The 72089-nt window shown below is 37.5% G+C and overlaps 2 protein-coding genes and 2 non-coding genes across 4 annotated transcripts in view; 1 reads left to right on the forward strand and 3 right to left on the reverse strand.

Moving 5' to 3' along the window:
• Window positions 1-661, reverse strand: part of LOC116106052 (protein FAM126B-like) — a 933-nt gene extending 272 nt beyond the window's left edge. The window contains exon 1 of the mRNA XM_031392412.1: window positions 1-661. This exon is cut by the window's left edge and continues 272 nt beyond it. Coding sequence (XP_031248272.1) covers window positions 1-661 — 661 coding nt within the window.
• A 6109-nt stretch (window positions 662-6770) lies between these two features.
• On the reverse strand, window positions 6771-9480 carry LOC116106053. Its single transcript, XM_031392413.1, has 3 exons — window positions 9316-9480; window positions 7845-8143; window positions 6771-7227 (listed from the first exon to the last, which is right to left on the reverse strand). The coding sequence occupies exons 1-3, from the start codon at window positions 9478-9480 to the stop codon at window positions 6771-6773; spliced, it is 921 nt and encodes a 306-aa protein (XP_031248273.1).
• A 12784-nt stretch (window positions 9481-22264) lies between these two features.
• LOC116106072 lies at window positions 22265-22371 on the reverse strand. Its single transcript, XR_004124249.1, has one exon. It is a non-coding gene; the product is annotated as a small nucleolar RNA R71 (small nucleolar RNA).
• A 37584-nt stretch (window positions 22372-59955) lies between these two features.
• Window positions 59956-60063, forward strand: LOC116106067. Its single transcript, XR_004124246.1, has one exon. It is a non-coding gene; the product is annotated as a small nucleolar RNA R71 (small nucleolar RNA).
• Window positions 60064-72089: the final 12026 nt, after the last annotated feature.

Here is a 72089-nt window from a genome sequence, read left to right on the forward strand (position 1 = left end):
TTAACTTCTCTTTTGTTAAACCTTTACAACCCTCAGAATCCTTGTCGAGACCAGCCCACCCCTCACAAAATTCACAAAAATCAACCTTAGACCCTATAGGCATTTGTGATATCTTACTATAATACAATTCCAATGCAACTCCAACAATCCTAGCCCTCCTAGTGGATCTCACCGTTCCATGAGGCTCCAAACTTGGAGATATTACCGCTAGGTTTAAATCTGTGGCGTTTGTTTTTGTGATTGTTTTGGATTCATGATAAACGCTGGGATGGGACAAATCGGGGATGTTAATAGTTATAGATTGACCTGCACGAGAGGTGGTTTCATGGGCGTAAAGTGCTAACAAAACGGCCTCAAAACCAGCTAAAGGTTTGCGGAGAGTGACACGAGAGAGGTAAACGCCGGCAATAATGGGGAGGAAACGAAGGACAACGAGCTGGAGATCTGGGTCAGTAGATTGAAAACTGTCATAAAGCCAACGACAGAGATTGTTGTCACCAGCACCGGAGTCAGGTTGACGTAGGAGTGTGGAGATTTGGGAGGCGATTCGAAGGTCGTGGAGGAGAGAAAAGGCAGGGCTTTGAGAGGGAGGGATGGAGGTGATGATGGATGAAAGGGATTGGAAGGCCGATTGGGCTTTGCCGCTGGAGGAATCTGACATTGTTTTTATTGTAAAAATAGATGTTGATTAGTTTGTTGCCAAGATTTGTTACATTTAAACCAAAGATCAGCTATAAGAGGAGTTAATTGAGGAGTCAAAATAGGATCACCTTTTTACTTAGTTATTAACTGAAATGGTTAGATTGAGTATTTCTCTCTCTCTCTCTCTCTCTCTCTCTCTCTCTCTCTCTCTCTCTCTTTTAATATATGAATGTTAATATTTAAAATTATAGTACTGATTTATTAATCCTAATTATTCTATCAATAAGCCACACTTTATTTTACATTTAAGGTAAAATTATAAAATAAGGATTCAAGAAAGAATTTTGCCACATTGGAGAAAGCTTTTTGAAGAAAAGCCTTGTTAATCATTTTGATATGGAGAAGATATATACTTGGGGAAATAGTGTGCAACTGGTTTGTGTAGGTGGAGTTCAAACCCTTCCCATGTTAAAAAGATTCTACAGTTTGAACGGTTTTTACTATGAAATCTAATATACTTAGAGATTATTCTACCAATTAATAACTTGAGTACTATTTCAAACATATATATTATTAACTCAGTCTTATCAAAGATACAAGATTTTAGTTTCTACTAAGAAAATAAATGCATATTACTTTTTTCTTCTTCTGTTGTATGGGAAAATACCTAGCCCGGACTGAGTAAAGGAACTCGGGACACCTCTTAGCATGGAGCAAGCATCAAGCCCGGAAAGGAGGACTAGCTGAGGAAGGAACGCAAGCTCTCAACAAGAGAGTGCGGATGTAAGGTGTGACGAGATCAAGAAAGGGACCCACACCAGAAAAATATATGTCTCCTTGGATAGATCAGCTCACCACGTATAGGACGTATACTCTGATTGAATGACACGTGGCCATACAAGCTCCATATGCTCTCCATGTAGCCTAGCCAAGAGGATGCATGTAAAGGCACCTACTATCAGAGGGGACATCCATCATTAGCTACAACGTAGGGGCATGTGAGCATTTGGCCACCATGAGACATGGAGTAACATGGCTGACGCATTCACCATCGTGGCATTCTGAAACTCTCTCTCCATATAAAAGGGCAGTAGCCATAGGAAAAAAAGAGAGGAGGAAAGGGAGAACTAAAAAAAAAAAAAAAAAAAAAAAAAAAAGAAAGAAAGAGACACCAAGATTTCCCTTTGTACTCCCAACCTTCACGACCAATTAGAAGGATTTTTACGATCACTGGAAAATTAATCCATCCTTTGTATTCCCACGCCACACAAAGCAATAAAATAATAGTGGACGTCGACCTTATCCATTCTCATGGCTGAACCTAAAACCATCAAGTTTATCTATCATCTCTTAGGAGGCTCACCACCACCTTGAGCTCTGCCACATGCGACACGGGTCTCTAATGCTGATTCCCAAGAATCACACACCCATCTTACTCGGTTTTCTCAGGAGTCAATTGAGTACCTGTAGATGGTGTTGTTAGAGTAGGTGCCCTAGAGCCAATCCATTTTGTAATATTGACTCTTGTAATAGTGTTTATAATCAATAAAAAGAGTTTCTCTACATTATGTAATTCATAGTTATTGTATGTCGTAATGTATGTCTTTAGAATGGTAAAATTGTGACAAGGGTATTGAATGTTTCAAATCTCGATAGCGAGGACCTTATGATCACATATAGTGGCCATTCTAGAAATGTTTGTAGCCCTAGTAATATTCTGATTAAAGATATAGATAATACGGCAAGGTTATCATAGTGTTGAACGACCTTGTCGAAAGACAGTGATTGATCTCACTTGTCAAGGTTGTTTATCGACAACCTGGTGCAACACATTGGTGCTTGCTATAGGCGAGTTCAGCTGACAGACCCACTAGAGGATTCCATATAGATGGTAATCCCAATGTTTGTAGAATAAATCCTTTAACGGATGGTGGTGCATGTGATCCTTAGACTTGAGATCACCGGAGCGCCTTGTGCACCAATTAGTGTAGTTTGACACTAGTCTAGCGTAGTTCTATTTAGAGCTATCAGAATGGTAGTGATTGGCTACATTGAGAAGTGTATCAAGACTATGGTGGATTGACAAATGATTCATCACTCTCAAGTATGAGAGAAATTATCTCACTGAGCAATTCAGTAAATGGCAACGACACTAAATCTGTGGCTACAGTGGGATTGGGTTTTAGCTCAATCCAATCTATTATGGTCGTTAGGCCAATAATCGAATACAAAAAGATGAAGGATATTTGACGTTGACACTACTTTTGTACCTTAGCCTTGATGAGATAATGTATGATGAAAGGATTTGATTGCATGATAACCATATTGTTGATAGGTAAGTTGTTTCGATGAATCCGAATCTATCGGGAGGTCATGATGCCTTTCTAGAGACCAATCTTGATCTGTGTTTAGTGAGACGATTGATTGAGTCTCAATCACGATACTATTCATTATCGATATGACGAGGAGCATTCGGGTTGCACACATAGAAGACATATTAAGGATAAATTAGTGAGAAGAATATTTTGTCATTTAAGATGAAATGATATTTTGGTAATCTCACAGTGCAATTAAATTTGCTAAGGTCATTGCCTATATTTAATTTCATGTGGAAATTAAAATAAGTGAGATTATGTGTGTGTGTGTGTGTGTGTATTTAAATGTTATATTATTAATTAATATTAATATTTAAATAATATTAATATTAATAAAGATAATATAACATTTAATTTAAATTTGAAATTAAAACACCATATGGGAATTACCTTGATTTGGTGATTGAATATGTCTAATCTAAATACGGAATTAGTTGATTGCAATTCCATATTAGATTAGGGTTTTTGATTGTGCATTATTTAAAGTGCAATTAAAATAAAAACAAATAATTTCACTCAAAAAAAGAAAACCCTAGTCACCCACACACACCCTCTCTCTCTCTCTCCCCCAAAACCATGGATCCATTGTTGAAGGAGAAGAATATATCTAAGGAAAAATTTTGCACACACATCCTTAATCCAATCAAGTTTGGCTAGCACATCAAGCCCTTTAGAGATTGATGTCTTGCTTCGTGTGGATACCGGCAGTTCATTCCTATCTTGGAGTGGGAACGATTCATATCAATTGAAGAAGCCTCCATATGCTGGCATGAAATATGTAATTATTGTTTAATGCTTATTTCATATGCAAATAACGTAAAACGAGTATAAGGATCTTAGGGTTCTTGGTTATGGATCAGGAAAAATTTTTGTATTCCATTGTGTTTACTCAATCCATAGACCGATAATCATATCAGAGCTGCTTATACCTTGTTACTTTGTTTAATATAAAGTTTGGATGATTTGGTGTTGATGTGTATCAACTGGGGTTTTTGTAATATACTGTATAGCTAGTAATTCTGTAAGAAATATAAGATAAAATCCACTAAATAACTTTTACAAACATATATACATAATGTAAATCCAAAAATTCTAATTTTTAATTCATATAAATATATACACAAAAATACTGATATACTTTAGTAAACATAAGGTAATCCTGAACAGTGCCGCCAAACTCCTCCGCTTTTTGATGTCCCACCCGGTCATAAATCATCTAGTACCTGCAAAATAGTAAAATAACGGAGTGAGCACTAATTGCTCAGTAAGTAAACCAAACTGCACGACTGTTCTTCCTTTGTTACTCATGTTCTGATTTTCCTTTTCTCACTTTATTCTGTGCTAATATTCTTCATTCCTTTCTGGTATTCTGTATTCTTTTATGATATTCTACATTCTTTTTTGATACTATGATTTGCTACTTACCAACGTGCATACATAATGAATAAAACTATACATCGTCAAGCACATAAAATTATTGAATCATGTAAGTAGCATAATACATATACAGAATAATAAACTTTCCTGAGAAAAGAACGTTCTTATCTTTTCTGTTTCTCTTATGTTGTATCTCTTTCTTTTCTTCTCTGTTTCTCTTTCTTTTATTTCTTCTTTCTAGTTTGCCGATCGGACTAGGTTGATGCATGGATTTGGGACCCTTGCCATGTGAGTGGGTACAATCCTTATCTACATGCACTACTCACGAACTGTACAAGTACCGTATCTCTCTGTTGTGGCTGCTCGCTCGTGGTGGTGTGCATATAGGTATGCTCTGTTGGGTATAATCCTCATCCACATATACTACTCACAAATTGTACAAATACTATATCTCTTTTCTAATGCCGCTCGATCGTGGCGACGTGTATGTGGGCATCTCTATCACTCACGGGTGCCCCATCGCAAAAACCTTATATCATAGCATACTATAGAAAGAGAATAAAAAGAGATACTATACACATTTTAACATGAATTTCCAAGCTATGGAAATTCTACATTTGCATTGTTTAAAAACATACACTTTCCATATATGAACATATCATTTCATCATGACCATTTCGTGGATGTATAACAAATCCATAGAAACATATCATCTCTAAGCTTGTTTATACGTACACAAGCTCATACTTAGGTAATATATAACATATTACACATAGCCTCCATGGTCATTCATTACATCAAATATATATGTTCATACAATCATTAAATAATCACAAAGACCACTCATACAAACATGCTTCACAACCCTTTAAGCATCGTTTTCATACTTGGAATCAATCATAGATTATTAGATTAAAAATAAACTAATAAATTGGAAGCACCTTTGAGGTAGTCATTCTGCACAGGTCATATTCAAGAAGGCATATCTCGAGTTATACACATTGTATTGCTATGGTCATGGTCTCATTTTAAAGATTAGAGAAAGGGCTACAACTTTTATGCTTAGGTCTCAACCCAGTTCGATAGGTAAGATGCCCAAAAATCAATCAGAAGGTCACGGATTTGACAGAGCAACCTTGGAACATGCCTACTTTAAGGCTTTTCCATACCTATTTATCTCCACTTACTCCCTAACCTTTCCTAACCATTCTCCCCTATGAAAACATGTTAGAAGATCAATAATAGACAATCAAACTTTAATTCTTGCCTTTCTCTAACCTTTTCTTCATTAGGGTTTAGCCAACTCATGCATGCAATTTCTCTTTGGATTTTCATTAAATACTTCATATGCACATGCAACTACCATGTTGGCTACACTTCCACAACTCTCTAATTCAACCAAATTGTGAGCCAAAAACTCACTAAATTTAGTATCAAACCTGGCCGAATTTCTCACTTCTCTATACTCCAAAAATTTCATACAAAGTCTTCCACAACTTCACCAAATCATCACATAACCATACATTACTTCTCATGGCTAGAATTTATACATCAATAAACATAAAAAACAGCCCATAATTCTCTCATACCATCACATACAAACATGCAAAAATTCATTCAATACAAGTCTTGCTCAAATTAAGGTTCAAATTATGTTTACTTACCTTGAATATGTGAGATCACTTCCCTTTTGCTCAGAATCTCTTCCTCTTGGACCTAGATCATACAAAAACTATAAAAATTTAAAACTTTAAAGTTTAATCACACTCCTTTTGCTAGAATCTTACCTTAGGATGCTTTAGGATTGAAAATCTATGAAAATCCAAGCTAAATCCAATGATTTCCCTTTGAAATTTAGTGAAGAAAATTGAGAAAAAATGGGGAGAAGATGGCGTGAGCAAGGGCTGCATTTTGGTTAGGGTTTCTTCAAATGAAACCTTATATCAAATAATATAAGCATGTATTCCCATTTTGTCCTTACACTTTTTATGAAATTCCATCTATGTCCTTTAGCCAATTACTAAAATACCCTCATTTTTGTTATCTTCTTCACATTATTTTGATTCCTTTCACTTCCCACTTTTTCATCTAATTAGGAGTGAAAAGACCATTTTACCCCTAATGAACTTTTAAGGAATTTTCTTCACATTTATCTAAGGTAACTTCAAAGAAATCCAACTAAGAGTATTAGGGCATAAGTAAAATTACGTACCTTGATGTGGGTGTTACAATTCTCCCCCCTTAAAAGAATTTCGTCCTCGAAATTCAAATGAACAACTTAGGATAGCGGTTACGTACATCTTGCTATACTTCCTAGGTAGCTTCTTCTACTTTATGATGCCTCCATAAGACTTTTACTAATGGAATACTCTTGTTTCAGAGCTCTTTAATCCTTCTATCCAATATCTGTACTGGACGCTCCTCGTAAACAAGATTCTCTTTTAAGTCCACTTCTTCTTCTTTTAATATATGGGAGGGATCACTAATATACCTTCGAAGTAGTGAGACATGGAACACATTATGCACTTTATTCATATTTGGTGGTAGTGCCAATTTGTAAGCTAATTTTCCTATTCGTACCAATACTTCAAAGGGGCCAATGTATCTGGGGGCAAGTTTTCCTTTACCACCAAACCGCATTACCCACTTGTAGAGGGAAATCTTAATAAACACTTTATCACCCACTTCAAATTCTACATCCTTTCTCTTTGAATCCACATAGCTCTTTTGTCTGTCTTGAGCTTGCTTCATTCTGTTCCTGATCAACTTAATATCTTCCATCATTTTTTGAGTTATCTCTGGTCCAAGAGCTACATTCAAAGCATATTTCTCTCTACATCATCTAGAGCTTCATAAGGAGCCATCTTAATTGTAGACTAATAACTGTTATTGTAAGTAAACTCTATCAATGGTAGCATCTTATGCCAGGTCATTTTATAATCCATACAACACGCTATCAGCATGTCCTCAAGCACCTGATTGGTTCTCTCAGTTTGGCCATTTGTCTGTGGGTGGTAAGCTGTACTAAATGCTAACTTGGTACCCAAGTTTCTCTATAGACTAGTCCATAAAGCTGAAACAAATCTGGAATCTCTATCTGATACTATTATCTTGGGCACCCCATGCAATCTAACTATCTCTCTGATGTAGATATGGACCAACTGCTCTGAGGTGGTACTGTCATTTACTGGAAGAAAATGCGCTGATTTGGTTAATCTGTCTACTATCACTCATAGCGCATTATAACCCTTTTGAACTCTTGGAAGGCTTGTAATGAAATCCATTGATATATCTTTCCATTTCCATTCAGGAATGCTAAATGGCTGAAGCAGTCTTGATGGTCTCTGGTGCTCTGCTTTAACTTGTTGACAAACCAGGCATTTAGCTACACAATCTCTGATATATTTCTTCATGCTTGGCCACCAATAACTCTTCTTTAAGTCTTGATACATTTTGGTTCCTCCAGGATGAGCAATATATGGTGTGCTATGAGCCTCCTCAAGAATCTTCTTCTTCAACTCAACATCTTGAGGAATACATATATGATTTCGGAAACGGAGGACACCATCTAAAAGGTGAAATTCTGATTTCTCGCCTTCCAACACTTGTTGACTTATTTTCTGATACCACTCGTCGACAACTTGCTTTTCTTTAATTTCTTCTAGTAAAGTAGACTGAATTTCCAACCTGACAATCCTTCCTGGTATCACCTCAATCTGTTCCCTGCATAATTCTTTCAATAGTTCTTTCTGCATTGTGAGTTGGGACAAATAAGCTTTTCTACTCAAGGCATCAGTTATTACATTAGCTTTTCCAAGCTGATACTTAATCTCACAATCATAATCTTTGACCAGTTCTAACCATCTCCTCTGTCTCATATTCTGCTCCCTCTGGGTGAAGAAATACTTCAAACTCTTATGATTAGTATAAATATTGCTCTTTGCTCCATATAAGTAATGCCTCCATATCTTTAGTGCAAAAACTACCGCGGCCAACTCTAAATCATGCTTAGGATATCTCGTCTCATACTCTTTCAACTGTCGAGGAGCATAGGCTATTACCCTAGCCAACTACATCAACACTGCACCAAGTCCCTGAAGTGAGGCATCTGTATAAGTATCATAATCTACACCCTCTTGTGGTAACACTAGAATAGGAGCCATGGTTAATCTTCCTTTTAACTCTTAAAAATTTCTTCATAACCATTCGACCATATGAAAGGAGTTCCCTGTTTGGTAAGATCTGGAAGCGGCTTACCCAACTGGGCAAATTTTACTACAAATCGCCTGTAATAACCTGCAAGCCCTAAGAAACTTTTAACCTCTTTCACTATCTTTGGCCTTTGCCACTTTAAGATTGCCTTTATCTTGCTGGGATCTATTGACACAACTTCTTTTGAGATAGTATGGCACAGGAAGATAACTTGATCTAGCCAAAACTCACATTTAGAAAATTTCGCATACAACTTCTTATCTCTCAATTGCTGCAGCACAAATCTCAAATGCTCTTCTCTTGTCTTAGAATAAACCAGGATGTCATCAATAAACACCACCATAAATTGATCAAGACAATCATGGAATACCTAGTTCATTAAATCCATAAAGACTGTTGGGGCATTGGTTAACCCAAATGGCATCACCACAAACTCATAATGCCCATATCTGGTCCGAAATGCAGTCTTGGCAATATCTTGCTCTGCCACTCTTACTTGATGATAACCCAACCTCAAACCAATATTTGAAAATACTGCTGCTCCTTTCAGCTGATCAAATAAGTCATCTATGTGAGGTAACGGGTACTTGTTCTTTACTGTCACTTTATTCAACTCTCTGTAATCTATACACATCCGTAAAGACCCATCTTTCTTCTTCACAAATAGGATTGGAGCTCCCCAAAGAGAATGGTTGGGTCGAATAAAAACCTTATCTAGGAGTTCTTGAAGTTGCTTCTTCAACTCCTGAAGCTCAGTTGGGGCCATCTGGTAAGGGGCTTTAGAAATCGGTGCTGTCTTTGGTGCCAGTTCAATGCTAAACTCCATTTCTCTTTCTGGAGGTAAACCTGGCAAATCATCTGGTCGGAAATACATCTGGAAACTCCTAGACTACTGGTACATTCTGGATCTCTGATCGAGGGTCATCATTGCTTTCCACCATATGGGCAATATACCCAGAGCACCATTTCTTAACATTTTTCTAGCTTTTACACTACTGATTAACATACTAAGTTGATGACCCTCTCCGAAACTAAACTTATCGCTATCATCAAGATTAAACTTTGCTTTCTTCTTTTGGCAATCGATTTCTACTCCATATCTCCCTAGGAAATCCATGCCCAAAACAACATCAAAATTGAGCATGTCAAACACAATTAAATCTATCGGCAACATTCTTCCATGGATCACTACGGACTCCCATGGAAGCATCTCCCGAGTTACCACACTGTCACCATCTGGCAATTCTATCTTAATGGGCTGATCTACTGTATTAGGTTTCAAACCTAATCTCTCTATAATCCCATGTGTAATAAATGAGTATGTGGCTCCAGAATTAACTAATGCATAAAGGGGAACTGAATGAAATAATAACTGACAAGTAACTACCTATAGGCTGGCCTCAGCTTCACTCTGTGCAACTGTAAATACCCAAGCATTAGTACCTCTGGATGTCTGTGCTATGGGTGCAGGAGGGGCCTTACAATCTTTCATCATATGTTCAGGCTGTCGGCATCTAAAACACACACCCTTAAGACACTCTCCCGGATGATATTGCCCGCATTTCTGACATTGGGGAAACTCAATAGCCATTGGCCGTTTATTCTTCCCGTCCCTTTTGTTCTTCTTTGACTAGAATCTTTTCTTATTCTTCCCTTCTCTATTACTGCGGGTATCCAATCTGTCTCTCTGTGCAGCGAGAGGTGGAATATTGGACACTGCTACTAATGGAGTTAATGAAGTCAACTTATTCACAAATACTTCAGCTTGTAAAGCTCGCTCCAAAGCCTCACTATAAGTCTGAGGGGGCTGGGCGCCTACCATCACATCTTAGGCTATTTCTGTTGGAGTAGGTGCCCTAGAGCCAAAATTATTGTAGAATTGACTCTTTGTAATAATGTTCATTAATCAATAAAAGACAACTTTATTCTATATCGTGTAAATCATTATTATTGCAATATATATTGATATATGTCCTTAGAATGGTAGAACCGTGACGATGGTATCAAGTGTTTTAAATCTTGATAGTGAGAACCCTATGAGCACATATGGTGGCCATTCTAGAAACGTTCGTAGCCCCAGCATTATTCTGAAGTAAAGGCACAGATAATATGGTAAGGCTATCATAGTGTTGAACGACCCTGTCGAAAGGCAGTGACTGATCTCACTTGTCAAGGTTGTTTGGTGACAACCTGGTGCAACACATGGGTGCTTGCTGTAGGTGATTATACCGCAGCAAGTTCACTAGACTGACCCACCAGAGGATTCCATATGGATGGTAACCCCAGTGTCTATGGAACAAATCCTCTAACGAATGGTGGTGCATGTGATCCTTAGACTTGAGTCACTGGAGCACCTTGTCACCAATTGGTGTTGGTTTACACTAGCCTAACGCAATTCTTTTCAGAGCTATCATACGGTGGTGTTGGCTGCATCAAGGAGTGTATCAAGACTATGGTGGATTGACAGAGGATTCATCACTCCCGGTATGGAGAAAGTTTCTCACGGCGCATTCAGATATGGCAATGACCCTAAACTGTGGCCACAGTGGGATTGAGTTATTGCTTTATCCAGTTTATAATACGTCATTGGCCCAGAAACTGAATAATATATCGAGAGTAACCGAAGTTGACACTATTTCTATGCCTTGTCTCATCGAGACACATATGATGAAGGATCGAATTGCACGGTAACCATATCGTTGATAGGTAGCTACTTTGCTGAATCCGAATCTATCGGGTGGCCATGATACCTTGTTAAGGGCCAATCTTGGTCTGTGTATTAGTGAGACAATATTGGTGTTAATCGCGATACTATACACTACCGATTGATGAGGAGCCTATAGGTCACACACTAGAACATTTAGATCCAAGAAGAAGAAGGGCATTTCATCTTTTAAGGCAAAGGGTATTTTGGTAATTTCATAGTTGCAATTAAATTGCTGAGGTCGTAGCCTTTATTTAATTGTTTAGAAAAATTAAATAAGTGAATTAGTTTAAATGTGTGTCACACAATTTTATATATTATCATTATTGTTAAATGTTAATATATATTTAAATATATATTATTGATTTTAATTGAGATAATGATGGAAAAAAATAAATCAAATTGGGAGTGTTTGGCAACATGGGGCGTTTGGGTTGAAGCCCAAGCCTATTCCGTATGGATTAGGGCAAATTGTTTTTACTATAAAAGAAAAGTGTGTTAATTAAATTATGTAGATTTTTCTTTAAAAAAAAAAAACACATAGCCCCATTTGACACTCCAACGGCAGAAACAATTGCCTAAAATCAATTTCAATTGTTTGTTTTTCTTCTTAATCTGAAGCCAAAGGGATCTAGCAAATCCCCTTGGTTCTTTGAGATTGTCTTCGTGTGAACTACGCTTCGATCCTACACTTGGATCGGTAGCAACATTCGTCGACAAATTTGGAGGAGCCTCCAACGTGCGTTTGTTTCTCTTAACTCATGTTAATATTTTCTCAGATTCTTATTATGATAAAATTGTAAAATCATACCCTTGATCTTGGCTCATGTAAACGATCCCTAGGTTATATATTTTTTTGTTTCCGCTGCGTATACGGGACCGTTTACTAACAGTGGTATCAGAGCCTAGGTACTAATTTTACAATTTTTATGTGTTGGTTGATAACATGTATTTGATGATATATGTTGCCATATTGAATCTGCGTAAATCTGTCTTAAAACATGTTTTTAAGAAATTGATTAATCGATTAATTTAATTTGTTGATGATCTGCTGGTTTGGTATAATGGTTGGTGGATTTTTGTTGAGACCAATGTGTTTGATTGATTGCAAATCCGTTTAAGTGTATGTTACTGTATGAATAGATTCGGAGCACAATCTGTGTATGCTCGCCGCGGCGATATAAACCATCGCCGTAGCGAGCGATGTTCTGCTGGCGCTGGTGACAAAACCAGCGCTCGCTGCGGCGATAAAACATCCCGCGGTGATCGCCCCTAACGACGCTGGTGACGAAACCAGCACTTCCCGGCGATATAAATCATCGCCGCGCGATCGTCTTCTGGATGAGCGCTGTACCAAACACCCGCTTGCCATGGTATATAACCCATCGCCACACGGCGATCGTCCTTGATGGACGCTGTACCAAATTGCCGCGCGAAGGTACGTTAACGTGAACATCAAGTAATCAACGAAAGCCCAACGTCTAACTCATCGCTGCCCCGAGTGCACTTCCGAGTCTGTAGGGGCTAAATGCAAAGTTTTAAAACTTTGGACCAAACGAGATCTGTAAATTGTTAGGGGTAAATTGTAATTAACCCACTAATTTCCAAATTGCCCGGCGAAGGTACCCAAAAATTGATTGTTTTTGAAATGTATGCTTTGTACTTGTTTGTATATTGCATGGTGTCCGGTACATGAGCCTTAGACCTAAGGGTGATGTTAAAAATATTTTGGGTATGTATGGTTGTATTATTTATTAATAGGGCCTGCGTGTCCTGCCTTTCTCCTCTTCTCGATGTACATTCTCTTCTCATCTAATTCCCCCGCGAATGTAAATCGAGGTTTCTAAATTTTGATGTAAAGAATTTGTATAATTTTTATTGTAAATTAAGAATGATATTTTTGTAATGTACTTGAAGACGGAGCAAAGGACGAGGCAACCATACTTGAGACTCAAGATGTTTATTACGACCCTTAGCTGACCCACCGATTCCTCTAGGCTCGAGGAAATCGGTTTCAGCTGGCCATGTACCGCATGTTATTTAATGTTTAAATGCATGCTAAGGTTGAATGTTGAAGAACATGTCAAACAATGTCATTCTAACAAAGATAATAATCTAGTGAGACATTAAATAACAAACCCCTCAACTAAATTATATAAGTCACGTAAGCCTTCCATCACCATGGTTTTAATCAAACCACTGTTCGTCGAAACCTTGTTCGCCAAAGCAAAGGGTATGCTTCTACCAGGGAAGTTAAAATGCATTGGTTTTCCTTAATGGAATGGGTCGACTTAAAATGATAGTTTTGCTTGTTCGCCAAAGCAAAGGTTGATAAACGCTTGTCTAGGCAAGTAGAGCAGTACATATATTGTGTGTACGTGGTGACATGTAGTGTCCACTCTACTGATACTGAGATCACACTTGAGGACGATGGCATGTAGTGTCCATTGGATTGTGGATTGGCTTGTTGGCTTTCTCACATTTGAGGTTGATAGTGGGAGCTATCAACTGGTGTAGATTAAGTTTTTGGCCTACCTAATCAACTCATTTTGGCTTGTCCGCCAAAGCAAAGGTTTGAAATGCAGGATGGGTTCTCAGTCCACTAGGAAAGTCAACGGGCTTTTCCGGTTTAATAGTGAGGGCTATTGGCTTGAGTAAAATAGTGGGAGCTCGTTTAAAAAGACCATTTAAACAATAATAATGAAAATGGTAATAACCGTTACTTATTCTGCACTTGTAGATTAACTTAAATTTGAGCAAAATGATCCAACATCCTGCGACAAATCATCGAACTGGGAGAGAAATGGATGGTGAATATTTCATTGACTGGTATAAAGTATAATATACTTCAGTCAAGCGATAGATTATACACCATTGAGCAAGCTCTCTATCACCAGAACCTGCTAATAGTTCTATCCATGAGACTGGGTATTTATATGTGAAGCATACACATGATGCAAAGACAGAAATGACTTGATACATGTGCTTGCATCAATGGCACCATTACTGCGACGCAGTGCCAAAATTGGATTTAGCTTCTATTCTTCATTTTCTTCGAAGAAATGAGAAGCAAGGGTGTCTCGTCGTTATTCAATGTAGGTGGAAAGGGGTACCAAAATTGGTGATCATATATCAAATGGATCAAGTATATGAACGCTTGATTTTGGGATGTGCCTTAATGAAGGTTTAGCGATAAACCTAATATTACAGTCTTTGCCAGATTCTTATCTCAATTCGTCTATGATTATTAGAAAGTAAGAAGAATACCCTTTCCGAGCTTCTGGATTGTTAAGGCTGCTGTCGGCTGAAAATGTCAAAACATTGACATTGGTTAAAGCCAACTCAAGTTGAAAAGAAGGGCTCAGAAGTCGATGGAAAGAACTGTTGCAGAAATTAAAGGCGTTTGTCCTTACTGTGGAATCCCAACCACTGGAGGAAACATTGCAAGGCCTTCCTAGGAAAGGGAAGAAGAATGTTACTTCTTCGCAGTACGTTATTGAGATTACTCCTCCCGTAAACATCTAGTTGACACAGATGTGGTACTCACATTTGATTGATGTGTAGGAACTACTGTAGAGTAGATTTCTCACCGGGAAAGTGGACCTACCAGTTGGAAATAAAGCACGTGCTGCTGCATTTGCTGTAGGATCTTATCATCTGATTTAGCCGATGGACTTGTTTCTTGGAACTTGTGGATTATTATGGTTTTTCTCAGTTTCTAGAAATTATATTTTGTGTCCACATAGGACAAATGGAATATTAGTTTACTATGGATATTTGTCCTTAAGTATAAATAATATTCTTTGGAACTGTTTCATAATAATATGTCCTAAGAAAGACAATAAGATAATCTCAAAATGACAATTATGCCAACTTTGGCAAGTTGAGCTACATACCTGAAGGAATGCGAGTAGTATCACAACTCATCCTTCCTTATACACCCCACACAAAGGATGTCGAAGGAGGAACAGGACCTTACTTGACATGGTTAGGTCCATGATGATGTTGTGATTTACTGCATCGTTTTAGGGTTATGCCCTAAGACTGCAACTCACATTTTGAACCGTGTGCCATCAAAGTCTATAATGAGACTCTATATGAGCTATGGAGTGGCGAAAGCCCAACTTGTCTTATCTAAGGATTTGGCTTGCGAACTTATGTTAAGAATTGACTTCGAACAAGCTGGGCCCAAAATCCTATAATGTATATTTGTGGGGTATCCAGAGGAAACCAAAGGATACTATTTCTACCACCCAAGAGCGCAAAATTTTTGTTGCTCGATCTAGTGTCTTCCTAGAAAAGTAATTTTCTAGAAGTACTAGTGCGGAAATGGAACTCGATGAAGTTCTAGAACCACAAGATATACTAGACGAAGGACGGGATGATGTGCCACAGGAAATGGCTGAGCATCATAGAGTTACTCCACAACTTGTGGATCAAAGTGAACCACCTCTGGTCGCACAGGAGCTATGTATCTGGGAGAGTATCCATGAGCCGAGAGATATGGTTATCTCGTGACTCAACAGGGTGACGTACTGGTCTACCAAGACAATGAACCCGAAACCTACAAAGATGCTATATCAGATCCAGATTCCATTAAATGGTTTGAAGCCATGAAATCTGAGATGGACTCCATGTACTAGAACCAAGTGTGGTCTCTGGTGAAACCACCTGAAGGGATAAAACCCATAGGGTATAAGTGGGTCTACAAGAAGAAGACTGACATGGATGGCAATGTGCATACTTATAAAGCACAGCTGGTTGCCAAAGGTTTCAAACAAATTCATGGCATGGACTATGAAAACCTTTTGCCGGTTGCCATGATTAAATCCATCCGATATGCTTGCAATTGCTGCATATCATAACTATGAGTTTTGGCAAATGGTGTCAAAACTGCTTTCCTGAACAAAACCTTGAGGAGGATGTGTATATAACACAACCTGATGGTTTTGTTCTTGTAGTCAAGCTATAAGTATGCAAGTAGCAGATCCATTTATGGACTCGCAGCTTCAAGGAGCTGGAACATTCGTTTTGATGAACATAAAAGATTCGTTTTTATCAAGAACGAAGTGAGCCCTGTGTTTCACAGAAAGTGAGTGGGAGTGCAGTAGCATTCCCATGTGTATGTCGATGACATACTTCTGATCGGGAATGATATACGCAACTTGCAGTCGGTAAAGACTTGGTTATCCAAGTGCTTCTCCATGAAAGACTTAGGGGAAACAACCTACATCCTTGGAATAAAAATCTATCGTAATAGATCGTTTAGGTTCGCAAACTAAGTCAAAGTACATAGACAAGGTACTGAACACTTTCAGTATAGAAAAAATCCAAGAAGGGATTTCTTATGATGGCATATTTGTCTTCTCTCTGTAAGGATATGTGTCTTTAACCACACAAAGAGAGATAGAATGAAGAGGATACCCATGCTTTAGCAAGTGGATCCATCTTATATGCTAAGATTGATATCTAATGTGCATTCAGCACTTGTAGTGGATATCAATCAGGCTCAAGTGAGCAATATGTTATGTACTTAGATTGACGTCTATGTGCACTCAGCACTAGTAGACTATCAACTAAATCCAAGTAAATGACACTGGGTATTGTCAATGGGCATTCTTAAGTACTTGAAGGCTTAGAATATATCTTGGATTATGGAGGAAAGATGAGCCACTGTAAGAGAAACAGTGACGCTATTTCCAAACGGAAAATGATGATTATAGTTTGCAATTTGGGATTACAACATTTTGTCTCAATGTAACTGGTGAGTTGGAAGAGCTTGAATCATGTGTACTGCAGCGATTCTACAATTGATGCTAAGTGTAACGCATTATTTAATGCAGCTGTGTAGGCGGTTTGGATCAAGAGGTTTATTACTGAACTTGATGTGATTCAAGCATTGCTAATCCAGTATAGTTGTACTGCGATACAATGAGCCATTATTGTGGCTGAATCATGGTCTCACCAGTAATCCAACACTTGCTTAGTTGATTCATTCTGATCTGAAGGATCGATAAGAAAGGGATGTATAGATTTGTAAATACCTACTAACCCACTATTGAAGTTTCTATTGTAGTAGAAGCATGTGGGTACTTAGGTCTATTCATGTTGAGTGCATGAATGCCTGGCTATAGTGCAGGCACTTGGTTATTCAGTGTTGAGTGCATGAATGATTGGCTAGAGATTGTTGGAGTAGGTGCCCTAGAGCCAATCTATTATGTAGAATTGACTCTTGTAATAATGTTCATTAATCAATAAGGAATTTTATTCTAATCGCGTAAATCATTATATTGCAATATGTATTGATATATGTCCTTAGAATGGTAGAACCGTGATGAGGGATCAAGTGTTTCAAATCTTGATAGTGAGAACCATATGAGCACATATGGTGCCATTCTAGAAACGTCCGTAGCTCTAGTATTATTCTGAAGTAAGGGCACAGATAAACGGTAAGGCTATCATAGTGTTGACGACCCTGTCAAAGGCAGTGACTGATCTCACTTGTCAAGGTTGTTTGGTGACAACCTGGTGCAACACATGTGCTTGCTGTAGCGATTTACCGTAGCAAGTTCACTGGACTGACCCACCAGAGGATTCCATATGGATGGTAACCCCAGTTCTATGGAACATAACAAATGTGGTGCATGTGATCCTTAGACTTGAATCACCGAGCGCCTTGTGCACGGATTGGTGTGGTTTGACACTAGCTAACGCAGTTCTTTTAGAGCTGTCAATATGGTGGTGATTGGCTGCATCAAGGAGTGTATCAAGACTATGTGATTGATAGAGGATTCATCACTCCCGGGTATGGGAGAAAGTTATCTCCACGCGCAATTCAGTATATGGAAATGACACTAAAACTATGGCCACAGTGGGATTGAGTTGTTGCTCTATCCAGTTTATAATACGGGTCATTGGTCCAGAAACTAATAATAATATCGAGAGTAACCGAAGGTTGACACTATTTCTATGCCTTCGTCTCGTCAGATAACATATGATGAAAGATCAATTGCACGGTAACCATATCGTTAATAGGTAGCTACTTTACTTAATCCGAATCTATCGGTCATGATGCCTTGCTAGGGGCCAATCTTGGTCTGTGTATTAGTGAGACAATTTTGGTGTTAATCCGATACTATACACTGCCGTATTGATGAGGAGCCTTGGGTCCACACCATAGAAGACAATTTAAGATCCAAGAAGAAAGAAGGGCATTTCGTCTTCTAAGCGAAAGGGTATTTTGGTAATTTCTAGTGCAATTAAATTTGCTGAGGTCGTAGCCTTTATTTAATTTGTTAGAAAAATTAAATAAGTGAAATTACGTTTAAATGTGTGTTCGCACATATTTAAATATATTATCATTATTGTTAAATGTTAATATATATTTAAATATATATTAATTGATTTTAATTGAGATAATGATGGAAAATAAAATAAATCAAATTGGGAGTGTTTGGCAACATGGGGCGTTTGGGTTGAAGCCCAAGCCTATTCCGTATGGGATTAGGGAAAATTGTTTTTACTATAAAAAGAAAAGTGTGTTAATTAAATTATGTAGATTTTTCTTTGAAAAAAAACACACAGCCCCATTTGACACTCCAACGGCAGAAACAAGATTGCCTAAAATCAATTTCAATTGATTTGTTTTTCTTCTTAATCTTGAAGCCAAAGAGGATCTAGCAAATCCCTCTTTGGTTCTTTTGAGATTGTTTCGTGTGGACTATGCAGGTTCGATCCTACACTTGGAATTTGGAGGAGCCTCCAACTTGCGTTTGTTTCTCTTAACTCATGTTTAATGTTTACGCAGATTCTTATTGTGATAAAATTGTAAAATCATACCCTTGATCTTGGCTCATGTAAACGATCCCTGAGTTATATTATTTTTGTTTCCGCTGCGTTTACGGGACTGTTTACTAACAATTTTTGGATTTAGCCCATGCACAAACTTGTTCATCCTCAATTCTGGTGTGCTCATTATACCTGGTGTAAACCTTGCTAAGGAATTAAAACTAATAGTGTATTCTTTCACTGAACTGATTCCTTGACGTAGGCTAATAAATTCTTGTATCTTTTCATGCATTCTATCAGCTGTCCTATATTATGCCTCAAAAAGTCATCTGAAATCTCCCTAGGTCATAGTGGCTACACCATGAGTCTCCTCCATTAGCTCCCACCGTATCCGAGCATCACTCTTAAATAAGAAACATGCATATCGAATCTTCTCCCAATCTGTCATGGGAAAATGTGCCGTTGTACGCTCCACAGATCTAATCCATTCTTCTGTCATTGATGGATCAGTCATACCCATAAATTCTAACAGCTGATATTGACTAGGTAACCCATAAATGGGCTTAAGACGACTCTGTACTATTAGAGGTACCGACCTTTCTCTCCCCTCTCCAGTGGTCGGTACAACAACTAGGGTCTCGACTCTCTCCGATGTAAGTCTCCCCTGGCTCTCTGCCAATACTTGCTGAATAATGGTATGAATCCTTGCCTCATCGAGGACAGGGGAAGTAGATCCGGATCTGTTGGATGGCTCACCCGTACTCGATACATTCTTCGTACCGGATTGAGTCATCCGTCTCATCTTAAAACACATAGCACCAATACCATTAGTCAGCTAATACAAGTGAGAAAAAGAAATAACTTACATTGATCGGCTACGGTAGGTCAATGTGGCAGGAGAGGCGCACTGTCAATTTCCCAAAATCGACATTCTAATACAAAAAAATGCAATATACTGTATAGCTAGTAATTCTATAAGAAATATAAGATAAAATCCACTAAATAACTTTTACAAACATAATGTAAATCCGAAAATTCTAATTTTTAATTTAGATAAATATATACACAAAAATACTGATATACTTTAGTAAACATAAGGTAATCTTGAACAGTGCCGCCAAACTCCTCCGCTTTTTGACGTCTCACCAGGTCATAAATCATCTAGTACCTGCAAATGCTAATCCGAGAATTATACTATTTTAATTAGGCTTTTTGGCCAGATTTTAGATACTTCTTAGTTCAGTTTTGCTTGAATTACTACTTAATTCTTTACATTTTGTGTTTCAGGCCAAAATGGACATTTTGAGCAAATAATGAGCGAATTGGAGTTTTTGGACCCAGAAGTAAGCGGATCTTAGAATTTGGGAGAGTTCTGAAGCAGAGTGAAGCACTATGAAGCTTGTTCCCATGAGAGAGCATCGAAGATCGAAGATTCAAGCAAAGTAGCAAGCGGAGGGCAATTATGTAATTTCAAAATTCTTCATAAAGGTTCTTCGCCATGGTGAAAGAAGTTATGCACAAGAGTCCAGCTTTAGTTCTTCAAAACGCACAGTTTTATTTTAGCAAAGTTTTAGGTCTTTGGGCGAGGTATAAAAGAAAAACTTTACCATTTTGGTGGGGGGTCATCCAATTTTCGTCTATTCTCATTGAGTTTTGAATAGATTTGACATTTAGAGAGAAGATTTGAGCTTGAATCTTATGGATTGTTCAATTAGGGGAGATCTCTACTCTTTTCTCTGCATTTCAATATGTTGAACATTGTGTTTATTGTTTTTCTTGTTGCTTGTGTTGATTTAGTTATGAACTAACCCATTTTGGGTTAGGGTTTTGATGTAACTCGGAATTCTATGGGTTAATCAATTGATTATTGTTATTTTGATATTCTATTGCACAGATTGTGTGGCTATTCCGTTTTTATTGATTTTATTTGATGAATATGATGAGATTGAGAGATGAATCATATTAAGCTTTTTGGGTAATCACCATTGTAGTATTGAATGCTAGAGATAGATTTGAGAATCAGTGAAATCAATCTAGAATTCCATTAGCTTAATGAACTTGGATCTATTATTCTTCAAATTGTTGGGTGCGAAAGTTTAATAGGGAAAAGTAGGAATTCATAGCCTAAGAAGGTATGTTTGACAACTTAGAGAATTCGATTTACAATCCGTGCACATGAATGTGAAAATAGCATAATTCATAAAATTCACCCATAGAGTTTGAATGAAGTCAAAACCCTAACCTTTTGTTAAATTGATATTACTCGTCTTTAATTCTTGCCTTTATTAATTAGTTTTTAATACCTAGTAAGTTTTGTTCTAGTGTTAGTTTTAATCTCTCCCATTAATCTAAACGAATTCGGTTCCTCCAACTTGAAAAACACTTAGGAAAATTAGTGCTTAGCAACCAATCCTCGTGGGAACGATACTCACTCATCACTCTATTACTTTGTGCGACAAGTGCACTTGCTATCATTGCATGTTGTAGTAACAACGCAACAAGTTTTTGGCGCCGTTGCCGGGGATTGAGTTTTGTGTTAACATTGAGTTTTCTTCTGTTAGCTAGATTGGAGTTTATTTCTGTTTTAATTGTTGTTTGTTTAATTTTTGTTCTTCTTTTCGGTTGGTTTATGATCTCACTTTTTCTATTTTTTTGTGTAGCTTATGCGAAGAGCAAGACGTCAGCCAGTGGTTCTTGTTGATCTTGAGATGGAAAGAACCACTAGAAGACTTAACAGAGAAAGAAGAGAAAGTGAGGCTACAGTTGAACCGGAGGTCATAGTTGTTGAGATGGCAGAAAATAGAACACTAAGGGAGTTTTCAGTTCCCTTAGTTAATGGCAGTGGGTTGAGTATTACTAGACTAGCATTACAAGCCAACAACTTTGAGATAAAGTCGACAATCATCCAGATGATCTAGCAGTTGGTACAGTTTAAAGGAGATTGAAGGAAGATCCAAATCTACATATTGCCAATTTTTTAGAGATTTGTGATACTTTCAAGTCAAACGGAGTGTCAGATGATGCCATCAGATTAAGACTGTTCCCGTTTTTTTTGAGGGATAAGGCAAAGGGATGGTTAATGGCACTACCATTAGGAACGATCACAACATGGAATGATTTAGCATAGAAGTTCCTGACCAAATTCTTTCCTCCAGCAAAATCAACAAAGCTGAGAAATGATATCACATCATTTCTATAGGAAGAGTCGGAATCATTGTATGAGGCTTGGGAGAGATACAAAGAATTACTGAGGAGGTGTCCACATCATGGGTTGCCAATTTGGATGCAAGTCCAAACGTTTTATAATGGATTGATGGTGAATGTGCAAACTATGGTGGATGCAGCCTCGGGAGGAGCATTGCAAAATAACACACCAGAAGAAGCTCATGAGTTGCTTGAAGTTCTAGCAAGCAACAATTATCAAAGACCTAATGAAAGGGTGAAACCAAAGAAATCTATGGGCCTTCATGAAGTTGATACATATACAGCCATTTTAGCCCAACTCACAGGACTTCAGAAACAGTTGGGAAGTATGCAGGTAAATTCTATTCAAGCTCCTCAAGTAATTTGTGAATTTTGTGCAGATGGTCATGTGAGCAGTGAATGTGTAATAACTGCTTCATATTAGGATACTCATAGAAATACATCTAGTACATATATTTATATTAGCAAAAGTAAATGGGCCCAAAATTTTATTTTAATACATTTAATCATTCTGTATACAAAGTAAGGCATAATTAGTAAAAGTTATCAAAAACAGTGGACAGTGTAGCTATTACTCCTCGCTTGCCGACGCCCATCAAACCATGTCCTCACCTAGATCCTGCAATCACAAAGAAAAACAACGGGGTGAGCACAAAATAATGCTCAGTAAGTAAATCCTCTACTCGTCTAACCCCGTGACCCCGTGACTCTTTCTCTTAATTCTTTCCTTACACTCTTCTCATATCATTTATTTTCTCTTTCTATTTCTCTTTCACATAGCTCTTTTCTATCAACTTTCTATTGTATGTCACGGCTGAGTGGAGATCACAAAGCACCCACCCACTCTTCGTGACTTCTACTCATTCTCTTCCTTAATTCTTTCTTATATTTTCTCATTCTTTCTCACTGGAATGTCACGGCCTCATCTTACCAGAGGCACGGCCAGGTGGAGTTCACAAAGCACCAACCCACTCTTCATGACTTCCGGGTGGAGTTCACTAAGCACCAACCCATTGGAGTTCACAAAGCACCAACCCATTCTTAGATTTTTCTCATTCTCTTTAGTTTTAGAGTAGCCCATTCACAAAGCTCTCTACTCTTTCTCAAACTACTTCTCAATGCACAATTAATGCGTAAGGATGGTTCATGCTTAAAGTTTCTTACTTAATGCACTTATGAAATGCACAAATGCAATATTGCATCAAAACAGTCATTCTGCGCAGGTCACACTCAAGAAGGCATAACTTGAGTTATACATCTCAGATTACTACGGTTTTGGTCTCGTTTTAAATCTTAGAGACAAGGCTACAACTTTAATGTTTTGGTCTAAACCCAGTTCAATCCGTAAGATACCCAAAAATCACTCATAAAGTCACGGCTGTGACAGGGCAGTTTGGTAACATGTTTTCACTTAGGCATTTCATCAAACATTAATTGTGCATAAACAAACCCTAATTCAATTATCATTCTATTTAGCTCTCAAACCATCCAAAATGAGAGAAAAACTCTCTTGTAGCATCACATACCTACATAGCAAACACATTCCACAAAAATTTCTCCAATTCTTCCAATTTCAACCCATCATCAAATCATCACATATACTTCTCATATTCAAATATATCCAACAACAAGCATAATTCATCATCAATCTCATCTCAATTTCTCAATAATCACAACATATGCATATTTAAAAGAAATCTCTACTCACTTGAATTTTTAAATTTTAGCTTGAGTTGGATTTTGAGTGGAATTTACTTACCTTGTGCTTGAGTAGTCTCTCCTAAGCTCTCTATTCTTGTTGGATTCCAATCTTCTCTTAACCCTAAGCATAAAATTCATAAGAACTCAACCTTTACACAAATAAATCATAGATAAAGAGCTTGAATTCTTACCTTTTAATGCCTAGAATCAAAACCCTATGAAAAACCACTTAAAAGCCCTCAAAATCCTTGGAGGATTGAATGACAATTTGAGAGAAATTGGGGGAGGAGTGTGGCAGTGGAGAAGAAGAATGAAGGGTTTCAAACCCTTAACACTTTAATTTATAACCACACTTTCCCATTTTGCCCTTGCTCTTTCTTAGAAATTCCATCTATGTCCCTTAGTCAATTACAATAATGCCCTCATTTTTAATGCATTCTCTATTAAATTCTATCTCTTTTCACTCCCCACAAGTTCAACTAATTTTGAGTGAAAATACCATTTTACCCCTAATGAAAGTTTAAGGGATTTTCTCTACATTTTTCTCAAAATAACTTTAACAAAAATTCAACTAAGGGCCAACCAACCAATATTAACAATATATCGACCCAAATAAAAGCAAAACAATAAACATTTAAGCAATACACCATAACTTAACTATGTACCTCAAGTGGGGCGTTACAATTCGCCCCCCCTTAAAAGAATTTCGTCCCCGAAATTCACACAAACAACTCCGGGTAACGATTCTGCATGTCTTGCTCTACCTCCCATGTGGCCTCTTCTACCTTGTGATTTCTCCAAAGGACTTTTACTAGTGGAATGCTCTTATTCCGGAGCTCTTTAATCCTTCGGTCTAAAATCTGTACTGGACGCTCTTCATACACAAGGTTCTCCTCTAGGTCAACATCCTCTATTCTCAAGATATGGGAGGGATCACTTACGTACTTCCGTAGCATCGAGACATGGAAAACATCATGTATCTTGTCCATGCTAGGTGGTAGTGCCAATCTGTAGGCCACCTTTCCCACTCGTTGCAATACCTCAAATGGACCTACGTATCTCGGTGCTAACTTCCCTTTACTTCCAAAGCGCATTACTCGCTTGTAGGGGGAAACTTTCAGAAACACTTTATCACCCACTTGGAATTCAACTTCTTTTCTTTTCAAGTCAGCATAACTCTTCTGACGATCTTGGGCTTGCTTCATTCTGTTTCTGATTAACCTTATATCTTCTATCATTTTCTGAGTCATCTCTGGCCCAAAAGCGGTACTCAACTCATCCTTTTCGCCTATCTCATCCCAATGTAGTGGAGACCGACATCGTCTACCATACAAGGCCTCGTAAGGCGCCATCTTAATTGTAGACTGGTAACTATTATTGTAGGAAAACTCCACTAAGGGTAACATCTCATGCCAAGATACTTTATAATCTATACAACAGGCCCTCAACATATTCTCAAGCACCTGATTCGTTCTCTCTATTTGGCCATCCGTCTGAGGATGATAGGCAGTACTGAATGCTAAACGGGTACCCAAATTCCTCTGTAAACTCATCCAAAAAGCTGAAACAAATCTGGAATCTCTATCTAATACTATTATCTTGGGCACACCATGTAACCTGACTATCTCTTTAATGTAAATCTAAGCCAACTGATCCATAGTGCTGCTCTCCTTTACTGGAAGGAAATTGGCTAACTTGGTTAACCTATCCACAATCACCCATATAGCATTATACCCATGCTGTACTCTGGGGAGGCATATAATAAAATCCATCGAAATGCTCTCCTATTTCCATTCTGGAATACTAAGTGGTTGAAGTAACCCTGACGACCGTTGGTGTTCTACTTTCACCTGCTGACAAACTAGGCACTTAACTACAAATTCTGCAATATCCTTCTTCATACCTGGCCACCAGTAGCCTTTCTTTATGTCTTGATACATCTTAGTTGCTCTAGGATGAGCAGTGTATGGTGTGTCATGAGCCTCTATAAGTATTCTCTTCCTCAACTCATCATTTTGAGGGATACACAACCAATTCCTGAAATAGAGGACACCATCTATTAAGTGGAATTCCGTTATCTTGCCCTCATGTACTTGCTGAACTATTCTCTGACACCACTCATCGGCCACTTGCTTATCTTGGACTTCCTCCAGTAAAGTAGACTGAACCTCTAACCTGGCAATCTTTCCTAGAATCACTTCAATCTGTGCTCTACACAATTCTTCTATCAAATCTTTTTGCTTAGTAAGTCGGGACAGATAAGCTTTTCTACTCAAGGCATCGGCTACTACATTGGCTTTCCCCAGTTGATACTTAATCTCACACTCATAATCCTTAACCAGCTCTAACCACCTTCTCTGCCTCATATTCAGCTCCTTCTGAGTAAAGAAATACTTTAAACTTTTATGATCGGTGTAGATATTACTCTTGGCACCATAAAGTTAATGCCTCCAAATCTTTAATGCGAAGACCACGACTGCCAACTCTAAATCATGCGTAGGGTATCTCGTCTCATACTCTTTCAATTGTCGAGAGGCATATGCTATCACCCTACCTAACTGCATTAATACGGCACCAAGTCCTTGTAGTGAGGTATCTGTATAAATGTCGTAATCTACACCCTCTTGTGGTAGCACTAACACGGGAGCTGTCATTAACCTCTTCTTCAACTCCTGGAAGCTCTCCTCACATGCTTTTGACCATACAAAAGGAGTCCTCTGTTTGGTAAGAGCTGTTAATGGTTTAGCTAATTGGGCAAACCCTGCTACAAATTGCCGGTAGTAACCTGCTAGGCCCAAGAAACTTCTGACCTCTTTTACTGTTTTTGGCCTCTGCCATTCAAGGATTGCCTTCACTTTACTCGGATCCACTGAAATCCCTTCCTTTGACACTGTATGGCCTAGAAATATCACTTGATCAAGCCAAAACTCACACATAGAAAATTTAGCATACAGCTTCTTTTCCCTCAACTGTTGCAACACTATTCTCATCTCATGCTCTTCTCTTGACTTAGAATAAATCAGGATATCGTCAATAAAAACCATTATAAACTGATCCAAATAATCATGGAATACCTGGTTCATCAGGTCCATAAAAACTGCTGGGGTATTAGTCAAGCCAAACGGCATCACTACAAACTTATAATGCCCATACCTTGTACAGAAAGCTGTCTTAGCTATATCTTGCTCGGCCACTCTTACCTGATGATACCCTGACCTCAAATCAATTTTAGAGAACACAGCGGGTTCTTTCAACTGATCGAACAAATCATCAATACGAGGTAGCGGGTACTTATTCTTCACTGTCACTTTATTCAACTCTATATAATCAATACACTTCCGTAGTGACCCATCTTTCTTTTTCACAAACAAAATTGGAGCTCCCCAAGGAGAATGACTCGGTTGGATAAAGCCTTTATCTAGAAGCTCTTGGAGTTGCTTCTTTAATTCCTGAAGCTCTGTTGGGGCCATTCGATAAGGGGCTTTAGATATTGGTGCTGTTCCTAGTGCTAGTTCAATACTAAACTCAACTTCCCCTTCTGGAGGCAAACCTGGTAACTCTTCCGGAAATACATCTAGAAAATCTCGAACTACTAGCACCCTCTGAATCTCTGACTGTGGAACATCACCACTTTGCACTACATGGGCAATATATCCCGAACACCCCTTTTTCAACATCTTTCTAGCCTTCACACTACTAATCAACATACTCAACTGATGGCCCACTCCAAAACTAAACTTGTCTCCACTATCGAGATTGAATCTCGCTTTCTCTTTCCGACAATCAATTTCTACTCCATACCTCCCTATGAAATCCATACCCAATATTACATCAAAGTCCGGCATATCAAAAACTATTAGATCAACTTTTAACTCTCTACCTTGGATCACCACGGACTCTCCTGACAACATCTCTTGCGTCAGAACAATAACCCCATCGAGTAACTCTATCTTAATGGGTTGAGTCACTTTAATAGGTTTCAAGCCTAACCTCTCTATCATCCCATAAGATATAAAAGAATGAGTGGCTCTTGAATCAATTAAGGCATATAAAGGAATAGCATGGAATAATAACTGACCAGTAACTGCTGATGGACTAGCCTCTGCTTCACCCTGTGCCACTGTAAACACTCTGGGATTAGTAGTATCTCTAGAACTCTGTACTGGTGGTGGAAGAGGAGCTTTACAATCTCTCATCAAGTGCCCTGGCTGTCGGCACCTATATCACACCCTTTGGTCCCTTAGACACTCTCCTACGTGGTTCCTTCCACATTTGGGGCAAAGAGGAAATCCTTCCGTCCGGGGCCGCTTACTCCTCCATCTCTTCTATTCTGTCTAGACTGAAACTTTTTCTTATTATTCTTCATTTCCTTGTTTTTTTCACCCTCAAATTTCTCTCTTTGCGGGGCAGAAGATGGCTCACTTGGTTCTGTTGTTGAGGAACCTATCGGGGGAATTTTATTCTCAAATATTTCTGCCCTCATTGCCCACCTCAAGGCCTCACTATAAGTTCGAGGGGGATCATAACTCATCATTATATCCCTAGCTATCTCTGGCTTCAACCCATGTACAAACTTGTCTCTTCCCAATGTCGGGGTACTAACTATTCCGGGTGCAAATCTTGCAAGGGAGTTGAATTTCACTGAGTACTCCTTCATGGTACTAGACCCCTGCTGCAGGCTAATAAATTCTTGGACCTTCTCATGAACTCGGTCCTCTGTCCTAAACTCGACCTCAAACTCTTGTCTGAATTCTTCCCAAGTCATCACTGCCACATCATGGGTATCTTCTATTAATTCCCACCAAATTTGGGCATCACCCCGAAATAAGAAACTCGCATACCGGATCTTCTCTCGGTCCGTCATGGGAAACAAGGCTGTTATACGTTCCACAGACTTAAACCATTCTTCTGCTACTACCGAGTCCGTAGTACCCTTAAACTCTGATGATTGATGTTGGCTGGGAAGACCATAAATTGGTTCGATTCTGTTCTGTACTAGGGGAGGTACCGGTTGTTCTCTTTCTACATTAGTGGTTGGTGGCACCTGTACGCGGATCCCAACTCTCCCCTGGCTTTCTGCCATAACTTGCTGTACAATCCCCCGAACTCTAGCTCCATCCAAGGGAGGGGGCGTAGCTTCTGGTGGGTTAGAAGGTTATCCTTTATTCATCACACCTTTACCACGCCTTCGGGTACTACGCCTCATCTACAAAATAATCACATTTAATCAATTTGAGAAATACTTATAGTAATGAAAGAATTAACTCACACAGTCGGTTATCGGACGTCGAGGCAATGAGAATAGTACACTGTCAAATCCCAAAATCTCAGCTTTGATACCAAAAAATGTAATAACTACTTCATACTAGGATACTCATAGAAATACATCAAGTACATATATTTATATTAGCAAAAGTAAATGGGCCCAAAATTTTATTTTAATACATTTAATCATTCTGTATACAAAGTAAGGCATAATTAGTAAAAGTTATCAAAAACAGTGGACAGTGTAGCTATTACTCCTCGCTTGCCGATGCCCATCCAACCGCGTCCTCACCTAGATCCTGCAATCACAAAGAAAAACAATGGGGTGAGCACAAAATAATGCTCAGTAAGTAAATCCTCTACTCGTCTATCCCCGTAACTCTTTCTCTTAATTCTTTCCTTACACTCTTCTCATCTCATTTATTTTCTCTTTCTGTTTCTCTTTCACATAGCTCTTTTCTATTAACTTTCTGTTGTATGTCACGGCCTCATCTTACCGGAGGCACGGCTGAGTGGAGATCACAAAGCACCCACCCACTCTTTGTGACTTCTACTCATTCTGTTCCTCTCTTCTTTCTCATGTTTTCTCATTCTTTCTCACTTGAATGTCACGGCCTCATCTTACCGGAGGCACGGCCGGGTGGAGTTCACAAAGCACCAACCCACTCTTCGTGACTTTCGGGTGGAGTTCACTAAGCACCAACCCATTCTTCATAACTTTCGGGTGGAGTTCACAAAGCACCAACCCATTCTTAGATTTTTCTCATTCTCTTTACTTTTAGAGTAGCCCATTCACAAAGTTCTCTACTCTTTCTCAAACTACTTCTCAATGCACAATTAATGCATAAGGATGGTTCATGCTTAAAGTTTCTTACTTAATGCACTTTTGAAATGCACAAATGCAATATTGCATCAAAACTGTCATTCTGCGCAGGTCACACTCAAGAAGGCATAACTTGAGTTATACACCTCGGATTGCTACGGTTTTGGTCTCGTTTTAAAGCTTAGAGACAGGACTACAACTTTTATGTTTTGGTCTAAACCCAGTTCAATCCGTAAGATGCCCAAAAATCACTCAGAAAGTCACGGCTGTGACAGGGCAGTTTGGTAACATGTTTTCACTTAGGCATTTCATCAAACATTAATTGTGCATAAACAAACCCTAATTCAATTATCATTCTATTTAGTTCTCAAACCATCCAAAATGAGAGAAAAACTCTCTTGTAGCATCACATACCTACATGGCAAACACACTCCACAAAAATTTCTCCAATTCTTCCAATTTCAACCCATCATCAAATCATCACATATACTTCTCATATTCAAATATATCCAACAACAAGCATAATTCATCATCAATCTCATCTCAATTTCTCAATAATCACAACATATGCATATTTAAAAGAAATCTCTACTCACTTGAATTCTTAAATTTTAGCTTGAGTTGGATTTTGAGTGGAATTTACTTACCTTGTGCTTGAATAGTCTCTCCTAAGCTCTCTATTTTTGTTGGATTCCAATCTTCTCTTAACCCTAAGCATAAACTTCATAAGAACTCAACCTTTACACAAATAAATCATAGATAAAGAGCTTGAATCCTTACCTTTTAATGCCTAGAATCAAAACCCTATGAAAAACCACTTAAAAGCCCTCAAAATCCTTGGAGGATTGAATGACAATTTGAGAGAAATTGGGGGAGGAGTGTGGCGGTGGAGAAGAAGAATGAAGGGTTTCAAACCCTTAACACTTTAATTTATAACCACACTTTCCCATTTTGCCCTTGCTCTTTTTTGAAAATTTCATCTATGTCCCTTAGTCAATTTACCATAATGCCCTCATTTTTTGCATTCTCTATGAAATTCTATCTCTTTTCACTCCCCACAATTTCAACTAATTTTGAGTGAAAAGACCATTTTACCCCTAATGAAAGTTTAAGGGATTTTCTCTACATTTTTCTAACTTTAACAAAAATTCAACTAAGGGCCAACCAAAATTAACAATATATCAACCCAAATAAAAGCAAAACAATAAACATTCAAGGAATACACCATAACTTAGCTACGTACCTCAAGTGGGGCGTTATAGAATGCCAAGTGGGGAACATGTTTGCTTCAGCGTCTTCATCATCGCAGCAAGTTAACTACGTGGCAGGAAATCAAAGGCAACCGAACACCCCGTACTCCAACACATATAATCCTGGTTGGAGGAATCATCCGAACCTGTCTTGGGGCAATCAGAATCAATAGAATTAGCAAAACAAAATGGAACCAAAGAGCATTGCCAAACAACAAAGCAGGGGTGAACAATCAACCAGGAGAGAAAAGAGTGACAAAATTGGAGGATATGTTTGGAAAGTTTATGCAGGAGACCATAGATTTTATGAATGAGACGAGGACGAATTTCAGAAATCAAGGGGCGTCCATTTGAACTTGGAGGTACAAGTGGGTCAATTGGCTGATAAGTTAAATGAGAGACCACAAGGTTCCTATCGAGCAACACAGTACCTAACCCACGTGAGCAAACAAATGCAATAACTCTGAGAAGTGGGACAATTTTAGAAGAAGTGGAACAATTAGGGAAAGAAGGACGCCCACCAAAAGAAAAGGAAGATTTTGATGAGGAAGTTGATGAAGAGATAGTTATTGAAGAGAAACCAACCAGTTCTAAGGTTGATGAACAAAAGCGGGAAGAGAGACAAAGACAAAAGAAAGAGAAATTGCCATTTCTCGAGATACCATCAGAGTTGGCACATCACACTCCTTCTGTGCCTTTTCCTTAGAGACTCAAGAAAAAGAATCAAGATAAGCAGTTTTCCAAATTTATTAAAATATTTAAAAAATTGCATATTAACATTCATTTTGCAGATGCATTGCAACAGATGCCGAGCTACACGAAATTTCTCAAGGAGATTTTATTAAACAAAAGGAAGTTAGAAGATAAGGAAACAATGATGCTCACGGAGGAGTGTAGCGCCATTCTCCAGAAGAAGCTACCCCTGAAACTCAAAGATCCAGGGAGTTTTACTATTCCTTGCATTATCGAATACATTACTTTTGATCGCGTTTTGTGTGATTTAGGTGCAAGCATCAATCTAATGCATTTTTCTGTTTTCAGGAGATTGGGAATTGGTGAAGTGAAGCCAATGACCATGTCATTGCAACTTGCAGATAGAACCATCAAACATCCGAGGGGTATAGTTGAAGATGTGTTAGTGAAGGTGGACAAGATTATCTTTCTAGTAGATTTTGTTATATTTGACATGCAAGAGAATAAGGAAATGCCTTTTATTTTGGGCCGACCATTTTTGACCACGGGAAGAGCACTCATTGATGTGCAAGAAGGAAAGTTACTGTTAAGAGTTTAAGATGAAACGGTAACTTTCAATGTGTTTGAAGCTATGAAGTTTCCATTCGAATCGGATTCATGCTTTTGTGTTGATGTGGTGGATAAACTAGTAGTAGAGGCTATTGAAGAGAACACTCCACAATTGCCTCTAGAAGCTTGTATTGCCCAATAAAAAATAGCAGAGGTGGATGAGTTGGCGAAGAATGAATGTGCTAGATTGTTGGGAGCCCTTCAGCCGATTGATGAGATCCAGGATCTAGAATTTGAGGAATTTGATTTTGAAAAAGAGAAGGAAAAGGAAAGAAAGGAAGAACCTCCAAAGCTTGAATTGAAACCTTTACCTTCCCACCTCAAATATGTGTATCTTGGTGAAGTAGAAACTTTCCCAGTAATCATCAGTTCAAGGTTAAGCAAATTGGAAGAAGAGTGGTTGATTCGGGTGTTAAGAGAACATAGATCAGCAATTGGTTGGACAATTTCTGATATTAAAGGTATCTCACCATCTTTTTGCATGCATAAGATACTTATGGAAGATGATATCAAGCCTAGAGTGCAACCAAAACGTAGATTGAATCCTTCGATAAAGGAAGTGGTGAGAAAGGAGGTGGTGAAACTTCTAGATGCGGGAATAATTTATCCAATTTCTGATAGTCCATGGGTGAGCCCGGTGCAAGTGGTTCCAAAAAAGGGAGGTATCACAGTGATAAAGAATGAGAGCAATGAATTTATGCCAACTAGGACAGTCACGGGTTGGAGAGTATGCATTGATTATCGAAAATTAAATGAAGCGACAAGGAAGGATCATTTCCCACTTCCTTTCATTAATCAGATGTTGGAGAGATTGGTAGGGCATGCTTACTACTGTTTCCTGGATGGTTATTTAGGATATAATCAGATTTCCATCGCTCTTGAGGATAAAGAGAAGACGACCTTCACTTGCCCCTATGGCACCTTTGCTTACCGAAGGATGCCCTTTGGTTTATGCAATGCACTAGCCACATTTCAAAGATGCATGATGTCTATCTTTGGTGACATAGTGGAACGGTTTATAGAAGTCTTCATGGATGACTTCTCTGTTTTTGGTTCATCTTTTGACATGTGCTTATCTAATCTTTCACTTGTTTTGCAGCAATGTCAGGAGACGAACTTGGTGCTCAACTGGGAGAAGTGCACTTCATGGTCCAAGAAGGAATAGTGCTTGGTCATAGAATCTCAAAAGACGACATAGAAGTGGATCGAGCAAAGACGGACGTGATTGAGAAGCTGCCACCACCCTTAAATGTTAAAGCAGTTCGAAGTTTCTTGGGGCATGCAGGGTTTTATAGACGGTTTATCAAGGATTTTTCTAAGATCTCTAAACCCCTTTGTAGTTTATTGATTAAAGATGTTGCTTTTGATTTTAATGATGAATGCATGCATGCCTTTCTAACTCTAAAAAAATTATTAGTATCTGCACCTATTATTGCAGTTCCCGATTGGGGACTACCATTTGAATTGATGTGTGATGCTAGTGATTTTGCTTTAGGAGTAGTGTTAGGACAAAGGAAAAACAAAGTGTTGCATGTAATTCAGTATGCTAGCAAAACACTCACTAATGCATAATTGAATTACACCACCACTGAAAAAGAATTGTTGGCTGTGGTTTTTGCTTTTGACAAATTTCGTTCATATTTGTTAGGTGCTAAGGTGATCATCTACATGGACCATTTGGCACTCAAACACCTATTGGCAAAGCAAGAAGTGAAACCTCGGTTGATCAGATGGATCGTATTGCTACAAGAGTTTGAGTTAGAGATACGAGATTAAAAGGGGTCAAAAAATGTAGTGGCAGACCATTTGTCAAGAAGTGAACGACCAAGTCAGGGAAATGAGGAGGAAACCCAAATCAGAGAAACTTTCCTGGATGAAAAATTGATGAGAGTGGAGGAAGCACCATGGTATGCAGATTTTGCGAATTACTTGTCATCGAGAGTTCTCCCAATTGTTATGACCTCCCAACAAAAGAGGAAATTTTTCTCAGACTTGAAATATTACTTCTGAGAAGAGCCATTTCTGTATAAACACTGTGTTGGTCAGATGATACATAGATGTATCCCGGAAGAGGAAATGGAAAGCATTCTATGGTATTGTTATGAGAGGGAAGTGGGTGGCCATTTTGGAGGAGCTAGGATAGCAGTCAAGGTTTTTCAATCTGGGTTTTATTGGCCAACCCTTTTTAAGGATTCTTTCCGGATGGTTCAGGAATGCGACCAATGTCAACGGAGTGGTAATATTTCAAAGAGAGATGAGATGCCGTTGAACAACATCCTTACAGTTGAGCTGTTTGATGTGCGGGGTTGACTTCATGTGTCCCTTCCCAAATTCTTTTGGAAACACATACATTTTTGTAGCAGTGGATTACGTATAAAAGTGGGTGGAAGTAGTTGCATTGCCATCTAATGATGCTAGGGTAGTGATTAATTTTGTGAGAAAGAACAATTTCTCAAGATTTGGAGTACCAAGGGCAATCATTAGTGATGGAGGATCGCACTTTTGTAATAGGCAATTTGATGCCCTGTTCGGAAAGTATAGGGTGAAACGTAGAGTTACAATACCTTACCATCCACATACGAGCGAGCAAGTGGAACTGTCGAATAGAGAACTTAAGGGAATTTTAGAAAAGATAGTTAATGCATCTAGGAAAGATTAGTCACGGAAATTGGAGGATGCATCATTGGCCTACCAAACTACATTTAAGACTCAGATTGGTATGTCTCCATTCAGGATGGTCTATGGGAAGGCATGTCACTTGCCGATAGAACTCGAGCATAAAGCATACTAGGCAGTCAAGCAGCTAAACATTGACTTACAAGCGGCTGGGGAGGAAAGGATGCTGACTTTGAATGAACTCGATGAGTTCCATCTCGAAGCATATGAGAATGCTCAGATTTACAAAGAGAAGACAAAAAGGTGGCATGACAAGCATATTAGGAAGAAGAACTTTGAAGTGGGTCAGAAAGTATTATTGTATAATTCTAGACTTAGGCTTTTCCTTGGAAAACTTAAGTCTAGATGGTCCGGACCCTTCATAGTTACAAGAATTCACCCATACGGAGTGGTGGAAGTGTCACATGAAGAAAAGGGCACCTTTATAGTCAATGGACAGAGATTGAAGCCATAGATCGATGGGGTGATGAGTTGCAAGTCCATCCCAATCCGGCTTGACATTCCAACATGAAAACTTGAGAGAGTCGAGCTTTCGACTATAAACAAGCGCTCCTTGGGAGGCAACCCAAGTGTTTTCATTTGTTTATTTGTTTGCATTTTTTTGGTTAACTTTTGATTTGTGATGAAATTAATTTGTGTGTTTTTGGGCGTTTCAGGTGAAATTTTGAATCAAGGCAAAAAAACAGAATTTTCCAGTTTGTGCCACAGCGAAACACATTTTGAAAATTTTGGAAGGCGACAAGTCCCAGACTTCGTCACGGCGAAGAATTTGGTTTCGCCACAGCGAAGAAAGTTGGGCGAAATTCACTAAGGAAAATTCGCCGCGGCGAGGATTGTTCTTCGCCGAGGCGATGAGCTTCTGTAATTTTTCGCTGCAGTGAAGAATTTGTCTTGGCTACGACATCGATTGGGTTAGAATTCTAGGGTTTTTAAGTGAAGAACTTTGCCACGACAAAGTCTGCTTTTTATAAATACCCACGCAACTTTTCATTTTCAACGCAAAAACTTCAAACACATTTGAGAGAAAATTTTCCTGCCTTCAATCTTGAGCCTTTCCAGTGAACTTCCATCACTTTTCTAAGTCCTAAACTCTCCCAAACACAAAAATCAACTCATTTTAGCGAGGATTTCTGCAAAAAATTGTGAAAGTTTTTGGAAACCCTTGGTTTACAAAATTTGGGGATCTTGCGATCTGGGCCAAAATCGGTGAAATTGGTGGTTAAAGCATCTTGGGATTGGTAAGATTTCAAGCCCTCCAAACTTTAAATTAACCAATTTTGATTCTTAGAGTTGAATTTGAGATTTGATTCTTGAGTTGAGTTTTAGGGATTTTCATGATGTTTATGTTTTGATTTTGTTTGAGGAAGTGTTGATTGTACATTGTTTGGTATTGAGGAGTGTGGGCTTTGAATTTTGGAGTGTTTGGTTGAGTTTGGAAGAATCGTAGTTTGGGGGTCTAGGTGCAAAATTTTTGGAAGTGTTATCAATTTTTGTAGGATTGATTGTGGTTGTCGTGGGACGCTTAGAGTTGAATTGTGTTGGTAAACAGTCCCATATATGCAGCGGAAACAAAAAAATATAATGTAAGGATCGTTTACATGCGCCAAGATCAAGGGTATAATTATAAAATTTATATTAAAGTAAAATCTGCACAAAAGGTTATTCATGAGTTTAGAACCATACACAAGTTTGGAGGCTCCACCACGTTTGTCTTTGAACGTTTTGCTACCGACCCAAGCGTAGAATCGAACCCACATAGTCCACATGAAGACAATCACAAAAGAACCAAAGAGGGATTTGCTAGATCCTCTTTGGCTTTAAGATTAAGAAGAAAGGAAATCAAATTGAATTGATTTTAGGCAAAAAGTGTTTCTGCCATGGGAGAGAATGAGAGAGGCTGCTATGTGTTTTTATTTTAAAGAGAAATAAAAAATTCATTTCAATTAACACACACTTTTCTTTTTATAGTAAATCAAGTTGACCTATTCCCATATGGAATAGGCTTAGGCTCCAACTAAAAAACCCCATGTTACCAAACACTCCCAATTTGATATTTTATTTTCCATCATTATCTCAATTAAAATCAATTAATATATATTAATATTTAACAATAATGATAATATATTTAAATATGTACGAACACATATTTAAATTTAATTTCACTTATTTAATTTTTCTAACAAATTAAATAAAGGCTATGACCTTAGCAAATTTAATTGCACTGTGAAATTACCAAAATACCCTTTCGCCTTAAAAAGACGAAAAGCCCTTCCTTCTTCTTGGATCTTAAATTATCTTCTATGAGTGTGACCCATAGGCTCCTCATCATACCGGCACTGTATAGTATCGCGATTAACACCAATTAATCGTCTCACTGTAGACAGACCAAGATTGGCCCCTAGCAAGGCATCATGGCCACTTGATAGATTCGGATTTAGCAAAGTAGCTACCTGTCAATGATATGGTTACCGTACAATTCTATCCTTTCATCATACTGTATCTCGACGAGACGAAGGCATGGAAATAGTGTCAACCTCCGGTTACTCTCGATATTATGTATTCAGTTTATGGACCAATGACCTGTATTATAAACTGGATAGCGCAACAACTCAATCCCACTGTAGCCACAGTTTTAGTGTCATTGCCATATATTGAATTGTGTCGTGCGATAACTTCTCCCGTACCCGAGAGTGATGAATCCTTTGTCAATCCACTATAGTCTTGATACACTCCTCGATCCAGCCAATCACTACCTTATTGATAGCTCTGAAAAGAACCGCGTTAGGCTAGTGTCAAACTACACCAATCGGTGCGCAAGGTGCTCTGGTGATCTCAAGTCTAAGGATCACATGTACCACCATTCGTTAGAGGATTTATTCCATAGACACTAGGGTTACCATCCATATGGAATCCTCTGGTGGGTTAGTCCAATGAACTTGCTGCGGTATAATCGCCTACAGCAAGCACCCATGTGTTGCACCAGGTTGTCACCAAACAACCTTGACAAGTGAGATCAGTCACTACCTTTTGACAGGGTCGTTCAACACTATGATAGCCTTACCGTATTATCTGTGCCCTTACTTCAGAATAATACTAGGGCTACGGACGTTTCTATAATGGCCACCATATGTGCTCATGGGGTTCTCACTATCAAGATTTGAAACACTTGATACCCTCATCACGGTTCTACCATTCTAAGGACATATACCAATACATATTGCAATAATAATGAGTTACGCGATATAGAATAAAATGTCTTTTATTGATTAATGAATATTATTACAAAGAGTCAATTCCACCATAATTGATTGGCTCTAGGGCACCTATTCCAACAAATTGTTGAGTTGATTGGTAGTTTTGGGAAATTGCCACTCAAGGTACCATCAAAGGGGAAAGGAAAAGGAAAGAAAGTGGACAACCAGTTTGTAAATGACAAGGCTCGGACACGCTATGAAGGGGCAGTCCAAAGGAAAGATAAAGGATTTATTCCTGAGCGTGGATTGACCGCGAGCCAGGCTATGGATTGGAGTCGAGGGAGACGTTGGGAATTATTTATGAGTGTACCTGCACATGTGGCTGTAGAGTCGCTAGTGAGAGAGTTTTATGCCAACCTCCCGGACTGTGAATCTGGTGCTGTCTTTGTGAGGGGTACTGATGTGGCATTTACTGCGAAGGTCATTAATGATTTTTATAACCTGTCTAGCATTGACTGTGATGAGTATGAGGAATTCAGGAAGACACAGAAAAGGGATGAGGTGATCCTTCAGGCTATAGCAAAACCGGATACCCCTTAGGAGATTTCGAAGAAGGGCAGGAAAAGCATTAAGGGAACTAATTTGACACCGGTGGCTTAGTTATGGCAGTACTTTATTTGTGTGAGGATGATGCTAGAGACACACTATAGCACGATGATGTATGAGAAGGCATTATTGCTCTATTCTATTGCCATGGGAAAGAGAATGGATATGGGACAAATTATCCTGAACAACATTCAGCATGCAGCCAAACCAGGGCGAGGGAGTTACCATTTCCCACATCTCATTACAGCTTTGTGCACTCGAGCAGGAATCGAGGTACATGATGATGAGCCACTTATCCATGTTGCCCCAGTTCTCGACTTAGATTATTATCACAAGCATCTTGAACGTCCAAATAGTGACCAACCCAGCATCGGGACAAAACGATAGAGAACCACACAATGCAGTGCCACATCATCTAGTTCCATAACCACTATGAGGGAAATGATGCAGTAGATGATGGGTCAGATGAAACAGATGACAAAACGTCAAGACTGGCTGGTAGAGCAGACCCAAATGATGTATGACATGCAAAAGAGTAGCTTTACCAAGCTCAACGTTGATACTTTGAAATTCCAATGAGCAAACCCAAATGATGTATGACATGAAAAATTTGAGAAATTTTTGAATTTTGTTTAGTTAATTTAGTGTTTTTGTTGTGTTTGCCAATGATGAATTGCATAAGTCTATGATGAGACTAGGATTGTTGGGCTTTTATTGTTGAAAAATGTTAAGCATTGCTTCAAGTTTTTGTTGATTGACTGAATTTAGCTTGAGGTTTGTTGAGTGGTTCAACCACCATTTTCACTTTTTCGGCATGCTTAGATTAATTTTATGTTGTTAGGTAAAGTCTTGATAATGTTGGTGGACTCTAGAACCTAGTAGAGAAGTGCTTGAGGTGAAATTCTAGGAATAGACATTGTTGAGGAAATGATATAGGCATTTTTCGAAATGTTGAGCCTTTCTAGCCAACCCACGAATGAATTTTTCCCTAGTCACCCATTTGAGCCTTATGAGATTATCTTTGCTTTATTTTTCATGGCAAACTAAAAATTGTCCAATCCAATTACCCTAAACACTTTATCATACCCTTTAGGAGAATTTGGGACCTAATGCAAACACAAAGAACTTGAAGAGTTATGTGAATGAACGAAAAGAATAGTTTGGGGGTTGTGAGAAGGGCAAGAAGAATAAGAGAGGTAATTAACCTCAATCTGATTTTTGTTATTTCAAAAAAAAAAAAAAAAATTATATTTCTAGAATTGCATTACAATAGCAAGAATAAGAATTTTTCATGGTTGAAGGTTGTTAAATGGTTGACATTTGGAGTGATGGTTGAGAAAGGAAGTGGGAGTTGGATTAAGTCTTAGTGTTTGCTTTAAGAAAACCAAGTTCCCTTGTTTGTTTATCCTTTCCTTTCCTTTGGAGCCCACTACCCGAGCCTAACGTAATAAGCTTGCAATGACCTTTTGATTCTTAGCGATGTCTAATCCTCATTAGTGGAGAGTAGTTCGATATTTAGGCTTATGGAGTCTGCTGCCATTTGATAAACTTTGCATTTGTGCATAAAATAATCCGGGAAGTTGGAAGGTGGATTGAAGTGGGGATCACCTATTCGGGGGACCAATAGATAAAGATAGTCGATGCAGCTCATAACTTCTTGGAGTGTTGAACATTTTCTAGTAATAATTTTCCAACAACCTTTGAGACTTGTATCAATTCTAGGCAATTAGTATGTTGAGTTTGAGTCTAATTTTTGGTTGTGCATTTTTCAGTTTTGTTGTTTTGTGTTTTGGTTGTTTGTTGTTATTTTTTTTTTTTTTTTTTTGAGTTTTGTACCTAATGCTCAGGGATGAGCATGTCTTTAGTTTGGGGGTATTTGATAATCCGATGATTATACTATTTTAGTTAGGTTTTAGGCCAGATTTTAGATACTTCTTAGTTCATTTATGCCTGAATTGCTACTTAATTCTTTACATTTTGTGTTTCAGGCCAAAATGGACATTTTTAGCAAATAATGAGTGAATTGGAGTTTCTGGACTCAGAAGTAAGCGGATCTCAAAAGTTGGAGAGTTCTGAAGCAGAGTAAAGTACTATGAAGCTTGTTACGTTGGGAGAGCATCGAAGATCAAAGATCGAAGAATTAAGTAAAGTAGCAAGTGGAGGGCAATTTTGTAATTTTAGAATTTTTCATGAAGATTCACTGTGGCGAAAAGAGTTACGCACGAGAGTTATTTTCACTTCGTCACCGCGGCGAGATTCCTTATTCGTCGCAACAAAGTCTACGAATTTCAGTTTTCTCTAAAATGCACAGTTTCATTTTAGGTAAAGTCTTAGGTTTTTGGGCAAACTATAAAAGCAAAACTTTGCCATTTTAAGGAGTTTCGTCGTTTTTAGTCTAGAGCAGCTTATTTTCATCTTCCTTGGTTTAGATTTGACGAATTTTGGGTTGAAAAGTGAGAAGATTTGGGATTGAATCTGGTGGATTCTTCAACTAGGGGAGATCTCTTGTCTTTTCTCTCATTTCAATATGTTGAACCTTGTGTTTATTTTTTTTCTTGCCGTGTATTTTGATTTAGCTATGAACTAACCCATTTTGGGTTAGGGTTTTGATATAATTTGGATTTCCATGGATTGAGCAATTGATTTTTGTTATTTTCATATCCTATTGCATGGATTGTGTGGTTATTATGATTTTATTGCTTTTAATTGATGAACATGATGAGATTGAGAAATGAGTCATATTAAGCTTCTTGGATAATCACCATTGTAGTATTAAATGCTAGAGATAGATTTGAGAATCAATGAAATCAATCTAGGATTCCATGTGCTTAATGAGCTTAGAACTATTAATCTTCAATTTGTTGGGTGCGGAAGTTTAATAGGGAAAAGCAGGAAAACATAGCCTGAGAAGGTATGTTTTACAATTTAGAGAATTCGATTTACAATCAATGCATGTGAATATGGAAATAGCAGAATCCAGAGGTTTAATTCATAGAGTCCGAATGAAGTCAAAACCTTACCCGTTTATTTGAATTGATTTTACCCTTGTCTTTAAATCTTGCTTTCACAATTTAGTTTTGAATACTTAGCAAATTTTGTTTTGTTTAGTTTAACTTTCTCCCATTAATCCAAACGAATTCGATTGCTCCAACTTGAAAACAATAGAAAAATTAGTGCTTAGCAACCCATCCTCGTGGGAACAATTCTCACTCATCACTTTATTACTCTGTGCGACTAGTGTACTTGCTATTGATGCATGTTGTAGTAACAACGCATCAAAGGAAAAAAGTGGAATGCATTTATGGATGAACCTGCACATGCGGCCGTAGAGCCGATAGTAAGAGAGTTTTACGCCAACCTCCTTGAGTGTGATGAGGGGTTTGTCTATGTGAGGGGTATTGATGTGCCATTTGATGCAAAGACGATCAATGATTTCTTTGATTTGCCTCAAATTAACTGTGATGAGCATGATGAATTCAGGAATACACAGTTTGAGGATAATGTGATATTTCCGATCATAACAAAACCGGATACCACTTGGGAGATTTCAAAGAAAGGAAGGAAGAGTATCAAGGGACCAATCTGACACCGATGGCTAGGTTGTGGCAATACTTTGTGAGCGCGAGGATGATGCTGGAGACGCATTATAGCACAGTGACTTATGAGAAGGCATTGTTACTCCATTCCATTGCCACAGGAAAGAAAATAGATGTGGGAAACATTATCCTGACTAGTATTAAGAATGCAGCCCAACCAGGGCGAGGTAGTTTTCCATTCCCACATCTCATTATAGAGCTGTGCATTCGAGCAGGGGTCGAGAAGACTAAAGATGAACCACTTATCCATGCTGCCCCAGCTCTCGACACAACCTACTATCGGAAGCTACTTGAGCATTAACCTAGTGAGCAACCCAACGTCGGGACAAAATGATAGAGAACCACACAAGGCACTGCCACATCATCCAGTTCCATAGCCACTATGAAGGAGATGATGTATCAGATGTTGAGTCAGATGAAACGGATGGCAAAACATCAGGATTAGCAGGTAGAGCAGACCCAGATGATGTATGACATGCAACACAGTTGCTTCACCAAGCTCAACGTTGATACTTCATAATTCCAATGGGCTGACTAGGATTCAGAAGAATGGACGGGCTCCGACTCAGAAGAGGACAATACCGAGGGAGAGGAGGAGGCCGAAGAATGAACCTGAACACATGTTTTTTTATTTTAATTTTGTTCGTTTTTAGTTGTTTTTGTATTTCATTTTGAACATTGAACTCAATTGCTTTTTGTTTTGGATGGTTTAAAGTTTGTTTTAAATTTCCTAGTAGTTGTAAAGGCGAGATTAGGATTGTAATATTTTCATATTATTTAGTGAACTTTTCTAACATAGTGGACACCACAGTATTTCAATTGTTTTTACAAATTATGGTGATGAGAGAGCCAAGGACTGGGTATGCATGCTGTTGAGCGAAATTTCAACTTCACGGATTAATCAAGGAAGTATCTCGTACTTTTGTAGATTTTGTTTTTCTATTCCTAATTCGTGCATAATGTGACATTGGGGACAATGTCATCTTTAGTTGGGGGTAGGAAAAATTTGAAAATTTTTTATTTGTGTTTATTTTATTGTCATATTTTGTTGTGTATGCCAATGATGAATTGCATAAGTCTATGATGACAATAGGGTTGTTGGGATTTTATTGTTGAAAAATGTTAAGCATTGCTTCAAGTTTATGTTGATTGACTGCATTTTGGTTGAGGTTTGTTGAGTGGTTCAACCACCATTTTCATTATTTTCAGCATGCTTAAATTCATTTTATGTGATTAGGTGAAGTCTTGATAATGTTGGTGGATTCTAGAACCTAGTTGAGAAGTGCTTGAGGCGAAATTCTAGGAATAGACATTATTGAGGAAGTGATTCAGTTGATTTTTCCGAACGTTTTAGCCTTTCCAGCCGACCATGAAATCTATCCCTAGTTACCCATTTGAACCTTATGAAATCATCGTTGTCTTTTTTTTTTTTTTTTTTTTTGTCTCGTATGCAACCAATAATGCACGAACCTTTCACCCTAACACGTCCGCAACCTTTAAGAGAATTCTAACCTAATGCAAACACAAAGACTTGGAGAGTTGTGTGAATGAACTAAAAGATTAGTTTGGGGGTTGTGAGAAGGGCAACAAGAATAAGAGGGGTAATTACCTCAAATTGATTATTGTTATTGAAAAAAAAAAAAAAAAAAAAAAAAAATTTGAAATCTGGAATCTAAGAATTGCATGGCAGTTGCAAAAATGAGAAGTGCACATGTCTGAGGGGTATAAATTGGTTGACTTTGTAGTGATGATTGATGAAGAAAGTGGAAGTTGATTTGAGTCTAGATGTTTGCTTAAAGAAAACTGAGTTCTCTTGCTCTGTTAATCCTATCCGTTTCCTTTGAAGCCCACTTACCGAGCCTAACGTTACAAGCCTATAAAGACCTTTTGATCTTTAGTGATGTCTAATCCTCATTAGTGGAGAGTAGTTCGATATTTAGGCTTATGGAGTCTGCCGCCATTTGATACACTTTGCATTTCTGAATAAAATAATCCTAGAAGTCAGAATGTGGATTGAAGTGGGGATCACCTACTTGGGGGACCGATAGAGAAGATAATCGATGCAACTTATAACTTCTTGGAGTGTTGAACATTTTTCTATCAATAACTGTTCAACAATCTTTTGAAACTTGTGTAAATTCTAGGCAATTCTTATGTTGAGTTTGAGTCTAATTTTTGTTTGTTTGTTTTCAGTTTTGTTGTTTTGTATTTTTGGTTGTTTGTTGTTTTTCTTTCCTTGTGTTTTTTACCTGATGCTCGGGACGAGCATGTCTTTACTTTGGGGGTATTTGATAATCCAAGAATTATACTATTTTAATTAGGATTTTTGATCGGATTTTAGATACTTCTTAGTTCATTTTTGCCTGAATTGCTACTTAATTCTTTACATTTTGTGTTTCAGGCCAAAATGGACATTTTGAGCAAATAATGAGCAAATTGAAGTTTCTAGACCCAGAAGTAAGCGAATCTCAGAATTTGGAGAGTTCTGAAGCAGAGTGAAGCATTATGAAGCTTGTTCCCATGAGAGAGTATCGAAGATCGAAGATTCAAGCAAAGTAGCAAGCGGAGGGCAATTTTGAAATTTCAGAATTCTTCATGAAGGTTCGCCATAGCGAAGTCTATTCTTCGCCGTGGCAAAAGAAGTTATGCACGAGAGTCTAGCTTTAGTTCGTCGCCGCGGCGAAGTCTACGAATTTTCGGTTTCTTCAAAATGCACAATTTTATTTTAGGAAAGTTTTAGGTCTTTGGGTGAGGTATAAAAGAAAAACTTTACCATTTTAGTGGGGGGTCGTCCAATTTTCATCTATTCTCATTGAGTTTTGAATAGATTTGACATTTAGAGAGAAGATTTGAGCTTGAATCTTGTAGATTCTTCAACTAAGGGAGATCTCTACTCTTTTCTCTGCATTTCAGTATCTTGAACATTGTGTTTATTGTTTTTCTTGCTGTTTGTGTTGATTTAGCTATGAACTAACCCATTTTGGGTTAGGGTTTTGATGTAACTCGGAATTCTATGGGTTAATCAATTGATTATTGTTATTTTGATATTCTATTGTACAGATTGTGTGGTTATTCCGTTTTTATTGATTTTATTTGATGAATATGATGAGATTGAGAGATGAATCATATTAAGCTTCTTGAGTAATCACCATAGTATTGAATGCTAGAGATAGATATAAGAATCAATGAAATCAATCTAGGATTCCATTAGCTTAATGAACTTGGATCTATTATTCTTCAAATTGTTGGGTGCGGAAGTTTAATAGAGAAAAGTAAGAATTCATAGCCTGAGAAGGTATGTTTGACAACTTAGAGAATTCAATTTACAATCCGTGCATGTGAATGTGAAAACAGCATAATCCGTAAAATTCATCCATAGAGTCCGAATGAAGCCAAACCCTAACCTTTTGTTAAATTGATATTACTCGTCTTTAATTCTTGCCTTTATTAATTAGTTTTTAATACTTAGTAAGTTTTGTTTTAGTGTTGGTTTTAATCTCTCCCATTAATCTAAACGAATTCGGTTCCTCCAACTTGAAAAACACTTAGGAAAATTAGTGCTTAGCAACCAATCCTCGTGGGAACGATACTCACTCATCACTCTATTACTTTGTGCGACTAGTGCACTTGCTATCATTGCATGTTGTAGTAACAACGCAACAGCAAAACAGTAAAATAACGGAGTGAGCACTAATTGCTCAATAAGTAAACCAAACTGCGCAACTATTCTTCCTTCGTTACTCATGTTTTGATTTTCCTTTTCTCACTTTATTCTTTGCTAATATTCTTCATTCCTTTCTGGTATTCTGCATTCTTTTCTGATATTCTGCATTCTTTTCAGATACTCTGATTTGCTACTTACCAACGTGCAAAGACAATGAATAAAACTGTACATCGTCGAACACATAAAAATACTGAATCATGTAAGTAGCATAATGCATATGCAGAATAATAAACTTTCCTAAGAAAAGAATGTTCTTTTCTTTTCTGTTTTTGTTTCTCTTATGCTATATCTCGTTCTTTTCTTCTCTGTTTCTCTTTCTTTTATTTATTCTTTCTAGTTTGCCGATCGAACTAGGTTGATGCATGGATTTGGAACCCTTGCCATGTGAGTGGGTACAATCCTCATCTACATGCACTACTCATGGACTGTACAAGTACTATATCTCTCGACTGTGGCCATTCTCTCGTGGCGGCATGCATGTAGGTATGCTCTACTGGGTACAATCCTCATCCACATACACTACTCACAGACTGTACGAATACTGTATCTCTTTTTTGATGTCGCTCGCTCGTGGCGGCGTGTATGTGGGCATCTCTATCACTCACGGGTTCCCCACAGCAAAAACCTTATATCATAGCATGCTATAGAATGAGAATAGAAAAAGATACTATACACATTTCAACTAGAATTTCCAAGCTATGGAAATTCTACATTTGCATTCTTTAAGAACATACACTTCCCATATATGAACATATCATTTCATCATGACCATTTCGTGGATGCATAACAAATTCATAGAAACATATCATCCTTAGGCTTGTGTATACACACACAAGCTCATACTTAGGTAATATATAACATATTACACATAGCCTCCATGGTCATTCATTACATCAAATATATATGTTCATACAATCATTAAATATTCATAAAGACCACTCATTCAAACATGTTTCACAACCCTTTAATCATCTTTTTCATACTTGGAATCAATCATAGATTATTAGATTAAAAATAAACTAATAAATTGGAAGCACCTTTGAGGTAGTCATTCTGCACAGGTCATATTCAAGAAGGCATATCTCGAGTTATACACATTGGATTTCTATGATCCTGGTCTCATTTTAAATCTTAGAGAAAGGGCTACAACTTTTATGTTTAGGTCTCAACCCAGTTCGATAGGTAAGATGCCCAAAAATCAATCAGAAAGTCACGGATTTGACAGGGCAACTTTGGTAACATGCCTACTTTAAGGCTTTTCCATACCTATTTACCTTCACTTACTCCCTAACCTTTCCTAACCATTCTCCCCTGTGAAAACATGTTAAAAGATCAATAGTAGACAGTCAAACTTCAATTCTTGCCTTTCTCTAACCTTTTATTTATTAGGGTTCAGCCAACTCATGCATGCAATTTCTCTTTGGATTTTCATCAAACAGTTCATATGCACATGCAACTACCATGTTGGCTACACTTCCACAACTCTCTAATTCAAACAAATTGTGAGCCAAAAACTCACTAAATTTAGTATCAAACCTGGCTGAATTTCTCACTTCTCTATACTCCAAAAATTTCATCACAAAATCTTCCACAACTTCAACAAATCATCACATAACCATACACTACTTCTCATGGCTAGAATTTATACATCAATAAACATAAAAAACAGCCCATAATTCTCTCATACCATCACATACAAACATGCAAAAATTCATTCAATACAAGACTTGCTCAAATTAATGTTCAAATTAGGTTTACTTACCTTGAATATGTAAGATCACGTCCATTTTGCCCAAAATCTCTTCCTCTTGGACCTAGATCATATAAAAACTATAAAAATTTAAAACTTTAAAGTTTAGTCATACTCCTTTTGCTAGAATCTTACCTTAGGATGCTTTAGGATTGAAAATCCAAGCCAAATCCTATGATTTCCCTTTGAAATTTAGTGAAGAAAATTAAGAAAAAATGGGGAGAAGATTGCGTGAACAAGGGCTGCATTTTGGTTAGGGTTTCTTTAAATGAAACCTTATATCAAATAATATAAGCATGTATTCCCATTTTGCCCTTACACTTTCTATGAAATTTCATCTATGTCCTTTAGCCAATTACTAAAATACCCTCATTTTTATTATCTTCTTCATATTATTTTGTTTCCTTTCACTTCCCACTTTTTCATCTAATTAGGAGTGAAAAGACCATTTTACCCCTAATGAACTTTTAAGGAATTTTCTTCACATTTGTCTAAGGTAACTTCAAAGAAATCCAACTAAGGGTATTAGGGCATAAGTAAAATTACGTACCTTGATGTGGGTGTTAAAGTTTTAACATGTTGTTTAAAATCTGAAAAACGGATTAAATATTTGTTGTGGTTGATGTGTTGCTGTTTTTGTGATATTGCATCTTTTCATGTTTGATTGAAATTAAATAAAACTTAATTTTGATTGTCAGAGTATGCTGCCGTGAAGGGCAATGTGTTACTACTATGCTCTACTGCGCACAACAATAGATTGCGAGTAGCAGCAACACTGCTGTTGCGTGCTGCCGTGTGTGGGGGAGTGTTAGCCGCATGCTCAAGCATGTGGCCTTGGGCTGTGTCGTCGCAAACGGCATAGTAGCAACCTTATGCAACTGTACAAAGGCTACTGTCGCAAGCAGTAGTGTATGTCTTCCTCGTGAGCTGCCATGTGTCGCTACCCCATGGTGGCCAAGTGCTCTCTGCACTTGGCCTTGATCTAGTGTGCGTTAATCTGGAATTTTTTGGCAGCCCATGTATTGATGTAATGGGCTGAATTTTGGGTTGTGAGCGCATCATTACATAATAGTTTTGAATCCATAATTTTCTATTATATGATTCTGCATGTAAGAAACATTATTGAGGCCCAATAACAAGGGACTAAAATGAAAATTTTAAAACTTGTTGGACTAAAATAACATTACCGAATATCAAAGGGTAACTTGTAATTTACCAACTTAATCGAAATTTAATTTTGATTGTTTATGCATCTTCTGTTTTGTGAATATGAATGGTGTTTGGTGCATAAACCCATGAACCTAGTTTAAGAATTTTTGGATTATGTAATTTTAAAATAGGGCCTGCGTGCCCTGCCTTTTTCTATACTCTCCAATGTAAGTTCTCTCTCTCATCTCACTCCATTTGAATGTAACTAAAGGTTTCTTTTCAAATATGTAAAATTGAATTGTAATTTTATTTTGAAAGTTGGGTAATGTTTGAGAAGAAGAAGCGATGGAAAGAAGAAGGTGAAATATTACTTGAAGAATCCATTTATCTATTTAAACCTAGGTTGACCTATCGATTCCTCTAGGCTTGAGGAAATTGGTTCTAGTTAAGGCTATGCACCAACACGTTTCCTTTATGCATAGTATGCATGCTAAGTGTGTATGTTATGACTATAACATGCTAATAAGATAAAATTGGTGAGACATAAAATAATATATATAAAAAAAAACCCTCAACAAAAGTATATTAAGTCAATTAATTGAAAGGCCGTCCATCATCATGGGTTTGACCAAACCACTGTTAATTGGAACCTTGTTCGGCAATGCAAAGGGTACATTTCTACTAGTGGGAGGTCAAACATCATTAGAGTTTTCCTTAATGGTGATGGGTTGACTTAAATGATGTGTTTTGCTTGTTCGCCAAAGCAAAGTTGATAAACACATCATAGGCATAGTAGAGAAGTACACTTGTTAAGTGTACTGATGCATGTTCGTTCACATGCATATGTAGCAAGTGCATGATGCGTTGTTACGACAACATGCATAAATAGCAAGTGCACTAGTTGTAGAAAGTAATAAAGTGATGAGTGAGTATCGTTCCCACGAGGATTGGTTGCTAAGCACTAAGTTTTCTACTGCTTTCAAGTTGGAGCAATCGAATTCGTTTGGATTAATGGGAGAAAATTAAACTAAAACTAAAACAAAATTTGCTAAGTATTCAAAACTAAATTGTGAAAGCAAAGTTAAAAACAAGGGTAGAATCAATTCAAACAAACAGGTAGGGTTTTGACTTCATTCGGACTCTATGGATTAAACCTACGGATTGTGCTATTTCCATATTCACATGCGTTGATTGTAAATCGAATTCTCTAAGTTGAGAAACATACCTTCTTAGGCTATGTTTTCCTACTTTTCCCTATTAAACTTCCGCACCCAACAATTTGAAGATTAATAGTTCTAAGCTCATTAAGCACATAGAATCCTAGATTGATTTCATTGATTCTCAAATCTATCTCTAGCATTCAATACTACAATGGTGATTACCCAAGAAGTATAACATGACTCATTTCTCAATCTCATCATGTTCATCAGTTAAAAGCAATAAAATCAGAATAACCACACAATCCATGCAATAGCATATGAAAATAACAAAAATCAATTACTCAATCCCTGGAAATCCGAATTACATCAAAACCCTAACCCAAAATGGGTTAGTTCATAGTTAAATCGACACTACAATGTAACAGTCCCTTCCAGCCGGGTACCCTTTAAGTATTCCATTAGGATGGAAAATTAGAGAATTCATGCCTGGAAGGTTATGCAGTTTAAATCGTAAATCCTGGTTACAAACATGTACTATATGAAAATAAATAAATAAAAACTTCTCTTCTCATTTACATTACTTTCTTACTCAACCTATCAAGACATGACTATATATGAAAAATATGGTTTAAAGAAAACAATAACATCAATTGTTTAATAGCGGAAGCAAATATAAAATATCTCCTATCATTTATAAGCAAAACATATTTACTATTTCATAAAACTTAGATTATAAACATTAAACTATATACATTAAATTCAAAAGCAACATCTTTTATATAACATCATAAGCTTAGTTAGAACAAAAACATGCATGCCCCCAACCTCCTTGATTGATGCTCGCCGTTACCGCTTTAGCCATTACCTGCAAAACATGGAAACTAGGGAAATGAGTGCTAATCACTCAGTAAGGGTATTGATCATTTAACTCTATGTAACATTCTTAAACTCAGAAGGCATCTTATTTACTTGTACATGAACCAAACATTAATAACATAAAAGTAATATAACACAGAATATTCAATCCATATCATAATGCATAATATAATTCATGCAATGCTTTCCTTTAATGTTCATGAATAATTCACATCAATGTCATACATGTATAAATACATTTTTTCTTTGAAAACCTTTTTACTATCTACCGATCGGACTAAACTGAGGCATGGATTACGGAACCTTTGGCCAATGAGCTAACCTTAACTTATAACACAGTCCCCATGGTCATGCATGCTATGGATTGTTCATTTCTTTTGGTCTAGACATGTGCATGAGTGAGCTCAGGTTCCCCATAACATGCCAACATCTTCCATAAAATTTACAAATCATTTTCCTTCACAAAAATGCATGTCTATGTACCTTGGAAGCATTTTTGCTCAAACTTGGGATCAAGTCCCCCTTTTTTCATCATTAATATGTTTGACATGCTTCATTCTTAAAAAAACATACACTTTCCATATATGAACATATCATTTCATCATGACCATTTTGTGGATGCATAACAAATTCATAGAACATATCATACTTAGGCTTGTTTATACATACACAAGCTCATAATTAGGTAATACATAACATATTACACATAACCTCCATGGTCATTCATTACATCAACTATATATGCTCATACAATCATTAAATAATCATAAAGATCACTCATTCAAACATACTTAAAAACCCTTTAAACATCATTTCCATACTTGGAATCAATCCTAGATTATTAGGCTAAAAATAAATTAAGACATTAGAAGCACTTTAGAGATAGTCATTCTGCACAGGTCAGATTCAAGAAGGCATAACTTGAGTTATACACATCAGCTTGATATGATCTTAGTCTCATTTTAAATCTTAGAGACACAGCTACAACTTTTATGTTTATGTCTCAACCCAGTTAATCGGTAAGATGCCCAAAAATTACTCAGAAGGTCACGGCTGTGACAGGGCAACCATGGTAACATGCCTATTTTAGGGCTTTTCCTTACCTATTTACCTCCACTTACTCCCTAACCTTTCCTAACCATTCTCTCCTGTCAAAACATGTTAAAAGATAATAATAACTCCCAACTAATATGTTAAAACTTATGTCACAACTACTTCCATTGATTGTCATCAAAGTTCAATGTTTTTACAATTCACATATAAATCCATCAATTATAGCATCAAATCAAGCACAATTGCTATTGTGTGACAAGAATTAAGGTTCCCTAATACTAAACCTAGAAGCCTAATTCTTATTTCCTATTAAAGGGAGGTTTCCCTTACCTTATGTCAAGAAACCACACTCCTTTGCAAATTTCCTCCTCCTTATCTCCAATTGACCCTTTTCCTAACATAAATTATAAGGAAACTTCAATAACTAGAAATACACAATATTTATATAAGATAAGGAGTTGAACTTTACCTCCTAATATCCTTAATAAAGGAACAAATATAAGACACTTGAGAGATTGCAACTAAAAGACTTGAAATTTTAATGGAGTAGTGAAGAAAATTATGGAAGATTGTAGAAAACTTGAAGAAGATAAAGAAAAGTGGTAGAAGACATATGTTGGCCGACTCATACCACCTAATATCTTTTTTTTTTTTCCTTTTTTTTGGCAAAAGAATTATTCATTTGACATTTGTCTTTTGCATTTAATGTCCTATAACATTATTTCCCTTTTTGCCCTTAACAATTGTCTTTTAATTACTCCTTAATCCTCTTGTCAAGCCAACAAAATTTCATCATTCTTTTACCACTTTACCTCTAAGGCATGTTCATGGTAGTTTACTTAACACATAAAAAGGAAAAGACTATTTTACCCTTGGACGTATTGATGGGGTTTACATACAAGCAGGAAAATCAAATAACTCATCAATCAACATATTGAAAATGAGAGAAAACACAAGAGATCTCCCCTAGTTGAAGAATCCACAAGATCCAACCCCAAATCTTATCACTTTTCAACCCAAAATTCGTCAAATCTAAACTAAGGAAAATGAAAATAAGCTGCTCTAGACTAAAAACGACGAACCCTCTCAAAATGGCAAAGTTTTGCTTTTATAGTTCACCCAAAAACCTAAGACTTTACCTAAAATGAAACTGTGCGTTTTAGGGAAAATTGGAATTCGCAGACTTCGCCGCGGCGAAGAAGGAATCTCGCCGTGGCATCGAAGTAAAAATTGACTCTCGTGTGTAACTCCTTTCACCGCGACGAAGAACAAACTTCACCGCGGCGAATCTTCATGAAGAATTCTGAAATTACAAAATTGCCCTTCGCTTGCTTCTTTGCTTGATTCTTCGATCTTCGATGCTCTCCCATGGGAGCTAGCTTCATAGTGCTTTACTTTGCTTCAGAACTCTCCCAACTTCTGAGATCCGCTTACTTCCAAGTCCAGAAACTCCAATTCGCTCATTATTTGCTAAAAATGTCCATTTTGGCTTGAAATACAAAACGTAAAGAATTAAGTAGCAATTCAGGTCAAAATGAACTAAGAAGTATCTAAAATCTGACCAAAAAGCCTAATAAAAACAGTATAATCCTCATATTATCAAATACCCCCAAACTAAAGACATGCTTATCCCCGAGCATCAGGTACGAAACTCAAAGAAAAAAAACAATAAACAACCAAAACACAACACAATAAACAACCAAAACACAACACAATAAAACTGGAAATGAACAAACAAAAATTAGACTCAACTCAACATACGAATTGCCTAACATTCATACAAGTCTCAAAGGTTGTTGAAAAATTATTACTAGAAAAATGTTCAACACTCAAAGAAGTTATAAGTTGCATCAATTATCTTTCTCTATTGGTCCCCCGAGTAGGTGATCCCCACTTCAATCCACCTTCTGACTTCCCGGATTATTTTATGCAGAAATGCAAAGTTTATCAAATGGCAACAGACTCCATAAGCCTAAATATCGAACTACTCTCCACTAATGAGGATTAGACATCACTAAGAATCAAAAGGTCTTTGCAAGCTTGTAACGTTAGGCTCGGGTAGTGGGCTCCAAAGGAAAGGAAAGGATAAACAAACAAGAGAACTTGGTTTGCTTAAAGCAAACACTATGACTTAATCCAACTCCCACTTCCTTTCTCAACCATCACTCAAAATGTCAACCATTTAACAACCTTCAACCGTGAAAAATTCTTATTTTTGCTATTTTTGCTATTGTAATGCAATTCTCGAAATTTTTTTTTTTTTTTTTGAAAATAACAAAAATCTCAAATTGACATTAATTACCTCTCTTATTCTTCTTGCTCTTCTCACAACCCCCAAACTATTCTTTTAGTTCATTCACACAACTCTTTTCTTTGTGTTTGCATTAGGTCCAAGATTCTCCTAAAGGGTATGATAAAGTATTTAGGGTAATTGGATTGGAAAATTTTTGGTTTGCAAGGAAAATAAAGCAATGACGATCTCATAAGGCTCAAATGGGTGACTAGGGAAAGATTCATTCATGGGTCGACTGGAAAGGCTCAAACGTTCCGAAAAATGCCTAAATCATTTCCTCAACAATGTCTATTCCTAGAATTTTGCCTCAAGCATTTCTCTACTAGGTTCTAGAGTCCACCAACATTATCAAAACTTTACCTAACCACATAAAATGAATCTAAGCATGCCGAAATAAATGAAAATGGTGGTTGAACCACTCAATAAACCTCAATCAAAATTCAGTCAATCAACATAAACTTGAAGCAATGCTTAACATTTTTCAACAATAAAATCCCAACAACCCTATTCTCATCATCGATTTATACAATTCATCATTGGCATACACAACAAAACATGAAAATAAAATAAACACAAATAAAAAATATTGAAATTTTTCCTACCCCCAAACTAAAGAGGACATTGTCCCCAATGTCACATTATGCGCAATTTAAGAATAGAAAAACAGAAATCTACAAAGGTATGAGATAGTTCCCTGATTAATCCGTGAAGTTGAAGTTCCGCTCAACAGTGTGCACACTCGGTCCTTGACTTTTTCATCACCAAAATCTGTAAAAACAATTAAAAACTGTGGTGTCCACTATGTTAGAAAAATTCACTGACTAATATGAAAATATTACAACCCTAATCTCGTCTTTACATCTACTAGGAGATTAAAACAAAATTAAAACAATCCAAAACAAAAAGCAGCAAATTAGGTCAATGTTCGAAATGAAATACAAAAACAACTAAAACAAAGAAAAATAAAATACAAGAACAGGTGCTCAGGTTCATTCTTCGGCCTCCTCGTCTCCCTTGGCGTCGTCCTCTTCTGAGTCGGAACCCATCCATTCATCTGAATCCCAGTCAGCCCATTGGAATTCCGAAGTATCAACGTTGAGCTTGGTGAAACTACTTTTCTGCATGTCATACATCATCTGGGTCTGCTCTGCCAACCAATCATGACATTTTGCCATCCGTTTCATCTGACCCATTATCTGTTGCGTCATTTCCTTCATAGTGGCAGTGGAACTGGATGATGTGGCAATGCCTTGTGTGGTTCTCTGTCGTTTTGTCTCGGCACTGGGTCGCTCACTGGCTGGACGTTCAAGATGCTTGTGATAATAGTCTGAGTAGAGAACTAGGGCAACATGGATAAGTGGCTTATCATCAGTTGCCTCGATTCCTACTCGAGTGCACAACTCTATAATGAGATGTGGGAAAGGGTAACTCCTTCGCCCTGGTTTGGCTATATGCTGAATGTTGTTCAGGATGATTTGTCCCACATCCATTCTCTTTCCTGTGGAAATAGAATAGAGCAATAATGCCTTCTTATAAGTCACCGTACTATAGTACATCTCTGGCATCATCCTTGCACAAATAAAGTACTGCTACAACCGAGCCACCGGTGTCAAATTAGTTCCCTTGATGCTCTTCTTGCCCTTTTTTGAAATCTCCCAAGTGGTATCCGGTTTTGTAATGACTGGAAGAATAATGTCATCCTCAAACTGTGTATTCCTAAAATCCTCATAATCATTACTGTCAATCTTAGGCAGGTTATAAAAATCATTGATGACCTTCGCATTAAATGCCACATCAGTACCCCTCACAAACACAGCACTAGATTCACACTCTGGGAGGTTGGCATAAAACTCTCGCACTATCGGCTCTACAGCCGCATGTGCAGGTTCACTCATAAACAATTCCCAACGTCTTCCTCGATTTCAATCCTTAGCCTGGCTCGCGGTCAATCCACGCTCAGGAATAAATCCTTTATCTTTCCTTTAGATTGCCCCTTCATATAGTTTCTGAGCCTTGTCATTCACAAATCGGTTGTCCACTTTTTTTCCTTTTCCTTTCCCCCTGGACAACATTTTGAGCGGCATTTTTTTTCAAACTACCAATCAACCCAAAAATTCAACCCTAAACACCCTACAAACAACCACAATCAATCCTGCAATGAAAACAACACTTCCAAAATTTTGCACCTGGACCCACAAACTTCGATTCTTCCAAACTCAACCAACCACTCTAAAATTCAAAACTCAAACTCCTCAATATCACATAATTCACGATCCACACTGCCTTAATCACAATCAAAACATAAACTTCACGAAAATCCCAAAACTCAACTCAACACTCAAATCTCAGATTCAAGTTTAAAAATCAAAATTGGTTAATTTAAAGTTTGAAGGGCTTGAAATCTTACCAATCCCAAGATGCTTTCACCACCAATTTCACCGATTTCAGCCCAGATCGCAAGATCCCCAAATTTTGTAAACCCAGGGTTTTTAAAATTTTTCATAGAAATCCTCGCTAAAATGAGTTGATTTTTTGTTTGGGAGAGTTTAGGAGTTAGAAGCAGTGATGGAAGTTCACTGGAAAGGCTCAAGAATGAAGGTGGGAAAATTTGCTCTCAAATGTGTTTGAAGTTTTTGCGTTGAAAATGAAAAGTCGGGTGGGTATTTATAAAAAGCAGACTTCGCCGCGGCAAAGTTCTTCAATTAAAAAACCCTAGATTTTAAACCCAGTCGATGCCGCGGTGAAGACAAACTTTTCTCTGTGGCGAAAAATTACAGAAGCTCATTGCCTTGGCGAAGAACAAGCTTCGCCGCGATGAATTTTCCTTAGTGAATTTCACCCAACTTTCTTCGTGCGGAAAAATATAGAGGCTCATCACCTCGGAGAAAAAAATTACTTCGCCGCGGTGAAGTCTGGGGCTTTCCGACTTCCAGTTTTTGCAAAATGTGCTTCGCTGCGGCGAAAACTAGAAGAATTCCATTTTCTGCCTTGATTTGATAATTCACCTGAAACACCCAAAAACACACAAATTAGATTTCATCTAAAAATCGTAAGAAAACTAAACAACTTCAAAATAGTAAATAAACAACAACAAATGAAAACACTTGGGTTGCCTCCCAAGGAGTGCTTGTTTATAGTCAGAAAGCTCGACTCTCTCAAGTTCTCGTTTTCGGATGTCAGGTCAGATTATCTAAATACATCAACTCTCGAGCATTGTCCTTGCACCGAAGTTTCAATTGCGGAGGATTTTTGTCACCTAGGGCCTTTGTTGAGAGCTTAACCACCCATTTCCATTCCTTGGTCATTCCTTTCATGGCCTGAACATTCTTACCAACAGCTTTCAGTTTTCTTGATTTTTCTTCACCCTTTTTGAGCGGAGGAATCCATCCCTTGTGAGGATACATGCTCAGTTGTGGCCCATCTTGGAATGGTGTAAAACTCTATGGGTTGTGGTCCTTTTCATTGAATCGCCTTGACTTGACCGTGCATCCTTTAATTGACAAATTAGGATCATTAAGTTGGGAAGTTTCAATTGTTGACTGACCTACCGAATCAATTTTGAAACATGACTCTTGCTTCAGTGGAGCTTTCAGAGACTCAAGGACATTGAATGTCACTTCCTCATCTTGCATCCTTGTGATCAACTTCCCCTCTTGAACATCAATTAAAGCTCTTCTGGTTGCCAGAAATGGTCGTCCCAAGATGAGAGAAATCTCCTTATCTTCTTCCATATCCAACACAAAGAAATTTGCTAGAAAAATAAATTTGTCCACTTTGACCGACACAGCTTCAACAATGCCCCTAGGATGCTTTATGGATCTATCTGCAAGCTGCAAGCATATTGTTGTCGGCTTCACTTCACCAATTCCTAATTTCCTGAAAACAGAAAAAGACATAAGATTTATGCTTGCACCTAATTCACATAAAACTCTATCAAAAGTAATGTCTCCTATAACACAAGGAATAGTAAAACTCCCTGGATCTTTGAGTTTCGGGGGTAGCTTCTTTTGGAGAATGGCGCTGCACTCCTCCGTAAACATCACTGTTTCCTCAACTTCTAACTTCTTTTTGTTTGATAAAATCTCTTTCAGAAATTTTGCGTAGCTCAGCATCTGTTGTAATGCATCTGCAAAAGGAATGTTAATGTGCAACATTTTAAATAAATCAAGAAATTTAATGAACTGCTTATCCTATTTTTCTTTTATGAGCCTTTAAGGAAAAGGCACCGAAGGTGTGTGATGTGCCAATTCTGGTGGTATCTCCGGAAATGGCAATTTTTCTTTCTTTTGCCTTTGCCTTTCTTCCCGCTTTTGTTCATCTTTCCTAGAACTGGTTGGCTCCTCTTCAACAATTATCTCTTCGTCCACTTCCTCATCATAATCTTCCTTTTCTTTTGGTGGACTTCTTTCTTTCCTTGATTGTTCCACCTCTTCCAAGACTGTCCCACTTCTCAAAGTTATTGCGTTCACTTGCTCTCATGGGTTAGTCACTATGTTGCTTGGTAGGGACCCCTATGGTCTCTCATTTAACTTATCAGCCAATTGACCCACTTGTACCTCCAAGTTCTGAATAGACGCCCCTTGATTTCTGAAATTTGTTCTTGTCTCATTCATAAAACCTATGGTCTCCTGCATAAACTTTCCAAACATGTCCTCCAATTTTGTCACTCTTTGCTCTCTTGATTGATTGTTCACCCCTGTTTGGTTGTTTGGCAATGCTCTTTGGTTCCATTGATTGTTCTGCTGATTCTGTTGATTCTGATTGCCCCAAGACAGGTTCAGATGATTCCTCCAACCAGGATTATATGTGTTGGAGTACGGATTGTTCAGTTGCCTTTGATTTCCTGCCAAGTAGTTAACCTGCTCTGATGATGATGCTGAAGCAAATGTGTTCCCCACTTGACAGTCGCTGCTCAAATGATTACCTGCACAAAATTCACAAGTTAGTTGAGGTGCTTGGATGGAATTCACTTGCATACTTCCCAACTGTTTCTGAAGTGCTGTCAATTGGGCTGAAATGGCTGCATATGCATCAACTTCATGAAGACCCATAGATTTCTTTGGTTGAACCCTCTTATTAGGTCTTTGATAATTGTTGCTTGCTAGAACTTCAAGCAACTCGTGAGCTTCTTCCGGAGTCTTATTTTGCAGTGCTCCTCCCGAGGCTGCATCCACCATAGTTTGCACATTCACCATCAATCCGTTATAAAATGTTTGGACTTGTGTCCAAACTGGCAACCCATGATGTGGACACCTCCTTAGTAATTCTTTGTATCTCTCCCAAGCCTCATACAATGATTCCGACTCTTCTTGTAGAAACGATTGTAATATCATTTTTCAGCTTTGCCGATTTTGCTGGAGGAAAGAATTTGGTCAGGAACTTCTGTGCTAAATCGTTCCATGTTGTAATTGTTCCTGTTGGTGATGCCATTAACCATCCCTTAGCTTTATCCTTCAATGAAAACGGGAATAGTCTCAATCTGATGGCATCATCTGACACTCCGTTTGATTTGAAGGTATCACAAATCTCCAAGAAATTGGCAATGTCTAGATTTGGATCTTCCTTCAAATCTCCCCTGAACTGTACCGACTGCTAGATCATCTGGATGATTGCCGGCTTTATCTCAAAGTTGTTGGCTTGTACTGCTGGTCTAGTTATACTTGACCCACTGCCATCAACTGAGGGAACTGAAAACTCCCTTAGTGTTCTATTTTCTGCCATCTCTACAACCATAACTTCTGGTTCCACTGTAGCCTCTCCTTCTCTTCTTTCTTTGTTAAGTCTTCGAGTGGTTCTTTCAATCTCTGGATCAACAGGAACCACTGGCTGATGTCTTGCTCTTCGCATAAACTACACAGAAAAATAGAAAAAGTAGGATCACAAACCAACCTAAAAGAATAACAAAAATTAAACAAACAACAATTAAGCAAAAATAAAGCTCTAATCTAGCTAACACAAGAAAAATTTAATGTTAACACAAAACTCAATCCCCGGCAACGGCGCCAAAAACTTGATGCGTTGTTACTACAACATGCATAAATAGCAAGTGCACTAGTTGCACAAAGTAATAAAGTGATGAGTGAGTATCGTTCCCACGAGGATTGGTTGCCAAGCACTAAGTTTTCTACTGTTTTCAAGTTGGAGCAATCGAATTCGTTTGGATTAGTGGGAGAAAATTAAACTAAAACTAAAACAAAATTGCTAGGTAATAAAAACTAAATTATGAAAGCAAGATTAAAAACAAGGGTAAAATCAATTCAAACAAACGGGTAGGCCAGGTTTTGACTTCATTCAGACTCTATGGATTAAACCTATGGATTATGCTATTTCCATATTCACATGCATTGATTGTAAATCGATTTCTCTAAGTTGTGGAACATACCTCTCAGGCTATGTTTTCCTACTTTTCCCTATCAAACTTCCGCACCCAACAATTTGAAGATTAATAGTTCTAAGCTCATTAAGCACATGGAATCCTAGATTGATTTCATTGATTCTCAAATCTATCTCTAGCATTCAATACTACAATGGTGATTACCCAAGAAGCATAACATGACTCATTTCTGACTCTCATCATGTTCATCAGTTAAAAGCAATAAAATCAGAATAACCACACAATCCATGCAATAGCATATGAAAATAACAAAAATCAATTACTTAATCCATGGAAATCCGAATTACATCAAAACCCTAACCCAAAATGGGTTAGTTCATAGTTAAATTGACACTACAAGCAAGAAAATCGAATAACCCATTAATCAATATATTGATAATGAGAGAAAAGACAAGAGATCTCCCCTAGTTGAAGAATCCACAAGATTCAACCCCAAATCTTCTCACTTTTCAACCCAAAACTCGTCAAATCTAAACTAAGGAAAATGAAAATAAGCTGTTCTAGACTAAAAATGACGAGCCCTCTCAAACTGGCAAAGTTTTGCTTTTATAGTTCGCCCAAAAACCTAAGACTTTACCTAAAATGAAACTATATGTTTTAGAGAAAACTGGAATTCGCAGACTTCACCGCAGAGAAGAAGGAATCTTGTCGTGGTGACGAAGTAAAAATTGACTCTCGTGCGTAACTCCTTTCGCCCCGACGAATCTTCATGAAGAATTCTAAAATTACAGAATTACCCTCCGCTTGCTTCTTTGCTTGATTCTTTGATCTTCGATGCTCTCCCATGGGAACAAGCTTCATAGTGCTTTACTCTGCTTCAGAACTCTCCAACTTCTGAGATCCGCTTACTTTTGAGTCCAGAAACTCCAATTCGCTCATTATTTGCTAAAAATGTCTATTTTTGCCTGAAACACAAAATGTAAAGAATTAAGTAGTAATTCAGGTCAAAATGAACTAAGAAGTATCTAAAATCTGACCAAAAAGCCTAATAAGAACAGTATAATTCTCGGATTATTAGTGCACTAGTCGCAAAAAGTAATATAATGATGAAGTAGAGTATTGTTCCCACAAGGATTGCATGCTAATTACCAAGCTTCCTAATTCTATTACTAATTGAAGAACACAAAAACGTTTGGATTTGAGGGAGAAAGTAAAGCTAAAATTAAAGCACAATATTAAACTACTGAAATTAAAACTAAACTAATCAACACAAATTCAATTCAAGGCAAGAGAGGTTAAGGTTTCGACTTCACTAGGATACTCTAATTTAGTCTACAATTTCTATTGCTTTCAAATTCACATGCAAGGATTATAAATCGAACTCTCTAAGTTGTAGAATATACCTTCTCAGGCTATATTCTCCTACTTATCCCTATTAAGTAATAGTTCAAAGTCTATTAAGCTAAATGGAATCCTACAAAGATTTCATAGATTGCTAAACCTATCTCTAGCATTCGCTTAATCTACGGTGTTTACCCTAAGAAGCTAACACATGAATCACTTCTTAGTCTCATCATGTTCAACATTCAATTGAATAAAAAACTTAACATCCAATTGCATTAAGACAAGAATAAACACATAATCCAAGCAATAGAACTAAAAAACAACACAAATTTATAGACTAAGCCATTGTAATCCAAGTTACATCAAAACCCTAACCCAAAAGTGAGTTAGTTCATGCTCAAAATAAAGAAAAATGTCGTTTAAATTGTAAATATAGAGTTGAACATGTTAGAAATTGAAAAAGAAACAAAATCTTCCCTAATTTGGAGACCAAAACTCTTCAAATCCCTTTTTCGTCTTCCCTTTGCCTAAATGTTGACCTCCCTCTCAAAATGAGCTAACTCACTCTTAAATAGTCGGCCAAAACCCTAGGAACTAATACAATAATAGAAAAGCGCAACGTTTTACAAAAACTTAAAAATGCAGTTTTTGCCGCAGCGAAGAAAAAATCTTGCCATGGCATCGAGTTGAATTTCACTGACCCATGAGTCCAGAGGCTAGCTTGCCACAGCGAATAGAAAACCTTGTCGTGATGAAATCTTGATCTTCTTTGCTGAATTTACAAAACTGCCCTCTACTTGCTTCTTTGCTTAAATCTTCGATCTTCGTGATCCCCAATAGGAACAAACTCCAAGGGTGTCCAATCAGCATTAGAATTCCCTTGATCTTTTGAATTCCACATGATTCCAGGTCCAAAAACTCATTTTTTCTCAGTTTTGCTCCAACTGCACATTTTGGCCTGAAACGTAAAATATGCAAAATTAAGTAATAATTCAGACACAAAACTTGTACGAAGTATCCGAAATCCTACAAAAATCATAAAGAAAATAGTATAATCCTAGGATTATCGTGTACGTGGTGTCGACCATTGAATTGTGTGATTGGTTTGCTGGCTTGATTTTCATTTGAGGTTGGTAGTAGGAGCTATCACTAGTGTGAATTAAGTTTGTTGACCTACCTAATCAACCCATTTTGACTTGTTCGCTAAAGCAAAGGTTTGAAATGGGCTAGATGGGATCTCGATCCACTAGGAAAGCCAACGGGCTTTTCTGGGTTAATAGTGAGGGTTATTAGCTTGAGGAAAATAGTGGGAGCAATTATTTAATAAAAGACCTTGTTAAATAATAATAAACATTATAATAACATTTTTTTTTTTTTGTTCTTCTAGATTCATTAAAATGAGCAATACTAACCTATCACTGCAACTGATAATCAAGAAAGACAACAAGTTGGATAGATCCAATTTCTCAGACTGGTATCGAAATCTTCGAATTGTACTTAAGTCCGAAAAGAAACTGCATGTCCTAGATAAGCCTTATCCGGCTGAGCCTGCAGTTGATGCCACACAGGAAGTTAAGGACACTTGTAAAAAGTTCCTTGGTGATGCTGATAATGTTCAATGCATTACGCTAGCAACGATGACATCTAAGCTGCAAAAGCAGCATAAGAATATGGATGTGCATGCCATAATTCTACACCTCATGGAGTTATATCAAAAGAATGCTCGACATGAGAGGTATGAGGTGTCAAAGGAATTGTTTAGGAGCCGAATGGCTGAGGGAGCCCAAGTTGGTCCTCATGTGCTCAAGATGATTGGGTATATAGAGAGACTTGAGACTTTGGGTTTTGGTGTTAATGTAGAATTACAATGTGACTTAATTCTGTAGTCACTACTTGTTTCTTATTCACCGTTCATAATGAACTTCAATATGAACATGACGATGAAGTCCCTATTAGAGCTCCTAAATATGCAGGGGATTGTGGAGCAAGACTTGAAAAAGTCCAAACCTGTTTCACTAGTTGCTACTGGGAAGGGCAAGGGTAAGGGTAAGGGTAAGGCAAAGACCAAGGTCTATCCCAAGTCCAAACCCAAAGGACAAGATGCTCTTAAGCTTAAGAATGGTGTTGGAAAATGTGGGAACATAGTCTGTTTCTATTGTGGCAAGCTTGGCCATTGGAGGAAACATTGCAAGGTTTTCCTCGCAAGCAAGAAGAAGGCAGATTCTTAAACTTCAAGTATGTACATGATTGAGAATAACTTCTCCCTTCAATATCTTGGGTCATTGATGCAGGATGTGGTACTCACATTTGTACTGATGTATAGGGACTACGGTAGAGTAGATTGCTTGCCAAGGGAGAGGTGGACCTACGAGTTGGAAATGGAGCACATGTGGCTGCATTGGCTGTTAGATCTTATTGTTTGACTTTGCCTAAGGGCTTATTATTGGAATTAAATAACTGTTATTTCGTACCTTCAATTTTAAGAAATATTATTTCAGTATCCACTTTGGATGATATGGATTTTTTTTTTTTTTTTTGAAATTTCTAATGAATTGTTGTCTTTTAGTTTTAATGGCATTCTATTTGGAACTACAAGGTTATATAATGGATTATATTTTCTTGATTTAAACAATAAGGATATTCTCAATGTTGAAACAAAGAAAGCTAAGCATAGTGAGCGAACCAAAACATACCTTTGGCATTGTAGATTGGGTCATATCAATCAGACCTGCATAGCAAAACTTCACAAAGATGAAGTTTTGGACCCTTTTGACTTCCAGTCATTTGAGGTATGTGAGTCGTGCCTTTTAGGTAAGATGACCAAGTCGCCTTTCACTACACAAAGTGAAAGGGCTACTGAATTGTTAGGCATCATCTATAGTGATGTATGTGGTCATTAACAATTGAAGCCAAAGGTGGATATTCGTACTTTATTACATTTACTGATGACTTCAATAGATATGGTTATGTCTATCTTATGAGACATAAATCTTAAGCCTTTGATAAATTCAAAGAATTCAAGAATGAAGTACATAATATGTTGAGCAAGAGTATAAAAGCTCTTCAGTCAGATTGAGGAGGTGAATACTTAAGGTCTAGGTTTTATGAATACCTGAAGGAGTGTGGGATAGTATCACAACTCACTCCTCTTTATACACTTCAAGACAATGGTACGTCAAAAAGGAGGTATATGACCTTACTTGATATGGTTAGGTCTATGATGAGTTTCAATGATCTACCCGCATCATTCTGGGGTTATGCCCTAGAGACTACGATTCACGTATTGAACCGTGTGTCGTCAAAGTTTGTGGATAAGACTACATATGAACTATGGAGTGGGCGAAAGCCTAACTTGTCTTATATGAAGATTTGGGGTTGTGAAGCTTATGTTAATAAATTGACTTCGAACAAACTGGGCCCAAAATCTAATAAATGTATATTTGTGAGGTATCCTAAGAAGACCAAAGGATACTATATCTACCACCTAGAAGAGCACACAATTTTTGTCACTCTTAATGGTGTCTTCTTAGAGAAAGAATTTCTTTTAAGAGGTACTAGTGGGAGAAAAGCAGAACTTGTTGAAGTTCTAGTACCATAGGATACATTAGACGAAGGACGGGATGATGTGCCATAAGAAATGGTTGAACATAACAAGGAGGTTACTCCACAATCTGTTGGTCAAAGTGAACCACCTCATGTAGCACAGGAGCTATGTAGGTTTGGAAGAGTACGTTATAAGCCCAAGAGATATGGTTTTCTCATGACTCAACATGGCGACGTACTGGTCTACCAAGACAATGAACTCAGAACCTACGATGACACTATATTCGGATCTAGATTCTGTTAAAAGGCTTGAAGCCATGAAATCTAAGATGGACTCCATGTACCAGGACCAAGTATGGTCTTTGGTGGATGAACCTGAAGGGGTAAAACCCATAGGGTGTAAATGGGTCTTCAAGAAGATGACTGACATGGATGGCAACATGCATACTTATAAGGCACGATTGGTCACCAAAGGTTTCAAACAAATTGTTGGTATTGACTATGAAGAAACCTTTTTGCCGGTTGCCATGATTAAATTCATCCGGATTATGGTTGTGATTGTTGCATATCATGACTATGAAATTTGGCAAATGGATGTCAAAACGGCTTTCTTGAACGGAAATGTAGAAGAGCATGTGTATATGACACAACCCGCTGGTTTCATTCTTGATGGACAAACTGATAAGATATGCAAGTTGCAGAGGTCCATTTATGGACTCGAGCAAGCTTCTAGGATTGGAACACTTGTATTTATGAAGCAGTAAAAGACTTCAGTTTCATCAAAAACGAAGATGAGCCTTGTGTTTGCAAGAAAGTAAGTGGGAACGCAGTTGCATTCTTGGTGTTATATGTCGATGACATACTTCTTATCGGAAATGATATAATGAATTTGCAGTCAGTAAAGACTTGGTGTTCCAAGTGTTTCTCAATGAACGACTTAGGAAAAATAGCCTACACCTTCGGAATAAAGATCTATTATGATAGATCACGTAGGTTGCTTGGCTGAAGTTAGAGTACATACATAGACAATGTACTAAAGAGATTCAGTATGGAAGAATCCAAGAAAGGATTTCTTCTAATGTCACATGTGATGAACAATTTTACAACCTCTCAAGTTCACAAATCGCTGTTGTAGTCTAGTGTGCAAAAGCAAGGGTCGATCCCACAGAGATTTGTAAGCACTCAATTAATCCTAATGTACTATGCTTAATTAAACAAGTAAAATAAACAAAAATCTAACATTACTAAGGAAGCAAAATAAATTTTTAACCAACTGAATTAAATAACACAATTAAAAATTAACTGAAAAAGAATGCGAGAAAAACCTAGGTGTCCAATTTCACCATAACAATTTGATTCTTTGGTAATTACTAATTTATTGTCGTCTCAATCCAATTCCTAGGGTTCATTCTTCCATCATTATGATATTATAGTTTGATGTTCGGGTTGAGCCAAGTATTCTTAACCATTAAACTCACTAGGATGTTTAGTAAAGCCTAACAATCAAGAACCTATTATGAACAAGTACTCAAAATATGAACCAAATTGTATCTAGCTTGATGTTTGCCTCAACACAATCTAATCATTCAAAATAGCTATTCAAGGTTTGCATATGATGTTTACCTTACCTTGTCTCAAACAATCAATTGTTTTGTACTTCAAAGTTAGCATATGATGTTTACCATACTTATTTAATACAAAACACCAAGATTGAATTAAGTGCAATGAATGAAACTAGAAATATATTGAATAAATAGAACAGTATTAATCAAAGCATAAAACCTTCATGCTAGGTTACATTGGATCCCTAGAAAAGTATTTAGTTACACATGATTATAAGGAAATCAAACCTCAAACCCTTCAAAAACATGAAGTACAAGAGAAAAAGATGAAACCCTATGTAGATCTCTTCTCTTTGCCTCCAATTCTTTCCAAGTTGAAGTCTCTTCTCCTTGCCTCTCTCAAAGTTTAAGTCTCCCCCAAAAATACCTAAAGACGTCATTTTATAGTGCTAGGGTTTTGGGAAAGTAATGGGAAAAATCCTATAAAAAATAGGAGAATAAAATTTAGATTAATCTTAATTTGAGACCTTGTAGAATTAGGATTCTTGTGCTGACCCTCTGGCACTAAAACAAGAATATCTTCCTCTAGAAATCTCAGAATAATGAACCATAAAATTCTTGGTAAACTAGAATTCCAAATCTTTAAAAAAATATGTGGAACAGCTCCCCGTTCGTGCTGAGGAATTTATGGTAGCTTCGCAAAGTTTCCATTTTCTGTCTGTTTTTCCTTACCAGTTACTGCTGGAAAATTTTGCGCTGAAACAATTCCACCTTTTAGCAAGAAAAATTCTGAATCTGACAAATACATAAACATATTAATTGTATATATTTTAATCATATTTCCAATGTGTTAGAGTAGATGCCCTAGAGCCAATCAATTATTGTAGAATTGACTCTTTGTAATAATGTTCATTAATCAATAAAAGGCATTTTATTCTATATCACGTAAATCATTATTATTGCAATATGTATTGATATATGTCCTTAGAATGGTAGAACCATGACGAGAGTATCAAGTGTTTCAAACCTTGATAGAGAGAACCCTATGAGCACATATGGTGGCCATTCTAGAAATGTCTGTAGCCCCAATATTATTCTGAAGTAAGGGCATAAATAATACAGTAAGACTATCATAGTGTTGAACGACCCTGTCGAAAGGCAATGACTGATCTCACTTATCAAGGTTGTTTAGTGACAACCTAGTGCAACGTATGGGTGCTTGTTGTAAGACGGATATACCACAACAAGTTCACTGGACTAACCCACCAGAGGATTCCATATAGATGGTAACCCCAGTGTCTATGGAACAAATCCTCTAACGAATGGTGGTGCATGTGATCCTTAGACTTGAGATCACTAGAGCGCCTTGTGCATCGATTGGTGCAGTTTGGCACTAGCCTAACGCAGTTCTATTTAGAGCTGTCAATACAGTGGTGATTGGCTGCATCAAAGAGTGTATCAAGACTATGGTGGATAAGCAGAGGATTTATCACAACCTGGTGCAATACATAGGTGCTTGTTGTAGGTGGATATACCGCAGCAAGTTCACTAGACTGACCCACCAGAGGATTCCATATGGATGGTAACCCCAGTGTCTATGGAACAAATTCTCTAACGAATGGTGGTGCATGTAATCCTTAGACTTGAGATCATTAGAGCGTCTTGTGCACCGATTGGTACAGTTTGACACTAGCCTAATGCAGTTCTATTCAGAGCTGTCAATACGATGGTGATTGGCTGTATCAAGGAGTGTATCAAGACTATGGTGGATAGACAGAGGATTCATCACTCCTGAGTACGGGAGAATTTATCTCACGGCGCAATTCAGTATATGGCAATGACACTAAAACAGTGGCCACAGTGGGCTTGAATTGTTTCTCTATCCAGATTATAATACAGGTCATTGGTCCAAAAACTGAATACATAATATTGAGAGTAACCGAAGGTTGACACTATTCTATGCCTTCGTCTCATCGAGATACAATATGATGAAAGGATCGAATTGTGCGGTAACCATATCATTGACTGGTAGCTACTTTGTTGAATCCGAATCTATCGGGTGGCTATGATGCCTTGCTAGGGGCCAATCTTGGTCTGTGTATTAGTGAGACGATTAATTGGTGTTAATCGCGATACTATACACTGCCGGTATGATGAGGAGCCTATGGGTCACACACATAGAAGATAATTTAAGAGCCAAGAAGAAAGAAGGGCGTTTTCGTCTTATTAGGTGAAAGGGTATTTTGGTAATTTTACAGTGCAATTAAATTTGCTGAGGTCGTAGCCTTTATTTAATTTATTAGAAAAATTAAATAAGTGAAATTACGTTTAAATATGTGTTCGCATATATTTAAATAAATTATCATTATTGTTAAATTTTAGTATATATATTAAATATATATTAATTGATTTTAATTGAAGATAATGATGAATTAAAATAAATATCTAATTAGGGCATGTTTGGGTTGGAGCCCAAGCCCATTCCATATGGGAATAGGGCAAGTAAAATAACACTATAAAAGAAAAGTGTTAATTGAAAAAAAGTGAGAGTTTTTATTCATTCACTATTCACTGAAAAGTACAAAACCCTACAGCCCCATTTTCTCTCCCACGCCAGATTTTGGTTTAGCCAAAATCAAATACTCATTTTCTTCTTTGTTTCTTAAGGCTAAGGAGGATCTAGCAAATCCCTCCTTAGTTCCTTGCGATTATCTTCGTGTGGACTACGTCGGTTCGATCCTACACTTGGGTCGGTAGCAAAACGCTCAAGGACAAAGTTGGAGGAGCTTCCAAACGTGCATAAGATTATTGAACCTTGAATCTGATTTTCTGTAGATTTAATTTATATACTGTATAAACTGTGATATTATACCTGGATCTTGGTTCTAAGGAACGATCCATGTCATTTATGTTTTTGTTTTCCGTTGCATAAGTGGGTTGTTCACTAACACAATGGTCCAAGAATCAGCCAAATCTGAGGTCTTTAACTCAAGTTATCATAGCAACACTAAGGCATGTTCCAAAACCCACGTCTGCTTGTCTTCTATGTACTGACATAACTTTCGGATCAATTTTTAACCATCTTCCAGATTGAATTGGATCACGACCAAAACATAAAATATATAGATATGTCTTCATTTTCAAGCGCCACTAGAATTAGGTCAATCTAAGTTGTGTATCTAAAGTTACACCCATTTTAGCAGCGTGTTCACTCATGCACGACACAACAATCCTCTGCCACAAACAATCTTCAAAAACCTATAACTTCTTCATTTGAGCCCCGATTCTCAAATAATTTGTTCCTACACGATTATGATTCTTTCCTCTTTAATGTCCATGCTTGAAATACTCATTTTTCAGCACCTAAATACCTGAAAATTCACAAAATATACCCATGATTCTAGAAAACAAAAGAGATATAGAAATTAAGTAAAATTGACCAATTAAACCTAATTCCCTCACAAAATATCCTTAAAATACTAAGTATGAGTGTGCTTCTAAGCACTCATCAACATGGTGTCTATTTCTCTAAAGACATGTGTCCTAAAACACAAGATGAGAGATGGAGGATCAAGAGGATCCCATATGTGTCTGCAATTGGATCTATCATGTATGCCATGCTATGTACTCAGGTTGATGTTTCTTGTACATTAAGCACTTGTAGTAGATATCAATCGAATATGGGTAAGCGTTATTGGATAGCTATCTAGAACATCCTTAAGTACTTGAAAAGGACTAAGGATATATTCTTGGTTTATGGAGGGGAAAATGAGCTCGCTATTAAGCATATAGCGATGCTAGTTTCCAAACGGACAAGATGATTATCGCTTATAGTCTAGTTTTGTATTTTGTCTCAATGGAGCTGCATTGATCTAGGAGAGCTCCAAGCAAAGCACTGTAGCTGACTCTACAATAGAAGCTGAGTATATCACGTTATCTGATGCAACCAAAGAGGCGGTTGGATTAAGGAGTTTGTCACCAAACTTGGTGTGGTTTACACTATTGTTGATCCAGTAGATGTCTATTGCAATTGATAATCTGAGGATTACACTGTTTTATTTAGGCTTTTAGGCTGGATTTTAGATACTTCTTAGTTCATTTATGCCTGAATTGCTACTTAATTCTTTACATTTTGTGTTTCAGGCCAAAATGGACATTTTGAACAAATAATGAACGAATTAGAGTTTCTGGACTCATAAGTAAGCAGATCTCAGAAGTTGGGAGAGTTTTGAAGTAGAGTAAAGCACTATGAAGCTTGTTCCCATGGGAGAGCATCGAAGATCGAAGATTCAAGCAAAGAAGCAAGCAGGGGACAATTATGTAATTTTAGAATTTTTCATGAAGATTCGCCACGGCGAAGCTTGTTCTTCGCCACGGCGAAATGAGTTACGCACAAGAATTAATTTTACTTCATTGCCACACACAACAATGGAGCCATAGCTCAAGCGAAGGAACCACGGTCTCACCAGCGATCCAAACACATACTCAAGCGATTTCATCTCATCAAAGAAATGGTTGAGAGAAAAGATGTGCAGATTTGCAAAGTACATACTGGTGACAATCTCGTAGATCCACTAACAAAGGCT

Source organism: Pistacia vera, unplaced genomic scaffold, assembly GCF_008641045.1.
Source record: "Pistacia vera cultivar Batoury unplaced genomic scaffold, PisVer_v2 Contig509, whole genome shotgun sequence".
NCBI classification, from domain to species: Eukaryota; Viridiplantae; Streptophyta; class Magnoliopsida; order Sapindales; family Anacardiaceae; genus Pistacia; species Pistacia vera.

Excerpts from the sequence above, each read along its gene's own strand:
- LOC116106053 (XM_031392413.1), bottom strand. The coding sequence starts at position 9,480 with ATGTATTTCCGACCAGATGATTTGCCAGGTTTACCTCCAGAAAGAGAA. Across the intron at positions 8,144-9,315 it reads TTCAAGAACTCCTAGATAAG|AAAGAACTATTGAAAGAATT; the intron begins GTTTTTATTCGA and ends CTCACAATGCAG. Across the intron at positions 7,228-7,844 it reads CATCCTGGAGGAACCAAAAT|AGAGAAATATGCTTTGAATG; the intron begins GTATCAAGACTT and ends TAGATGATGTAG.